This window comes from Antrostomus carolinensis, unplaced genomic scaffold (assembly GCF_000700745.2).
Source record: "Antrostomus carolinensis isolate BGI_N321 unplaced genomic scaffold, ASM70074v2 scaffold33647, whole genome shotgun sequence".
Classification (NCBI taxonomy): domain Eukaryota; kingdom Metazoa; phylum Chordata; class Aves; order Caprimulgiformes; family Caprimulgidae; genus Antrostomus; species Antrostomus carolinensis.
Genome location: NW_010328581.1, coordinates 1 through 54,226, shown reverse-complemented (window position 1 = coordinate 54,226; position 54,226 = coordinate 1). Strand labels below are relative to the sequence as shown.

General features: G+C 39.7%; 2 protein-coding genes across 3 annotated transcripts; one reads left to right on the top strand and one right to left on the bottom strand.

Annotated features, from left to right (window-relative positions):
• Positions 1–2,384: 2,384 nt before the first annotated feature.
• Positions 2,385–13,909, top strand: DNAL1 (dynein axonemal light chain 1). 2 transcript variants are annotated; one of them, XM_010172300.1, is made up of 7 exons: positions 2,385–2,417; positions 6,286–6,395; positions 7,063–7,118; positions 9,878–9,933; positions 11,164–11,290; positions 11,701–11,847; positions 13,581–13,909. In XM_010172300.1, exons 2-7 carry the CDS (start codon positions 6,361–6,363, stop codon positions 13,625–13,627), a joined length of 468 nt encoding a protein of 155 aa, XP_010170602.1. In that variant the 5' UTR covers positions 2,385–2,417; positions 6,286–6,360; the 3' UTR covers positions 13,628–13,909. The 2 variants fall into 2 exon arrangements, with proteins under 2 accessions (XP_010170602.1, XP_028941873.1); XM_029086040.1 differs by having other exon boundaries at positions 11,164–11,289; positions 11,691–11,847; positions 13,581–13,627.
• A 12,283-nt stretch (positions 13,910–26,192) lies between these two features.
• On the bottom strand, positions 26,193–45,646 carry MIDEAS (mitotic deacetylase associated SANT domain protein). The gene is made up of 12 exons (XM_010172299.1): positions 43,958–45,646; positions 38,076–38,396; positions 36,732–37,077; positions 36,213–36,279; positions 33,660–33,802; positions 32,696–32,799; positions 31,236–31,311; positions 29,988–30,076; positions 28,821–28,970; positions 28,440–28,616; positions 27,850–28,049; positions 26,193–26,412 (listed from the first exon to the last, which is right to left on the bottom strand). Exons 1-12 carry the CDS (start codon positions 45,413–45,415, stop codon positions 26,193–26,195), a joined length of 3,351 nt encoding a protein of 1,116 aa, XP_010170601.1. The 5' UTR covers positions 45,416–45,646.
• Positions 45,647–54,226: the final 8,580 nt, after the last annotated feature.

Sequence of the window (54,226 nt, the reverse complement as noted above, 5' to 3'; positions counted from 1 at the left end):
GGCGGGAGCGGGCCAGAGGGCAGCCTAGTGCCCGAAGCGTTGGCTAGCGCGGGAGAGTTGCGGCCTGTTAGTTAGTTCGGGGATAGATGAAAGCAGTGGGGAGCCCGGGGTGCCATCCTTTTAGTGCATGAGGTAGTACCGGGTTTGAAGGCAGCAGCATCTGCGATTGCCGCAGCAATTAGCCCGGTATCTGTTGCTGGGCAATTCTGATTTGCTCTATTTAACATATTAATAAATGTTTGCAAATGAAGGCAAAGTGTCACTGTTTTACTTTTTCTCGGGGTTCTGGATTTTGAAAATACTCTGTGCCCAACAGCTGTGGTTTTTTTTGGGAAAAAAATAGTTTATTTTGTTGCAACTTTTATATGTACAGGGATGGGGTTTTTTCCTCTTAAGGTGTAATGTTTTTTTTCCTGCCATGTTGATGGTGACTCTTCAGGATTATAATTTCAGCTGTTGATCATTTGGCATTTGGAGTATTTTTAAGTACTATAAACGCTGAAAATAGGGCTTCTCAGAGGGAGTTTTCCCTTAAGTAATCTCCCTTGGCAGAAGGTACTATGATTTATCTACAGAAGCTTCAAGTGCACTTCAAATTAACAAAATGAAATCCCTGATATCTGTTCTTTTGATAACTCACTATGCTTATTTTAATATTTCCACCAAATTAGATAGTACAACAGAAGAAACAAGTCAGCAGAGGTTAGGGAAGAAGCTGCTCCTTGTGCTCATGTGGATCACTAGCTTCAAAGTCCAATCCAGTTTGAGATGTGAGTTTGAAACAGAAGCAGGCACTGGTCACTGTTTCTGTATTCAACGTGAGTGACAGATCATGTACCTGAATGCTGCATTGATTGCTACCGTAATTATCAAAAATGCATTGAAGTTCCTGTCCAAAAAACCCAATTAACTGGAAGTCAGTTGCTTTTGCTGGAGTGCCGGTAGCTGTTAATCGGGTTTTGTGAAGCTGTTGAAATGGGAACAAGGGACACGACCTTCTGAAGAGGAGGAGGTCACGCAGGTGTTTATCTGCCGCAGACACTGGGGATACTGCCGTGGCACAAGTTTGACAGGTCATCTGCAATGGGACCTAGAGTAGCTGTCAGATGGTACAGACAGGATTTAGATGAATACCTATCAGTGGGCAGAAGCAGCTGGAACAACTGAGGATGCTCAGTGATATATGTCTAAAGGAAGGTATATATTTATATTTGAGGTGCATGCTCAGGCTCCGTGGTATTGCTGGGTCTTACACTGTTGCTTGGTGTTCAGTGACTGTAGCCATTTTTTCAAATGCCTCAACTGTTGTCTTTCACCGCTGAGTTCAGAGTTTCTAGGAGTCTAAAGCAATGTACCCAACACTAAAAGCTCTGTGCCTGTAAGATTTTGGGTGCAAGTTAGTTTGTTGGTTTTAACTTTTACAGTTGTTGGTTTTTTTCTTTTTATATCTGATGACCTGAAAGGCTGCTTCTATCCACATGTGGTATTGCTACACTGAAGAGCAATAGAGATACCAAAACTAGAGTCCTTCTGTTTTTGTAGAAAGAGGCTGTTGATCAGTTTTTGTGAAAGACTGGTCTCCAGAACCTTTTTAATCTGAAAGACATCTTGGAATGTGTTTAATGTTTAGGATATATTGGAGTTTCTCTATATACTACTGTTCGGATATCAGCCTGTGGTTTTGATAAGACTGTGATGTGAGGCAGAAGAGTTGCAGTTAGTGACAACAGAAGGTTGGTGAGTGGGTCAGTCCTTGAAAAGCCTTGTACAGTAGCTCTCAGATTTTTCCTAACTGAATAATACACGTTTTCACATTGCATGCTATAACTCAACCTACAATGATTGAAGAAAAACAAATACAAACAATCTAGATTGCTCTTGATTTTTGGCAAGAGGTACCTTATTTTCCTCAGTGAATCTTAAGAGGCTGTATCATTCTGTTACAGACTTGCTTTCAGACAGGAAGTTGCTAATGCACAATAGAAAGTGTGGGGTTTTGAGTGCATGAGACCACATTTTTCAGTGCAGTAACTTCTTAGGTCTTTGAATTGAACTGAATTCCACCATCAAAGCAAACAAGCAGTGTCCCAAAACTCTGCTCCACATGGGGCAGAGAGTGAGATCAAGAAGATAACGTCCTTGCATTAAGCCAATTGATTGCTTCTGAAAATGCTACCAAGTATCCCAGAAAATAAAGTTATAGGACACTGAGGGGTTCTAGCTTCTTAGACTCAGCTGGAGGAAGATAATACAGGAAAGTGGTAGAAAGGGGTAGACAAGCAGAATAGGAAGAGAGAAGGGAGAGGAGATAGGTTTGCAGTGAACAAGCCAACTAAAAATTTGCAATGAATATTCATTTAAATTTGTTTCATTTTTAGGCAAAAGCAACAACTATCAAAGAAGCTCTAGCCAAATGGGTGAGTACTAGAACAGTATCTAGCTGCTTTGCAGTACTCTGTGGCATGGGTTTTGGCTGTATTCAGCTAAATTTATTTTTCACACTTACTGTAAAAAATATTTGCTTGAAACGTCAGCTATAAGAAGTTTCACAAAGTAAAATTTTATTACTATTACTGAAGTATCATACATTCTAATAGACTTTCTGTGTGTTCTTGTTAAATGGATATGGCTGGTAAGGATGAGTCTGCTCTCTTGTTTTGCTCTCCTGCCTTGTTCTGCTGAATATGCATTGATAGAAGGCTTGAGGCTACAAAGAGATTTTAAAGTTGGGATGTCTTATGTTTTAATTATGCTCTGTTTGTTTTACCTGGGTGTAGTCTTTCCCAGAGAATAAACACGTATGAAATTCTCACTGTACTGAAGCCAGCAAAACTTCTGCCATCGTCTTTTAACATACGGTCCCTCATACCGTGCAAAGCTGAACTCTGAATGAGTTTCTGGGTTGTTTTTCTCCTTAAAGTACTGTGTTAATACAGATAATCATTGGGGGTGGTGCCTGACCTGGTCTTGGAGCCTTCTAGAAAGCTGTGTGTTGGCAAGGATGCGGATATAATTTCAAATGATGATATAGGATGCTCTGGCATCAGGCTCACAGTCCAGTAAAACCAGTGAGAATCTCTCCCCAGTCTCAGTGAATTTTAGATTAGGGCACAAATGAGCTGTTTGGTATACATGTACTCTCCTGCTGATTCTGGCCAGCTGCTAGAGCAGGAGTTTATAAATGTGTGGTCGCTAGTAGAAGATTTGGATGTGAGACAGTGTGGGCAGGTACAGTTGAAAGTCAGAAGATCTGTACCATCAGCTCAAGGTACTAGTCTGTAACTGAAGACTACTTCCTTTTTGAATTTTATCAGTGTTTAGTACCTACAGTATTTCAGGGGTTTTTCAGTTATGTTGGTATATCCCACAAATTTCACTCCTGCTCTCCTAATAAGAACTAGAATGCAACAACTGGCAGCCATTAGCATTACTAAAGGCGTGAACCGAGTATTAAAAAATTTTGCTTTTCTTCCCGCGCGCTTTCTGCCTTCCAAAACCTCAACTCCATGTTTCCTATTAAAGATTTATCTTCCATTTGCTCGTCTGTCACATGTCTCTCAGAGATAATACATCTGTGTTAGTGAGTCTCCATAAATGTTAGGCATGAAGTGCTGAATTTGCTTTTCCATTCATGATATCGGGGGTAGGTCTAAATCTTCCCTTTACTACTCCTAACCTGGGTCCATGTGGCTTGTAAAATTGGATCTGGTATTGTGTTGTGTTGCATTCCAGATGTTTTTCTTCCATTTGACATAAGGATTTACCTATGCACTAAAGTAAGGGTGATTTTAGTTAAATCAAAGCAACTTTAACTTAGCAAAGATGTAACCTGTTCTTTAAAAAGCGTCTGTTCTACCTTTGGTTTCTCTGTGGCTTGTTGTGGTTGTTCAGCTGACCTTCATTCCAGAAGTGCAGACGATCAGGATTAATTTTCTTCCCGCAAGTGCTCCCTGCTCGCCACAGTCTGTGTCGGAAGCTCTCTCCCTTTCATGTTTTTTTTAAAAAAGTATTTTTAATTGTTGGTATAAACGGATAGGTTATAAACTGAGTATAAATGCAAATAGAGACAGTGTTGTTCTTAGAAAATAAAATTGAAGTTTCAGATTTATATAGTGACTCAGTCTGAACACATTCACTATATTCTAGCAAAACATCTGACATGCTTATTTGCTAAATCACCGAGTAAAAATATTATCACACTGAATTTGGAAAGAAATTGCAATATAAGTAAATGCACAAGGCAACATGCTAATTTCCTATTAAATTAAGTTGCCTGAAGTATTTTGGGTACATAACAGAGAAAATTATGTTACCAAAACCTGATCTTGTGCTGTGGGATTCTTGAAGACTTCTGGAATGCAATTCATTTCATTACAAAGTAGCCATATAAACCAGGCCAGAACTTGGCTATCTCATTTTTCAGTAGCTGCATAAAAATGGGGGAGAAAACAAGAGTCCTTGTTTTGAAAGCACCAAGTAGATTTCTCCTTTGTTAATGGACCTCCAGTCCTCCCACTGAACACTGAGTGAATTCACAAAGTGCTCCCTTTGTGCTGTCAGGGAGGCAGACGTCAAAACTGCTGGTACTACCTAAATAGATACTTGTTTAGTCAATAACTGCTGTCACTTCAGAATTTTAAAAGATTTAATAGACTATATTTTTGAATAAACACAAATGCTGAAGTTATGACCATTTTTCTAAAACTCTGAACTTTATAAAGTATTTAATCTTGAAAATTATCAACCTAGATTGTAAATAGGAAATTTGTCTTATTCTCTAAAGTGTGAAATTTTCCCCCACTCTTTTTTAATGGCTAATTAAAAATTAAAAAAAAAAATTTTTTTAGATTCTTAACTCTGCGATTCTGTTGAGGTTCTCCCCCCAAATGCACTCTCCCACGTTCAGTTTGTGTTATGAGTTAGGTGAGAGTTCTGAGTTTTCTGGGTGAAGTGGAAAGGAGATTTTCTGTCAGAGCTTTTAAAAATTGGCTTCTGCTACAGACTGTCCCTAGCTGAGGCTCCTATATGTCAGTCTCTATTAAAGCACCTTCATTCTGAATTTTAAACCTCCATCTATTCTCAATTTCTTTATGGCAGTGGACCCCCTAATTAAATTGCGCAAGCATAACACAACTTTTTAAAAAAGTATATGTAATGTATAAGTTCTTTTAATAGCTTGAAAATAAGCTAGCCTTCCCCTCTTCATGCTACACCAACAGGAATCTTGATAAACAGTGTTCAGAATGCTTTCTCTTTTCAGTAATATAGAATCATAGAATGGTTTGGGTTGGAAGGAACCTTTAAAAGTCATCCAGTGCAACCCCCCTGCAATGAGCAGGGATACCTTTCACTGGATCAGGTTGCTCTGAGCCCCGTCCAGCCTGACCTTGAATGTTCCCAGGGATGGGGCATCTACCATCTCTCTGGGCAACCTGTGCCAGGGTTTCATCACCCTCAGTGTAAAAAATTTCCTCCGTATATCTAGTCTAAATCTCCCCTCTTTTAGTTTAAAGCTGTTACCCCTTGTCCTGTTGCTACAGACCCTGCTAAAAAGTTCGTCCCCATCCTTCTTATAGCCCCCCTTTAAGTATGGAAAGGCTGCAATAGGGTCTCCCCAGAACCTTCTCTTCTCCAGGCTGAACATCCCCAACTCTCTCAGGCTTTCCTCAGAGGAGAGCTGTTCCATCCCTCTGATCATTTTTGTGGCCTCCTCTGGACCTGCTCCAACAGGTCCATGTCTTTCCTGTGCTGAGCACCCCAGAGCCAGACGCAGCACTGCAGGGGGGTCTCACCAGAGCAGAGCAGAGGGGCAGAATCACCTCCCTCGACCTGCTGGCCATGCTTCTTTTGATGCAGCCCAGGATACAGTTGGCCTTCTGGGCTGTGAGTGTGCATTGCCAGTTCATGTCCAGCTTTTCAACCACCAGTACCCCCAAGTCCTTCTCCATAGGGCTGCTCTGTATCCCTTCATCCCCCAGCCTGTATTGATACTGGGGATTGCCCTGACCCAGGTGCAGGACCTTGCACTTGGCCTTGTTGAACCTGATGAGGTTCACACGAGCCTATTGAGTTTGTCCAGGTCCCTTTGGATGGCATCTCATCCCTCAGGTGTGTCAAATGCACCACAGAGCTTGGTGTTGTCAGCAAACTTGCCAAGAGTGTATCTTTTAGTAGTATATTGGAGTTACTTCTATAGTAATTACTTTAATAGTAATTTTTTAGAATAGTAATTTTCAGTAATTGCATGTAGCAGTGAGCATCTTCTTCACCTTCTCTTTTCTTTAGGAAGAAAAAAATGGCCAGAAAGCTTCAGAGGCAAAGGAGGTGAAACTGTATGGTCAGATTCCTCCTGTAGAGAGGATGGATGAATCTCTCTCCACGCTTGTTAACTGCGAGTAAGTTCAGTTAAAAACAAATTGGAAACCAAACATTCTCTTTGCTTTTTACTACTTTTCAGTTTTTCTGCTGTCCACTGTGCAAATATGTACTTACTATGTTTTAAGTGTGGCCTTCAAAGGAGCAACTTCCTCTTTTTCTCAGTTAAGCTTCTCTTTCCACACACAGTTCCACTTCTTAATTCTAAGACCCCAGTCACTGAAATGAGAAGATGTTAGGGTAGATTCTGTATTGATATTTGTCCCCAGAAAACTAGTATATTGTTTCTCGCTATATAATTACAGGTTCATGTTTGGAGTCTGTCAGCTAACTGGCACATTTATGAGCCATTCCAACATTTATGCAAAAAAGGAGACTTAACCAGGACTTTCAGAAATAAATTAGAGCCATTTCATAAATAAATGTCCATGAATTTAAGGTTAGGCATAAAAAAGATAATCCAATATGTCACATAAGTAAGTCATGGTACTTTCCCAGAAGCTAAATAAAGTTGCAGAAATCTTGATGGTTTGAGGATATTTTGAGTGTATTTACACATCCAGTTAGTTTACCACCTAGTGAGAGAAGAATGGACAATTATTTCTAATGCAGAGGTGTTTGGATATTGAACTCTTCTGATGTAGTGATCCCTTGTATACTGTGAATTGATTATTCTTGCTTTTAAAGGAAACTATCGCTGTCTACAAACTGCATTGAAAGAATCGCCAACTTGAACAGCCTAAGTAAGTGACAAGCCAGTGATCAATTATGTTTGTTTTCTACTTGCTTGTATTGGACATACACCATAATTTGTTTAATGTGTCCAGCTTTGTTTTCCTATTCTTATCCTTTGTAATTCATTCCTTCCTCTTAGAAAATTACAAGTGGCCTTTAAAATTACCAGTCTTACTGGAGAATGCATGTTTAGCAATAGAGATGTATTAAAGCACGTATCCCTGTGCACTAGCCTTGGCAGTTGTTTCACTGCGCAAGTTTAAAAAAAAAATTCAGAAAGCACCTTTATAACTTGCAGTGGGCCTGAGTTGTGATATTCAAAAGCTAATCAATTCTAGATTGTTTTCTTGACCAATTTCCGTGCTTATGATGGAGATAATCTGCAGTTCAGCAACTCTGTAATTGTGGCATTGGCTGGAGTGAGGTTAGAGTGTTGTAGATTTGGATAGAAAAATGCCATTCCACTTGGCAGAGCATTTGGATATATTTGGTTTGATTCTGTTCTTACTTGAAAGGAGTGTGCCATCTGTCTAGAAGTGGAACTGAACTGTTATTCTGTGGGCAGCTGTCAGTGACACCTTGAAACTCATTGGCTTATTGACTTTAGGTCAGAAATCTTAATGGTGTGTCCTCAAGACTTTTGACTCTGTGGCATGAGGCTGGCAAAGAGCTGCAAGTTTTGGGCTCGAGCGTCCAGGCTTTTCTGTCCCCATTGAATTGCCAGGCAGACAGACAAGGAATCCTATTCACTCCAACTACACACCAATGGGGCTGTCGAGGAGCTTGATGAACTTATTTATTTTCATAATATGCTCAGACTTCAACAAATTTGCAAATACTAATCAGGGAAAAAACATTCCAGTAGTCTTTCCAAATAACTGTACTGTAGTATTTCAATTTGAGTAACTCTTATGATGAGCAAAAAATAATTAGGCAGTTATATGAAAAGTTAAACCAATGAAAATTTTTAGTGGGATGAAACATTAAAAGCCTTTAAAGCATCTTAAATATTTATATTAATAAAATGTAGAATCAAAACATCTAGTCTGTACCAAATATTTGATCCTAAAGCCAGACAAACTAGAACAACATGGTCTGTTTCTTAAAGGTATAGAATATGAGGAACTCACCATCTCTATTGGCTTCAGTGAAGGAGAGAGAAAGCAGTGCTTATAGCTGTGAAAACCAAGCCAGTAGTTACTACATATTTGCTTTTGCTTATTGCAGAGAGGAAGCTGAGAAAGCTTTTTAAGCATCTATACTCTTTTCAGACTGAAAATATTAGTCTTAATGTATATACCCGATATTGTAGTTACATCAACTAGATAATTCTGTGTAAAGGATCACACCCCTGTATGTGAGGAAGATGTTTTAGATGGCAGCAACAAGTGTTAGTTTTGTGTTTTAGAGAGCATAAATGTTCCATGAAGGAGATCTTTCTTCCTTTAAAACACAGAATATCTCAGAACAAGAGTAATAAAAAACAGTAATAGCAGTTAGAAACAATTTTAAGGCATGGCTTTTTAAGCAATCTGTCATTTTTGTATTTGTAAGTATCCTTTCATTTCTTACAAAGTTCAAAAGCTAGTGCACTTATAAATGTGAGTTGCAGAGAGAATAGCTGGCTAGACCAAAAGGCCATCTTCCAGTGCTCTCTTCTATGGATGGGGACCCTTAGGGATATTCTGGAGAACGTTAACTATTAGGCTTTAGACTTACTGATTATGATTCTTCATTTTTTTAGCATGGTCATGCATTAAGCTGTTGTGTTTAAAAAGAAAAAGAATTCTCGTTGTACCTCAACTTTTTAATGAAAACTTGTCTTCCTCTTTTAGAACATTTGCCAAGTGTGCTTTTATCAGGTGTGGTTTCATCTCCGCATTTCTTGAGGCAGAACTTACAACTATCTATTCTAGATCATCCTTCAATCTTCATTTGTAGCAATCTCTAGCCACTGCATGTGCTGTCTGTGGAGTATCTGTTGCCACTTGCCTGGAACTTTCATTGGTCTTACCATCAATTATTGTACCAGCTATTTTCAGTCATTATGCACACAAGAGTAAAACAAGATCGTTAAGTATTTCATCCTTACTGCAGTTAAGAGGAAGTGTTAAAACATTGATGAAAGGTACAGATCCAAAGTTAACCCAGCTACATGCTGCAACTCAGTTTGCTTAATTTACACCTGCAAGAAAGCTTGTGTGAAAAATTAAAATAAATTATACAAAAAGATTGCTATGTTGTGATAGCTTTGAGTTACACCAGTATTGCATTAAACCCCAGCAGGAGAAGCTCACTTGGAAGGGCGTTTTGTATGGCTGCTAGACCAAGTTGAAATGTCTCTCATCATACTTCTGTAAGGCAGCTTTATATGCTGCCTCTAGTACAGAAATCAAATCTGCCTTAAAATAAGATTGGAACAACTTTTGCCTGGAGGAAGAAAGATTATGAACTATGTAAGATCAAAACTAGCAAGTTAACAGTTAGCGTTCAGGTACAAGGTGAAATAATAATTGTTATTCAGTATTTATCTGAATTTAATTTCAACTAGGTAACCTCCGCATGAGTAGCTTTTTATTCATGAGCGTGTTTCTGAGCAGTCCACTGTGTAGGTCAGGAGGTTTTGGTTCTGTTATGTATTCTTTCTTAAGACAGCCTGTTCAGAGTGCAGTTTGTTTGTAAGTAGAATATGGCATTTTACCTGACTTACAGCTTATTCTTATATATTTTAAAAAATATTAACAAGAAGCTATTTTATCTATTACAGAAAATTTGAGGATTCTGTCTTTGGGAAGAAATAACATAAAGAACTTGAATGGACTGGTATGTGCTGCTTAGTGTCAATTCTTTGCTAACAAAATGGAGTGCTGTCTAGAATGTGGGGTAATTCCCCTATGTTCATAACAGTCTTTGCTGCATTTACGTTATTGCCTAACTGTTTGCTTTCTTCTTTTGCTATGATCTGTTCATGTTGCTTCTGAATTTTAGATAGTCTTTCTTTCTTTCTTTCTTTTTTTGTTGTTTAAACACTCTTCATGTTTGGAGATTCTTCAGGGCTAATTTACTATATAAAAGAATTTTAGAAAGAGGGATTTTGTTGTCTTTGACAAAGATGAGCAGAACTTTTATTTGAAAACTGCTGTCTGTCTGTAAAGCCCTTTAAATTCCACTGGCTTTACATGAAAGTAATTCCTACAGACTTTTTGCATGAGGAATTTTCTGCCTGAATATACTTAGGCTATGCTTCTTTATTACAAAAATTGGCAGACCTATGAACACACACTTCATGAGTCTGTCCTTTTTATGTTAACTGGCACCCAGAGCAATATGACTTTAGGGGAGAAGATGGTGGCCAGACTAAGTCTACCATGTAGGGGAAAATTTGTTGAGGAAAAAATTGGATCAATTTTGTTACATTTGAATTAAGGGCAGAAGAACTTTTTTCCATCAACTTTTTAAAATGAATATATAAATTATTTTCTTCCTCAAGAGATACTGTATGTTTCTCCCACAGGATGTTTCTCTTGAAAGCTGCTCCCACCTTCAGGGATGCCATATCTCTTAAATGTGAAATGCAGAGTCAATGTGTAATGGCTGGTTTAAAAAACCTCTCTTTTGAGAGAATTATGAAAGCAACTTCTGTCTGACAGGTACAAACATACACGCAGCAGAAGTGAATAATTCCCTCCTCCTGTATAAAACCCCTGCTGAAGTAGTTGTTGAATTGCATTCACTTCATGTATACTTACAGTGCACAAGCAGCCAAATTTGTCTCCTCTGCCCCTATGCCTTAAGAACAACTACTCCAGCCAGCTATTCCTTGTCTTATTCTAATATTGTGATTTCTGTCCTACTAAATCTGTTTCAGATCCTTTGCTCTTAATTCCTATTTGTCGTATTTGTCGTGCATAATTAGGGGTCTGCTATAAGGAAATTAGGACAAATATAACTTAGTATTTCCTCATGTGAGGTGACCTGTGAGAGGTGAAGAGAGAATCTGAAGAATAAGGAAGATATACTTCTGCTTATCTGAGTAGTCCTGTCATTTTCCAGGAGGCAGTTGCAGATACTTTAGAGGAGCTGTGGATCTCGTACAACTTCATTGAGAAACTGAGGGGTATCCGTGTAATGAAGAAGCTGAAGGTTCTTTATATGTCAAATAATTTGGTGAAAGACTGGGGTAAGCCTGTCCTCTCTATTGTGTAACTTCTCTTGTAGTATGATGAATGCATGAGTTAAGTCACCAAGTAAAAAATAGTTCTGTATGTTACAGGGCTTTAAATCTCACTGATAAGCCTGCAGACGTGCACAGAATCTCTCAATGTCCACTCATGCAAGAGAGTAAAAATAGTTAGAATATTGAATTTAACTTCTAAACCCAATGGAATTTGTTCTTTGAGTCATCTTTTTTGGACTTCTTTTAAAGTGCTTACCTGTTCTTTAACCTGATACCAGTTCAAGCCCAAGCAATCCCTATCCTGTTGCATCCCATATTATTTATGTTTGTACTGAATTTGAAAGGAAGGTTTGGTACAGTTGTATTTTCCGTGTTCCACAATCTGGTTGGTGTTTTCACCTTTGTGGTTGCAGCGGAGTTTGTGAGACTGGCAGAGCTGCCATTACTAGAGGATCTGGTGTTTGTAGGCAATCCACTACAAGAGAAATACGCCTCTGATCAGAAGAACAATTGGATTGAAGAAGCAACCAAACGGGTACCCAAGCTGAAAAAGCTGGATGGTGAGTTTGGGGCATGAAGCAATTGGTGTGAGTTAACAGCTTGATATAAAGGCAACCACAGGGAAATGAATCATAACCTCAGAAATTAATCTGCGTGCCTATGCAGTATTTCTCCCTCCTCTCTTTGGAGTTATTCCCAAGAAGGCTAACTTCTGGCACTTGAATTTTGCAGCCCTGGCTGCAGGATCTTCTGAAAGTGTTTGATAGATTTTGGAGTATTAGGTCCAAAAGATCTTGCAGCCCACAGGTGGCCTTTACTCTTGAAGTTATCCAGTCAGCTATTTTTAGCACATAACTAATAGGGAACTGAAATTTACTGGTTTGAAGTTCTCTTGTGAAGTTCACATGTTGATTTGTGTAACTATATAGTTAAAGTGTTTAGCATTAAATGAGTTAACAAGGCTTTCATCTGCCACATTGAATCACAGTTTTCCTAGCAAATATGATTTACAGTTTTCCCCAACAAAAGAGGGCGACATTGAGGTATGGGGATAGACAGGGATATGTTCTGTTTCATTCTGCTGCAGGAGCAAGTTTTCAAAACTTCATGCAAGTTCCCTAAATACCTGAATATCCCCCTCTTGTCACTGCACTAAGCCTCAGTTTATAAGCTGTCCTCTCCTTTTGTCAGTGATATGAAAATACATTAAAGCATGTCCTCATGAGTGACTAAAAGTGAGATAATTTTAAAATCTATTTTTAAAGATGTTAATTTCTGTTAATGGAGGTGTTAGCTGTTCACTGTTATCTGCTGCCTACTGAAGCAAGGAAGAGGAGAACAGGACTGGTAATACTAATAGAGTCAGAGTAGCAGCAGGGAAGGTACGAGTGTAGGGATGGCAACAGGAGGACAGCATCAGTACAGGGAGCAATTGGTGGAAAATCAAAGCCAAATCGACTGAAGTGGTAAGAATTCTTGGGAAGTGGAAGTGTACTGCTCTGAAGGATGGCCTGCAGTTGTCCATGTGCTGTTGTAGTAGAAAGTGTTTTGAGAGTGAAACAAAAAATGGAATTGGGCAAATATCTGTACAGGCAAAGAGTACCCTTGTTAGTATAAGGTTAGACCCTTAGCTTCTTAAGCATTCCTGCAGCTGGGAGCAATGGACAGCTCTGAATTAGGCAGGTACATTTCCTATGCAATGTAGAAAGAGATGATATTTAAGAATGGAAACCAGAAAAGCTAGAATTTGGACCAAAAGAGAAGTCAGAAATGCTGTAACTGGCGGTAAGTTTCTTGCTGTTAAGCTGTCACAGGATCCTGTTATGCTAATATACTACATGTGAGCTGACTAATATAGGGACCTCAAAATTGTTGAAATGGTTTAAGATCTTCTGGACAAAAATAGGCACTGAAGGTCTCTTTCAACAGGTAGGTGTCTCCTAGTTGGTTGTTAGTTGAACTGACACGGTGCATCTCACAGCGACCAAGTTAGGCTGATCTTTGCAGGTCCTGCTTTAGTACCTTTTTATTGCCTTTAACCCAAGAAGTTGGAAAGACGTCCAACAGAAGATCTCATCAGTTGAAGGCTTTTCTAGTTAAGAGCAGTTCAGGTGTGTAGAAGTTCATGTCACTTAGAAGCAGTGGCAGGAAATACAACTCTTTCCTCTTTCTGTCAGTCTGACTTTCCGACAGTCCAGATGCACTTTCAGGTATATCAGCATTAAGTATATCTTTCTCTGCATAATCTATTCGTAAATCTTTGCAGATTTTTTTCTCTCTTTTTTTCTCTTAGGTATCCTAGTTATTAAACAAGAAGAAGATGAAGAAGGAGCAAACTGATGACACTTTCTTATTGGGTAGTCAATTATTTAAGTAACTCGGCACATCGAACTTTTATATAAATGTTGGTTTTGAAGAAATCTTTGGGCAGTTTTAAAAAGAACACCACAGTCTGCCACCCAAAGGGTTAGTTACCAAAATTGAGGCACACCAATTTTGTCAAGCTTATGACACCTTCTGTAGAGACCAGTGGAGCTAAGTTTATCTGCTCTTTGGCTAGCAAGAGATCTTTACCTAAACTAAGACATAGCTATTTTTAATCCCTGATGAGTGGTGCTTGTTTTTTCACTCTTGGGTTGCAATAGAATCATTTTATCTTGTTAGGTGCAGCTGGCCAACATTATGTTTGCAAACACTGTGGCCAAAATAACAATGTTGTGGTTTAGAGACATGTTACTGGTTTTATTGTGTTTAATTTTGTAATGGGAATCCTCAATATTTTAAGTATATGAGTTTGCCTTTTCATCCCCTTAACTGTTATGCCAAACAGGCCCAGTAGTTGTGGACCTACGCACAAAAAAGGTATGGGTCTGATGATGGCTTGTTACTGGCCTTAAGTTTTGAATTGGGCTTCTTGCATTGGAACTCAACTGCATTGCTGAGAAGGCCATTTATAATGTATATTTATTTATTTTAAAGAGGCAATGGGAATTCTTTGCATGGTTTCAGTGGGACTAAAATATCTGCTAGCTTTGTCTTTTGTCTCTTACTAAGAACTTATATTCGATTGGAATATGTAGCCTATTAGCAGAGTTTTGGTTTGGGTCGCTGGTGGACATAATCCTTCTCAGCTCTGGAATTTTCCTATAACTAAGTAGGCTGATACTAATACAGAAACAAACAGTGAACAAAAGACCTGGGTTTGAGAACGGAAAATTTTCGGTTTGGGGATACTGTTGTTTTTTCACGAAAGCACAGATGTAAGAGTGAGATGGAAGTGCATGTAGTTAGTGGGGAAGGTGAGATGAGCTGGAAAGCGAGCATTGCAAAAAAAAAGGTATTGAAGACATACTAAATGTGCTATATTGCAGGGTAACCAGCTTTAGTAAAGCCCTCATATGACAGGTAACTATTTTTAGTAAAAAGCATTAAACAATGATGAAGATATACCTGATTGCACTGTTGGATGCTAGTAGTGGTTTTTTTTTTTTATTTCTCTTGAGCAAATAGTCACCTGAGTAGATTTTTCTGCAGCTTGTTTTGTTTTTTTTTAAAAAAAGCTTTTCTTCTAATTCATTTGTTTAAATTAAAATGGCAACAAGTGTACCTGCTGGTTCCAGATCAGGCATAGAAAGGATGGAGGCAGACCACCACTCTTATTTTGTTTGTGAAGGTGTGGCTGGAGTTGAAAACTTGGAAGTCATGGTCAGAGATAAAAGGTAGAATTGGCCCAGACAACAGCGGTATTGATCTCAACTCCAGGTACAGTTGTAGTAGAAGATAATTCTTTCTCTAATAAATTTCTAGGTGAACAGTGTGAAGTAGAAGGTTACAAGACAATCATAGTTTAGTTTCAGTATATTGCTAGTTATTCTGTGATTGTTAGAGGAATTCTTAAACATTCCAACTTAAATTGGCAATTTCTGGTAAGACTTGAGTTTGATTTAGATTTATTACTTAAAATAAGGTGAAGAGAGCAATGGCAAAAACTGTGGACATTCTTCACCTAGCACAAAGCAATTTCCAGGCAGCTGTTCTCTTGACCAGAAAGCAGTTTCTTAACTAGCTCATTGGATTTATCGTACAGACACCTTTATATGTGTAGATAATTTCTTTTAGAATTACCCTCCTAGCTTTATCATTAGTAAAGGCACCACTGACCAAGAAGCATGATGGGAGAGAGTGGGTATGTAGTCAACAGCCAGTTCACATTAGCTACTTTTAAAACTAAGCCATTCAGTTCACGTGCAGTCAACCACTTTCAGCAAAGCAGCTGTGCTTTGGCAGGGCTCACCCCCTGCTGACCCCATCTGCTGTAATGAGGCAACAGGGGATTGGCTTCTGCCCTTGACAACTGTAATTAAAGTGTGTTTAACATAAGCCAGAGCTTCAGTGGGGCAAAACTTGACTTCTGAATACTAGCAAGAAATGGAAATGCCAAATTCATCTGTTTAGAGACATTTTCAGAATAGATCATGCAGTGCTCTCATCATAGTGCTTGGCTACACAGAAAAGTGCTTGAACCTCTGTAGCTGGTCTCTCCTAGCACAATGGCTACAAGTATGAGGTGTATGGCTGAACTAGTGCCTCAAATGAAATGCGACAGGAGAGCAAGTGAGTGATGAGCACACAGTCCAATACCAAGTAATCCTGCTGGTTGATTTTTTTTTTAAATATCTGAATATGGTCTAAGTCTGTACATTTCTGAAGGTCATATTAGATACAGCAACTAATCTGGCTATTTTGGGACATTCTGAGAGCAGAATGGAAACTTGAGTGTCCTGACTGGGTAGTGGTGATTAGAACAAAACACTCCACTGACAAGATGTGAGGGATAAGAGCAGTTCCTAGCACTTGTAAGTGACCAATACAGGCTATAGGTAAGGGAATCAGTCCAAGAACTGTGTGTATTGGCCCACTGTCATCAGCTCTTTTCACAGACAAACAGCACAAGTTCTCTCTCTCTTTTCTGGGGGCTGCATTATAAATACCACCAAAAAAGAAAAGGAAAAAAAAATGAAGGAATGGGGCATATAGTCTCAGCACAATTATAACAGCAGTAAGGGACTTTTTTGATTTCTCTTGCCTTTCACCCTTCATGTTGTGATAAATTAGCATATAATTTAAAACCCTTCTGATAAAAACTGTATGTCAATCTCAATGGAACAATACAGTAAGAAAAGAATAAACTGTGGCTCTAATTTGTCAGGAGATGCTTCAGCTCAAAGCTGGGCGGAAGGTTCATCTTGATGTTGCTTTGCTTGATCATCATGATTACTCTCAAGAACAAATCAACCCCCCTCCCCCAACTTTTTCTCCTCCAAAATAAGTAAAGTTTTCCTAAATTTTAAAATTTGCACTTTAAAATTATGCACTGGATGTGGTTGAAGATATACACAGGTGGTAGAATTAAAGCAGCTGATTTGCTTATTGATGGTGCTACACCATGTCATGTATAAGCTAACAGCAAGCTCAGCCTGCACAAACATAGGGAGCAGCTGAGTAAAATGTAGAAAAGGTCTTCTTTTTGTGTTACTTTTTGCTATTCCCTATCTCACCACATCCAATAAAGCAGTAAGCACATTGTTATTCATGGATGAAGACAGCACCCATGTAAAACTCACAAGCCATGTGGAATTCTGCTTTCCCCAGTGAAATTATGGAGGACGAGCAGCCACTTTATTCCTTAAAGAAATATCCTATACTTAAATTAGTGGTAGGAAATAGCTAGGTTTTTTACTTGCTTGATAGCACATTGTCCTCTCTTCAAAGAGCTGATGTATGCAGTGATTATATGGAGAACTGCTGGAAAAATGTGAGAAGAGATCAGATTACTCAGGTTACACTAGAAGTAGGCTCATCTAGAAAATTCTTCAAGCAAGAGAGCACTTTTAACATCCCTTCTGGCTATCTTTTGTATACAGTAATTTTGTAGCATGACCAAACTGTTAAATTTGCCGTATTTAAATTATTTAGGCCTATGTTTATAAATGTCCTTCTGTGAGACTTGTTTAAAAGTAATATAACGTTATTTTATACAAACATCTTTGGCTGTTGTGTAATGTTCAGTTGTGGAGAGCATTCAGAAATTAAATTTTGTTCTCATTAAACTTTCCTAGCTGCTCAGGGAGCTATGTATTCATAGTATGTAAATGCTGTTCCTTATTGCCTCCATATTTTAGAATAGAAAATAACTTAGACTTTAAAAATGCTGATATATTGTGATTTTTGTCATTTGATACATAAATATTTTTCAATCTTTTAAGACATGGGTTGTCAGACTTTGTTCTTAGGTCCTAAGAGAAAAGTCTTCTACTGCTATATGAGGAAAAAAAAATCCAAATAAGTTAAATAAATGGCTAGTCTTTCTTCAGTACAAAATTTCTAATTCACTTTGAATTAAAGTTATGTTAACAGCAATATACTATCAATTTCATTAAACCAGGACAAGAGAAGGTTAACTGATTAATAAACTTCTGTAATAGAAACTTTAGCCTTCAATAGATGGTGTCACTGAAATGTAATTTCAAAACTCCAATATAAAGAAAAAAGCTTTCTACCCCACAGTCCACAGCAGTCAATCTCAATAAAGACAAGAATAGCATCCTGCAGTGACAACTGTAATGCTATTTAAGGAAACATATAGGGAATTACTGCAGGATTGCTCACACTACCACTAACTCAAAGCTTACTCACCAGTAAAATACTTTATAAGGTCTATTTCAGTAGTTGAATTCAACTTCCAGAAGCATGGGCTTGGATTCACCACTTAAGAAAAGATTAAACCCAAAATGCGCAAACATGTGACTTTTTTGATCATCAAAAGTGCATTTGCATGGCTTCACAGTTTTAGTACAAAGTAGTCAACCTTTAGCACTTTTGCCAGCTGGCTTTGACAGGGAGGCAAATACATTATTTAAAGCCTCAAACAAACTCATGGTCTGCTATCTGAAGTGAAGGCTTAGGTGTTCCCTGTCTCTTTCACCCACCAAGCAAAACAGCACTTACTTCTCCAAACCCGATTGCTGATCAACAGCCACATCCACAGGAGTAAATTAAAGCAAGGACTTCTACACCAAGCTGAAAAAAGTGCTTTAATGTCTTGGGCTAAGGCTTTCTCCTGCCAGCTTTGCCAAAAATACTGCAAGGAAAATTTGTCAGCATGAATTAACTACTAAAAAGAAAACCAGCATGTTGCCTTAGATTCTAAGTGAAACCTAGCAGGAGGCCAGTCAGACACCAATACACATTTCTGCCATCTGCTTTACGTAGTGAAACATTTGCAGTTTTTAAAGACTTCACATCCATAGGTGTAAGAAACAGTAGCCTAATTAACTAAAAACAGTTAACTACCAAAACAGAAGGAACCTTTGTTTGATTCTGTAAGATGCATGGAAGCATATTCATATTTAAAATCCACAAGCAAGAGCTCCAGCTACTGCCAGAGGAAATGTGGTTAGTGCTGCATAACAAAATATGTTTTAAACTCCCCCCTTAGATTCAGGTAACAGACAAATGCCTTTACAACAGTATTTAATAAAACATTTTTTAAACTCTACCATTGAAAAATATGATGCAGTATCGTAGAATCACAGAATGGTTTGGGTTGGAAGGGACCTTAAAGATCATCCAGTTCCAACCCCCCTGCCATCAGCAGGGACACCTTCCACTAGACCAGGTTGCTCAAAGCCTCATCCAACCTGACCTTGGACACTTCCAGGGAGGAGCAGCCACAACTTTCCTGGGCAACCTGTGCCAGTGTCTCACTGAAGAACTTCTTCCTAATATCTAATCTAAACCTACCCTCTTCCAGTTTAAAGCCATTTCCCCTTGTTTTGTCATTAACTGCCCTTGTAAAAAGTCCCTCCCCAGCTTTCTTGTAGCCCCTTCAGGTACTGGAAGGCAGCTATAAGGTGTCCCCGGAGCCTTCACTTCTCCAGGCTGAACAGCCCCAACTCTTTCAGCCTGTCCTCACAGCAGAGGTGCCCCAGCCCTCAGATCATCCTCGTGGCCTCCTCTGGACTTGTTCTAACTGGTCCATGTCTCTCTTGTGTTGACGGCTCCAGAATGGACACAGTACTCCAGGTGGGACCTCACAAGAGCAGAACAGAGGGGCAGAATCACCTCCCTCGACCTGCTGGCCACACTCCTCTTGATGCAGCCCAGGATACGGTTATTGGCCTTCTGGGCTGCAAGCGCATGTTGCCGGCTCATGTTGAGCTTCTCACCCACCACCACTCCCGAGTCCTTGTCTTCAGAGCTGGTCTCAATCCACTCATCGTGCAATCTGTATGATTTACAACTGGAGTAACTGTTTCTACAACCAGCAGCTTCAACTACTAAACAGCAGGAAAATAGTAACTATTTTTCCAGCAGCTCTAGATTTACTTCAGTCTCTGCTTTCAGTCCCAGCCTCAGGCATTCAGGTATTCAGGTGTGATTCAGGCCCCTCAGGTACTCCATGCTGCCTCTGCTCTGCCCACTGTCTCTGTAGTTGTTTCGGGTAGTGTCAGAATCCAGCTGGCGTTACAGCACAGAAGCAGACCTAGAACGATTCCACATGAATTTCTAACACACTATCAAGGTTGTTACCAGCATTCTGGGAAGGTGCTTGGCTTGGAGTGGGACACACACACAGTCGTCACTTCTGTAAGGCAATTGGAGCTCCATCTGCAGTTATTTTCTTGGATATAAGACAAAAGGCTGGTGTCTTCGGCGGGAAGTTTATCTTGAGAAAAAGCCTCGAGAATTGCAATGGAAAGTACAGAGGTGGGTATGGTGAGAGCAGACTAGCTAAAAGAACTCATAACCACTTCCTTTGTATGAATGCACCACAGTCACTGTCACCCCGAAACCCCCAGCCACTCCCTCATACCATCAAAAAAGTCAGCTATGAAACTATTTTTTAAACCTCATTTAATAAAAGGTTTTTTTAGATATATAGAGGATATTAATAAGTTACATAGTACATTACAATCACATCAGCAAGATTTCCTTTAGTGTATTAATATTTTATAAAAAAAGCACACAAAAAATAAATTCAGTCCAGTCTATCACAACTGTACAGCAACAGGTAAATATATTTATATATGTACATTTTTAACATGTAACAGTCTTTTAAAAGGTGCCCGAGGCAGCAGACACACAAAGGAAGTGTCTGCTCACTTGTTAAAATAAAAGTAATACACTTTATTATAAAGCATTTATACAGTAATTACAAAGGCTGACTGCTCCTGTACAGTACACCAAAGCTTTGACTACAAATTTAAAAACGGAACATAAAAAGAATGAACACAAAAAAGTTTGTATCAAACCTGAACTACAAGGGGAAAAATACTTGTGGAGAAGCTGCAGGAAACTGTTTTTTAAAATATACAATTACATTTCTATAAAAATATATGTTGTCTTCTAATCTGGAGAAGTTAAGGGTTTTTCAGGCTCAGCTGTCAGCGGAATCCTAGTCTTGGTAAGAAAAGACCTTAGACAGCTCGGGATTCAGAGTTTGTGTCTTCCTAACATTTGACACAGGAGAGAACGAGGGCAAGTAAAGCAGCTGAACCCAAGAGACAAATTTACATAGAAACTCAGTCCCACAAGAATCAAACATGATTTGTAGACACTGCTTCTTTGTCTCTTTAAAGCTTTATGAACTTTTGGACATACACCAGAAGATAAAACAGGGAGAAAGTCTGTGTGGGAAAATGTGGTTTAAAATAAGGTTTCTGGCAGAGATACTCACTGGACTAACAGTGTTGTTGTAGGAAAGCAGACAAAACTTCTATGGCTACAGTCCTCCCTACTCCCATTTCTTTTAAAATCGGATTTGTATGTTCAGGGCCTTTCTAGTCTGCCACCTAAAAGAGAATTAAGAAGTGTGTAATTGCAGAGAGTGAGAAAGCTCACTCTGTGGTTTAGGAAACACTTTTTTTTTTTTTTAAATATTGATTTAAATCTGAGTTTGTTGCAATGATAAAAGTGACCGAAAGCCTCAGTTTGATAAGTCAGAGGGTATTTTTAGCTAATTTGGACTTCACGTTACATCTCTAATACGGGATTCATAGATGAGTTACCCTTAAGCTTTTCAATTTCTATCTTTGCCTTGCCTTTAACCAGCTACAGTCCTACCTAGTCCTAGCTAGCAAAATGCCAAGGTCCTTCACAGCCGATTGAAATTCTGCAGGCCTTCACCTTACAGAGCTGAGTTCTCTCAAGATACCATTACCTGTATCAGTAAATGGAAAAACATCAAATAAATGAAAATGCAGAGGAGTTGTTCTTGCAGCTAGACTGCAAAATACCTGTAGATGTATCAGATACGCATCATAGGTACATGCATATATCTAGTAATTACATACACACAGAGTCTTACAAAACCGAGATGCTATCCCATGCAGATCACAAACCTGAAAAGACCAAATCTACCTGTAAAGGTGAGGGCAGACAACACGGGCAGAAGTACGCAATCAGGGCAAAATGTGATCTATCGCTGCATCTCCGCAACGCCCAATGCTGGCATCGAGACTCCAACAGGTAATGCTTTTGAAATACCGCCACCTGACTACTGGATATATGACCGCCTGAAGCCTGATCTTGCACTATAAAAGGCAAACCTATTAGTACACATTTACAGACTTACAGTCCATAAATCTTGTATTTGTTCCCATAGAAAAGACAGCTAAAGCAAAGAGATGCCTTGTTCAAACTCAGCTTAATGCCTGAGCATATACTGCCTTTTTTCTAAATTAACAGCAAACTCATCTACTATGAGGATCAGTAAATAGGCCTTTAAAAAATGGAAAATAACAAGCATAGAGTTTTAAAATCGACAAATCAACAAAACAGAGAACATTTTTTTTTTTTCAGTTGTAATTGGAACAACACAGCTTTAAAATTAACACCATGCTGCAGTAAAGAACCATTCGAGTAATAACACCCACTAAAAAGGGTAACAGAATTGATTCCAGGTTAGAGAAATTAAGTTCAAATGCTTTGTCCACAGCAATTGGGGGTTGGTTGGTTTGGTTTGTTAAAACAGTTCTCTGCCAACTTTTGCTAGTAGGCAGGATCTAATTCAGATGTAGAATCAATTCCAAACTGCTGCTGTAAGCAAGTGGGCAGTAGGTTTGGGTTTTGCTCATTTTGTTTTTAAACAAGACACTCAGAGGAGCATTTTTACTTATTATCATGAAAGGAAAGAGGTCTTTTGGGGGCTACTAGCAATAAGTAAACATGCTCAGAAATACTTCTATTTGATGCCACTTAATTGGAACATTTACCTGATTTTGGTCAGCCATGCTAACCCACAGCTGTTGGAGGTTATCCTCAGAAAAAGCCCTTTTCTGGTTTTCTCCCAGTGACAGGCCTCACTGTATCAAGTCTTCCTGCTCTCTTTTACTTCTACTGCAGCAGGGTGTTGGAGAGAAACGAGTACTGGATTCAGTGTGTAATATGCACACCATTTTGTGCAATTAAAGAAAATCTCGGATTTGTTATCAGCACCTCAATGGCTTATCCTTGATAAGAGGAAAAATTACTCTTATATCAATTTTCTAAAATTAGGAGTATCAGTGAAAGACGTGGTCTTTGGAAGACTATAATAATGCTCCCATTCAAGCATCATCATATCTGAAAAAAAAAATAAAAAAATTAGTCTTAAAGCAACCCCATGATTTGCTCCCTAAATCTATGTACTTCATTTCACCTGATCAGTTGTTTGTCACCATAATTTGCTATGCCATATCTAAAACTACCTCAAGCTTGAAAACTCCTCAGGGCCATGCCTAAATGTTCGCTCTTTATCACCCAGGCATACTTTCAGACAGTAAAAATACTAGAGTAAATGCAGGTGATGGAGAAGAAGGGTAAAAAGAGAAATCTCCCAGTTTTCTGCCCATAAGGAGAACAGTACATTTCAGTACAAACCTCTCAGCAAGTTTGCCTTTCTGGAGCACACACCTAAGTTCTAGTTTAACATCCTGTTTTCTAGCTGGAACTATACCCGCTGGTCCATGCTATCCTTCGCTTTTTCCTAAACATCTGCTCCTGATCACTGTTAGAAACAGGACCTGGAGCTAGACAGAGCTTTGGTTCGTCCCAACATGAACAGCCTCTGTTTTTTCTTAAAGGATTACATACTGATTGATTTTGCACTGTTTTAGCAAGGACAGTGAAAGCATTTTCTGAAGACAGTTTGATTAACCTTATTTTAGTTCTCAAATTTAGTCAGATCTCCTCTCCAATCTAAAAAATTAAAAAAAAAAAATAAATCTTAATTTTTGCCATATTTCTGAATGCGTGCCAGTTCCAACTCTAAACTCCATTTCTTTGTTATGTGTTTCTAGGCCTTCCCAGTCTCTGTTAAGTAACTGTACACCATTCTGACACTGGCACTCCAGGCAAATGCATTCAGTACAACAGTATAACACTATCTACATGACTTTAAATCCTTTTTAGATATACTCACAAGCCCTGCTTATTTCTAAACTGTTGCCCTGCAGTTCTCAAGATCTGGAAACTATTGGCAAGTTCCCACAAACACACTCCAGAACTTTAGGTGTAATGGTATCACTGCTTTTACTGAAATTAATCCCAGTACTACAAGTGAAGTGTGAGGTCCAGCTGCTTCACCTACTGTCTGTCCTGGCACAGTGCACTAAAGCTTCTGTTCTCCCCAAGGGCACTAGGATAATGGTAGACAAGGATTTTCTGCAATTAACAAAAGGAAAATATAACAATCAACAATGAAACTCTTAGTAGGAAGACTGATTTGCTTAAGCTTCTTTTTAAAGAATAGTAGCTTTTAGTTCTTTCCAATTTTTGAATGATTTTAACAGTTCATGCCATGCCATCTGCTTCCACAGCCTAGTTAGTCAACAAGAACTGTGCATGTAGGGACATGGAACAGTCATACAAATGCTGAAAGGAAACCTAATTTTGTTGCCACCTTGGCAGAAAATTGAACACTTAAAGGCAAAAGTGTCAACCCTAAAAAAAGTGCAGTGCTTAACAATACTCCTACTTATTTTGTAAGAGCAGTAGCTGTTGCTGCTATTAAGATAAAAGATTCTATCCAAAGGCGTCAAAGCAAACATGGTACAACACACAGCCTCCTAGACTTAGAGGGTGAAGCAATCATGGTTGCTTGAAAGCACGGGGGGCAGGAAAACGCTGCCCGATGGCACACTGGAGTTAGAGACACTTTCCATAGTTAGCCTGGAATTTATCTAGTAGCTTGAAGGGTCAAGATGTAAACAAACAAACAGACAAACAAAAAACCCAAACAAAAAACCCCCAGCCAGTCAGGAACACTCTGTAGTTCAGATACAGCGACACCCCCTGGATCTCGGCTTGGGAATGCAGGAGCGATCGGCTCCTTCAGTATTGCACCAGCGGAGCAGCACACAGGCGATTTGCCACAGTGCCAGCACCCTGGGAGCCGGGGATCAGCGCTGCTTCAAAGCACTGGCTGGAGGGAGGGAGCTGGGCAGCGGGAGCACGGGGCTGGGACTGACCGGCCATGAAGCACAAGCAAGTGATCCAACTCTTTACATCTTTATGAAATAATGATAAATGTGGGCTATACAGATGTACAGAACAATCCTGTGCAAATCTAACATCTATGTCACCTGGATCACTTAACTCTCTTTCACCAGCAGGGTTTTGGTGACTAGTTTTTGGCTATTAGCATGTGTCAGTTCTGAAGGAAGAGTCAGCCTTTCAGCAAAGAGCAAAGCTCACAGCAGGACAACCCAGCAGGCAGGGCCATCCAGCCACCAGTGTGGAAATAAGTGACAAGCTCCTTCTGCATGTACATACTGTCTGATAGGAAGTGTTTGAGAAACTAGGGCTCTACCATACAAGCTCTCGATGATGGCAATTTCAAGGTATAAATGAGGGCTGCCACAAGAAAGAAGTGGATGTGTTGAGAGGTAAAAGCCATTCACAGAGGAGTTTAAGGACACTGCTAGAGATGAGTCCCTTCCTCCCAATCTCTGAGGTGCACACAGTCCAGTGCACAAGAAGGTCTTGGTTCACTTTCACTAAACAAACTTGCACCCATTTACGCAAAGTCAAAACCAACAGTTTTCAATTCAAATTGCACTCGTGAAGCCCAGACTACTTTCCATTAAGTTAATCAAAGGCAAACTATTTTATTTTCCAAGATGAGACAACCTGCAAGGCCTGGGGCTACACTAATCCCAGAGGATATTTTTATATCCACTGCTGCATTCTTAATGGCATAAAAGAAACCACCTCAGGCTTCCTTCTGAAAGATAAAACTTCTTCTCAAAAGGAAGAAGAATGTCTTGCTCATCCCACTTTTCATTTTTGTGAAGCAGAGGCCAAAAGCGCACACCATCTTTCCACAAAACTGGTTGGCTGCCTGAATAAATGCTCAGAAAGAAAGGCAGGAAAGTGTAACAGGAAGGAGAACTTGCTGAGAAAGGAAACATCTAGAAATCACCACTGTCACAGTAACTGGATACAGTTAGCTCAAAGGAAAGCATCATTTTCTTGCTCCGGTCTGGAAAGTCTATATCCAAGAGTCCTGTTACTATGAATCCTGATAAGCACAAAAATAAAGGTCTGACTGACCCAAGAGAGAACTTACTTCCACTGCAGGTGAGATTGTTCTATTATGTACCTCAGGTATAATTATAAATAGAATAGAAATCTTATTTGTTTAAAAAAAAAAAAAAAAAATCCAAGTTGAAACAAATCTTTTCATCCATCACTCTGGCTTGGTCAGTACTGGCAAGGTGAAGTGGAACACGTGGCATGAGGAAACGGCAGCACTGAAACCGAGACCTGATGGTTCAGGTAAGAAAAGTGCAAGCTAAAAAGCGAGACCACCAAGAGGGAGGTTGGGTCCAGCCTTGCTACTCCCTCCACTTCTGGTCTGCTGCTATATTTCTCCATCTTCATCTGAGCTTGCACTGCTGCTTCCACTGCTGCTGCTCCCACTCTCACTGCTCTCTTCCTGCCGGGCCTGGCTGTGGGCTGCCGCTGCTGCTGCCACTGCTGCCGCCGCCTCTCTCTCTCTCTGCTTCAGTGCAGCTGCCTTCTTCTCTTGCTCTGCGTGGCTTTTCATGTGAGCACTGCGGCTCTTCACCTTGTAGAACACCCTGAGGAAGCACACATGTATGTTAGCATCGGTCTCTCCTACAGCCTCTGTCATTAATTTCCCAAAAGAGCTTCTGCTGCTCCAGCCTCAAGTTTGTGAGCTTTGGCACAGGAACTTGGGTTGGCACTGCAAGAGAACACCTACAGCAAACATCACTTCTGACTCAGCGTGTGCCAGCACTAGGCAGAGTGCTAGCAGGAGATCCTGAGCATCCTCAAACCACTTGCTTCGTTTTTTAATACAGCCATTTCCTCTTACCTGTCTCTCATTAAGCTTTTAAATTTTCTAAATTCAGAGGGGCAGCATATCTAAAATATGCACATGCTGCTTAACACAACAAGGCCCCGGTTTTTAGGCATTTCCCCTATGCTGCAACAATACAATGAACATAGAGGTGAAAAATGGCCAGATGGCACTCCCCGACCCTTGTCCACACAGCACTTGAGCTGCTTCCTCCTAACTTTGCACTTCTACGGTCTATCCCTCCATCTTTCACTATTAACTGTTTGGATTTGACATCAAATGTCACAAGACAAGCTTGACACCATTAAAAATCCTCGCCTACTTCTCTTTTGTCAGTGGCCAGGACCAAATCCTAACTGCCTGACTTCTCACAGCACTGCCCCTTCCAATGCCACATGCTCCTTGAGGGCACAGGAACAGGGCACCTTGGCAGGACCAGCCAAGTCCCAGCCACAGCAAGAATCTGTCAACATCCCTGGTGATATAACTAGATGGAGACTGCATTTTCTTGCTGTCCCCTGGCTTGGTGCCTTTTTTCAGTAAAGGGATAACCACTGGTATTGCAAAACTCTATTGTTTTAAGATTAAGCAATTTATGTAGGGAACTTAATTTTCTTGACATTTATGAATCTTTTTGCAACAAACCTAAAAAAAATTACTAAAACCGTGTGAGGAAAGACAAATATATTTTACAGGCACAAAAGGTGGGTGCATGTTTAACGAGATGAACTGTGTGCCCACTGGCCTAATATCTGCTGCTATAATAATGGTCGTGTCTTGTATTTCTATGCCACTGTTCATAAGTAGATCTATACCATGTTCTTAATATGCGATCTACCCAATATACAGAAATTACTCATAAAGATGTAGGCATTACAGAGGGGCAATACAGCAGCTGTTTGAAAGTGCAGCTTAACACCAAATACCACACACAGTTGAAATGCAGGTGGTGTCTCATTCCATTTGAGGAAAAGCAGTCAGCAGCAGGTGATTATCCAAGTAGTAGTAGTATCTTAATATCAATATATGTAAAACTTGCTAATCTGCTAGTATTAGTGGGGTAATAAGTCTCTAAAATTATTGCCAGTGACTATGGCCTAAATAGATAGAAGAAAAGCTCATTTGAGAAGAAGCTTCCACAGTAGATGCCCTACTGCGATTCTGTGACTACTGCTGGAAGCTGAGTTGCTCTTACCTGCCACATTTTTTACATGGAAATGTGTTTTCTGTGTTCTGAGTTTTACTTGTAGCATCTGATTTTATCTTCTGTTTCCGTCTCCTCCTCTGCACTGGAGCAGTAATAGGCTTTCGAGGCTTCACTGTTGTCTCCCTTGGTTTCCTTCCAATTCTGCCTGTAACAGTTGACTCTTGACTCCTGGTATCAGCATCATTGGCCTTTGGAGAGAGGGGAACAGTTAAAGCAAACTGAAACTTAAACCCACCATCAGAAGGAAAACAATAACTGAGCTTCTGTGCTTCATTTATTCCAGACCAAGGTTTTATTTAGTGAGAAAGTCTTTAGGATATTTTCAGGACATTTCTCATCATGGTCCTATGTGTGCACCAACCACAAATAATTGTATTGGGTTTTTTCCCCCTTATTCATCCCAGTTCTCCCACAGTCTGGTTGCTAGTAATACTCTAGGCTACCTCAGCCCAGTCTCTTGCTCTGGGAGAAGTCAGAGGTGGAAACTTTTTACATCTAGACTGTCCACCTGGTATTTTCTAAACTATTTGCAGAGTGAAGGTGTCATAGAAAGCACAACATCCACATTGCACACTCACTATTACACCATCTTGTAGTGTCTGTTCATCTCTGAGAGGAACTGTGTTCTTCTTTCTGTTATCCAACTCTTCCTCTGCCTCCTCTTCTTCCTCCTCTTCCTCCTCCTCCACATGCCCTTCTTCTTCACTGTAAATATCCCTTCTGGGAGGAAGAACACGTGCAAACCTATGGGAACTCTTCACCAGAAGATAAAGGAACTGTTAATTTTGGTGTCTGTAAGTAAATATCATTACGTGACAGAGGACACAAGTTTTTGAGTCTGGACTCCTCCACACTGGCTAGATCATTTCTGCTTTTGATCTTACCAGTAAATGAGACAACACACAAAATCAGACTTCACACCACAGCACAAAAGAGGTGAGAAAAAGTTAGGAAATTACCTTGATGTCAACTTCAGCTTCATCTTTCACAGATTTCTCATTAGCAGCATCAATGTCCCCAAAGATTAAGGTCCCATTCCGACCAATTTTAACTTGTTTCTTATATGTGTAGTAGAATTCCACACACTGAGCCACTGTTTTGGTTTTTATCTGGTGTTTAAAGAGCATAAAAAGTCCAATGGATTACATGATTTTAAGAAGCCTTATAAATAATTATTAAAGGTGCAATAAATAAACTTTCTATTTTTCTTTCCTCAGTAGTGTCCATTCCACCACAACTGCTGTTAAAGCCTTCTTTTCTGTGTTATATTCTTCAATATGGCCCATCCCACAATTCATCCCCTATTGCCACTGTTCACCGAGAACTACAGGACTAACTTTCCAAAGAAAAGCTGGTCAATGTAAAGGTGACAGAATCTGGCACTTTGTAAACTTAATACAGCTCTTAGCCTCCAAAATGTTCCAATTGAGCTGTCTGCCTTGAGAGCAGCCTTTCAGTTTTATGGGGGAGCTTTATTTTCCAGCAGCACTTCAGAGAAGACCAGACCAGAATACCAATCCAAAAATGGAAAGGAAGGTTTGCAGCCCTTTCCCATTTTGGCCACATGCATTTCATACACATATGGTGGTAGACAATTATCAGTACAGACCTGAGACTGTCTACACATTCTCTATCAGTGATTTTTATGGAAGTTTTGGAATATATTCTTAGCTTCTGGGATTTCACAACTTATTATCACAGAAAACTGGAGAGATCCTAAAGGGTGCATCATTCACATGTCCTTCTTTGGTCCTTTTTATCAGTAGCAAGGATGTGTTTCTATTTAGTTTTATAAGCAAGTCATTTAAACCGTAGTGAAACATTACCAGCACTCTATAAATATGCCTTGTAGAAGTGATATCTTCAGCATGGAAAAAATGGACGTTAATGCAGTAAGTACAAGGCTTAAGTAAACAACAACAGCAAAACAAACACTATTGTTCTAGCTATCTAGTGAGATTTTATGCCATGCTGGATGATAAAATTTCCCTGAAATCTTTTGAGTGCAGGACTTAATGCTTAATACTGAGGTTTCAGAAAAATCAAGATTGAACTCCCTGTATTAAATGCTCAACAAACATGTAAAAATGTATCATTGTTTTCATTTAAAAGAAAAAGTAACTTACAAGCTTTTGGACCAAGAAAAAGTCTTTCTTGTAGATTGCAATGCCTTTGTTGAAAAGTTTTTTTTCAGCAACTTTCCACTTGTCTGATCCTGTAGAAAAAAAAAAAAGTTGTAACTGAAGCCTTTGCAATTTCAAATGTTTATCCTTCTACGCACTTTTTCTTCACCTTCATCTTAAATAAGACCAATATACACATGGTCTCTCACCACACCTAATCCAGCATAACTGCAGCCTGCTGTTAACCCCTCCCCTACCGCTCCACTTCGGCCCTCCTCTCATCACTGTGTGTTACATCTAGTACTCATCACCACAGGTTAACTCAGTTCAGCTTGCAAAAACCAGTCAATTGGATGAATTAAGATGTTTTCCAACAAAACAGCAAGGTGAATAAACACAATTTGTAGTGGCCCAGTCACTAGATTTTATACAGGGAAATGGTGTGGCAGGAGAACAGGATTGCTCTTTCACCAGCAATCCACTGTACTTGACAATTTATTACATCTCAAATATTCCTACTATCCTAGCACCCTTGCCTCTAATAACAAACACATTTTGGAATCTCCTCCTGCCTCACAGATATTACTCAAGTCCTATTTCCCAATCATTATAGTAGGAGCGTGTAATAATGAAGAAATATAATTTCTATGCTTTGTGGTGACAGCTATTAGATGTATCTCTACCAGCTTACATCAGGTCTTTCAGGTGGGTACAGTCTCTCTAGATCACTGAAGTCAATGTCATACAGCTGACTATTTTCTAATTAGGTACAAGACTACAAAGGCAGCTCACGGCATTTAAATTTTGCAGAAACATTGACTGGCATCAATAGTTGGCTGAGCTTTCTTCAGCAAGCTTGAAAATTCTTCCCATAAAACCTCCTCTTAACTTCGTCCTGGAAATTCATGCCAAAGGGGCTGTGGTTCTGAGGTTACCACAGCTTTTCTTGTATGCACTAGCTGTCTTTCTGCATTCTCTGTGGATTAGTGTAAGGGATCACATTCCCTTTTCCCCTTAAAGGAAATAAGAACACACACACATGCACACATTCTGAGGGATGCAGTCTTTCTTACGTTCTAAGTGTCATAATTTGCACAGGAAAAACTCCTGGCAAGCCATCCTTTGATTTACCAGAGAGAAAAGCAGTCTTTTAATCTTATTGCAACATTACAGAGTTCCCCAAAAGAGCGGAAAAGGATAGAAAAATTCCTTTATTATAGACAGGCACTACAGTTATTCTGGTTAACAAACCTGTGTAGTGATAATCTGCCAAAGGGTGGGTAGGCGATCGTACTGGCCTCTTCAATAGCAGTTTGGTCAAAGCTCCCTAAGATAAACACAAATAAAATAGCTAATTTAATGTTTGGGATACTTAAAACAAAATTCAGGCAATTGTTAATCCTCTCCTTTCTGGTAAGCTAACTGAAAAGAATCATAGTACAGTTTAACATTTGGGACAACTTTAAAATTACATTCTTGACCACCTGCTGAGTCTTGGGTACCACAGGCAAGTGGTAAGCTCTCGGCCCCTCTCCACATCTCTGCAAACTGACACTTTCCAACACAACCATCACAGTACTGGGAGAGAGTCAATTCCACAGACAGAGACCATGAAGCAGTTTCCTCTCATTTACTGAAGGCCTAAGTTATATACCCACATCCAAAAACACTGCCCTAAATGAGATCTGTCTTAAACATCCAAGTCATTGTCATCTTATCTCACTTAAATAAGCAATATTTCAAAATAAAACACAGCAGTCATGTGACTGAGAGATTACACACACACAAAAAAAAACCCTCTCAGGCTGCTTTTTACTTTGCATTTAAACTGGAAGTGCTTTCAAAGTTAGCAGGAAGGAGAGAATGGAGTCATGCTTCCATTAGCAATTTAAACCACCTTAACAGTGAGCTCTTGCTGCCAGGGGCAGCCCTGCTCCTCCATAATACCACCAACAGCATTCACAATGGTGGGCTGGTTCTGGGAACTTACCTAGCAGAAACCTAACACATAACATAAAAATTAATTTTTATTTGTTCTCTTCTTTAACGCAGGTCAATACCTTCTCACAAGTCTCAGTGCTGGTGCACTACAGAGGACAGGAAACAAGCGGCCAGGCAAAAGCTTGGGATAGTCCTGACCACAGGGCTGATTCATGCCAGGTTAAATCAATCAGAGAACTATAAAAGGATGAGAACCCTGTGCCATATGCTCTGCTCTTTGATATTACCTACCGGGGTGTCAAAGGGCATTTATGAAAGTGTAGCACGTCTTACAATACTGATACAAAATTAGCAGCACAGCCATTCTATAGACATGCACAGAGAATTTAAACGGATCTGCCAAAAGTAAGAGGAACAAGACACTGCACTTTGTCTCAGCTTCAGTCCCAGCCTCTTATTTTTCCTTCCAACATGGTCATCTTCCCTGGAAGACATTTAAGATTAATTTAGCAGTCTCAGCTCACTTGCTCTGGCAGACTGTCAGTCTGTTACAAAGCCAAACATGTCAAAGTTGGAAATATGCAAGATAGTGAGTGAACATGGTGCTGTACATCAGGCATAACCCACTTCAGGGACATCCAAGGGACACTAAACAGTGGGAGCCAGATGCATAGGAAAGAATTTGCAAGGCTCTCCTCTCCAAGTGACAGGTTATCTGGCCTTCATTAACATCTTTGACCATATCAAGGTGGAAAGCTGGGAAGACTCACCAGAATGCTTCCCTTTGCTTCATGTAAGAAATGTAGTGCCAGCTCCTGGTTGGTTCCAGCCCCAGGAAAAATGCTTGAACAGGCAGCAGCTAGCAGGTTTTCCACTGTTTCCAGAGAGGTACCAAAAAAATTTCAGATAAGAAGATTAAAATGGAGTTTCCTACAGGATTGATATAATTCATTAGCTCTTTTGAAGCAGGGGTTGACATAACAGAAAGTAAAACTCTCAGAGAAGTTGAATGTCCTTGCAAATTTAACTGTGTCAAATTTGGCCACAAGAACTCATTAGACCGCAAGGTCGCACATTCCTCTGCATACAGCACTATTTACGCATGGAGTTTCTTGCAAACCTCCTCCTTCTTATAATGTCTTCTTGTCTCCTTTCACCTCAGAGGTTTCCTGAATCCCCCCTTACATTGTGATTTCCATTTCACAATACCCTTTTTTCTCTCTCATCAGAAAGATTTCTTCCAAGCCTGCCCACTTCCTCTTCACTTCAGCATTTATACATGCCACAACCCACGTGCACCAAGAGCAGACAGCTCCCCAAATCTGCTACTAGCTGCCACAACTCCTGCTTCCTCATCCTGACTTCCGTCTACAATTTGATTTTTTCAAAATACTATTATGTCTAGAACATTTGTTGAAAATACAGAAGTTAAGTGCATGTGGTGTTCAAACATTAACAAAGATGAGGAAGCTTCACTGAGCAAAAGGCTGCTCTTTGCCTGACCAGTTACAAATGGTCCCAGTTTATCTCAATTAAAAAAACCAATCTTATCAACCTCCCACCCACCACACACAACCTGATAAACAAGTTTTTACTCCTAAAACTGTTTTCAAGACCACTCAGACACGTCACTCAACTGGCAGCTTTGAGAGATTTAAAGTTATGCCTACAGCAAATATGTGGTTACCCCTACAAGTGTGACAATTCAGTCCTATTTATCAGCCATGTTCTTACCATTCTCTTGGGTGACTTTGTTGGTTTCCAGGTCACCCCACGGCTGCCACACCAGCTCTGCTTTATGTTCATCTACTGCTGCCAGAGATCTGTCTTGGAGTGATGGGATTTCTGCTTGAAAGCGAGTTCCTACATTTATTCGCCTGCAGAAAAGGTAACATGTAATCATCAGGCCCCCTTTACAATATCCAGAAAGTCTCCACCTCTGCTAAAAGCACTAATTACTAAGAAACTGAAAGGCAGCAGGCTCTTGCTTATAACACGAACAGCTTTCAGGTGTTGTAAGTTACATTAATAAGCATGACTCAAAAGGTGAGAGGTTTTACATCCATTACCAGTTTCCATTATCTTATCAACAATGGTTGAAATGTATTTAAATTACAATCCCCTAATAACTGCTCAAAGAACAGTTATTACCTTTCAATAATCATCACTTTTTGAGAGGCTGTCACATGGACTTCTCTTATGGCAAGCCTCCTCCTCACGCATAAGATGGGTAAAGACTGTTTTAGTATTAATGTTTTGCCAGCCATAACTACAGAATCATAGCATTAGGTTGAAAAAGACTTTTGGAGACTATTTGGTCCAACTCCTCATTCAAAGCAGGATCAATCTCAAAGTTTGTACTACTTCACAAATAGAAGAATTAAGCTTCATTATCACATTTCCTATTCCAAATCTTTACAATGAAATGATCTTTTGAGGAGCATTAGGAGAAGGTCTGGCAAAGCACATGCAGTTAAGAACACAATATCGGGTAATCACAACTTATAGTGAACTTCTGACAAGAGTCAAATTAAAGTCAAAATAAACTTTTTTTTTTTTCCTTAAAAAAGCAGCTTCCTGCCATAATTCATTTATAGAAGATATGTCTGCATAACTGACCACAACAGTGCTGCACAAACTAGCTTCACAGCAGCAAACTGATTAATTTGACAACACAGAAGGACACCAGTTTGTTAATTTATCTTGGTTAAAAGTTAAATCTATCTACTTGCCTAAGCACCTGTTCAGTTAGACTTAAGATGATAGCAAGACAACTCTTTGCATATAATTCCCTTTTGGCAACAGGAAATGAACTTGCATTACTAAGTTACTATGGTTTGAAATTTCCAGCAACAAATTTGAAGATTTTCACAAATGACTAAAATGGCAGCTAACTTTATGTCATGAAGTTTGTCAATTTAAACCACTTGACACAACAGCCAAAGACAATTGCAGGATAAAGATGTCAAAGATCAAGACCTGAGGGGAAACAAGCAAACAAACAAATCTGTTCAAGAATAAATTCCCCTGGACTGGTATGAAATTAACCAACAACAAAAAGACTAATTAAGCCATTTCAAAACAGATTTTTAAAACACCAAATGTCCTTATTTCTACGAATGGGCTCAGCCTGGAAGGGCTTTGCAAAGGCGACAAGAATAATCTGGGTTCGTTCACATTTGCAACATTTGCTCAGGACAACGTGCTGCCAAAAGTGCAGAAAACAGCTTCAAACAGGAAGGCGGAATGGAAAAGGGGCAAGGGGGGGGAAAAAAAAAAAGTGGCAGCAAATGCACCAGTTAATTTTTAAAATACAAACGATTTTAGAAGTAGTAAAAGAAGCCTGGTATTTATTTGGACAGAGTTTGAGTTAAATATCTCAAATATTAGGGGTCACACTGCAGAGATTCCCAATTGCAGAGAGTCAGCAATGCAGAGCCATGTGGGTGTTTCCATGCCATGCATCTCCATGTTTAGATTTCGCAGGAGCTCATTAGCCTAGGTTTAATAATGAATTGGAACTACCTTGCTGTAGTTCAACAGCACTGAACTTGAGCTGATAACACTCCCAGAGGGTTTGCAATGGCTATGAAGAGATATTTGCTACTCTGCTCAGGTTTAGCAGGACTGGCACCAAGCCTAAGCTTCCTATTTCTAAACTTTGTTCCTTAGCGCTGCTGGGTCCACATTTCTCTGAGCTTTCCCAGCACACAGCTAGCTAAAAAGACTAATGAGGCTTGTTAGCTCAAGCCACACAAGCTGTATGCAACTGGATGTAGTGCTTTAAGACTGAGCTAGCCCAGGAGGGAGCAAAGGTGTGTTCACAGTGGTGCTGCAGCTAATACACACCACATAAATAACTTGCAATCTGACCAGTCCATGTGAAAGCTAACTCTGTTTTTCCATACTATGTTCTGGCCTTCCTTTAAAGGAGCATTATTTCCCCAATCTAAACCAAACATACAGCATATAAAGAAGTGTCTGTATACCACAAAACAGGAAAGATTCACCTTTAGCTAACCAATAGTATTTCAGCCAAGAGACAGATGAGCAGTAATAGAAAGCCATTAACATTACCAGAATTACAAGGTACATTTTCCCAAACAAGGATTATTTATCATATGGAGTAATTTTTAATAAAGACAATTTATACTTTGAGTCACTAATAGGAACACCATTAATGTTTCCAAGAAATACATCAACTGTACATGGAGCAGCACCTTGAAGGTTTAGGAAGAAGAAAAGCAGCACATTTACTACCAGGCTAAGAATCTACTGGGTACTTACGGTTCAATGCTGACTGGGGTGGCTTCCCCCACTACCATAAGAACAGGAGGAGTAACTTCTGAACTATCTGCAAGGAAAAGAAAGAACTGCTTAGAGAGCTCATTTTTGCATTTGAGATACATTCTTCACACAGCTTGTAAATCTACCACAGCTATCCATCTCTCAAAAAAGGTACCCATACGCTAAAGGAGTTTAAGATGACCAATGACCTTCCAATCACCATCTACATCTTTAATAATTATTTACTTTTCCCTCAGTTGAAGATAATGACAATCTATTATAGAGGAGGAACTGACTTTTCCATTCCCAAGAACGTCAGTAGGGGGTGTTGCAGATTACTTGTGAATGCATCTTAACATGCACGCCCAGATGGAAACAACACTGCATTTCCTACCCAGATCATCATGAAGAAGCCCCAGTTCCACATAAACACACTCCTAAAGTAATGATCTTCCTTCTATTACTCCACAGTTCCTAATCCTAAATTAGGCAAGAAAGGAAGGAAAAAGTGGAACTTACTTGATCTAAGCAGAGTTCTATGAGCACTCTTAGGAGTCATTGGAGGTGGAACCGAATGACCACTTGAAGAGAGGATAGCATTAAAATATAGCCCAGATCCTTCTCTCACTGGACTAAGAATTGGTGGAGGAGTGTAAGGAGGTAGCTCAAAGTTCCTATCTGAAGGATGATCTGCCAGACGGACAGGTGACCGTAAATGGCTCTGATATGGAGTAATGTTAGAATAAACAGGTGGTGCAATAAAGGTGCCAGCTTTTGGTGGTATGAAGAGTGGCTCGGGTCTTGGCCGCTGCTTTGGTTTCCGGGCAAAGCCCTCTGCTTCATCCTTTGGAACAGTATCTTCGTGCTATTAGAAAAAAAATACATACTTAATTTCATTTTAAAACCTCAGGTCATTTCAAAAACTTCAGTGAGATGGCAGCTCAAAATCTGGTTAGGGCAGTTGGAGGGTGTCTCAACGATTAACACAAAGGGTTTTTAAAGAGGAAGGAAGAAGATGGGGAATGCAATGGACACAGGAACTAGTAACGCTAGCTCTGAGTGCTTATGATGTCATATTTTACAAGAACTACACATATGTCTGGTCCAACCTTTGGTTAGAAATGTACCTCATGGTAGCTTTAAAAGAGGACATAAAAGTATAACAGAACCCTAGTACAGATACAGGGTAACACCAAATAACATTAACAGAAGACAGTATAGCTATATTGTCTTAGATGATCAAGCATTTAAATGCAGAGAAACCTCCTTAGATGCCTGCCATTTCTCTGGTATCTGATTGTACTTCTGAACAAAAGAGACAAAAAAACCCAAAATAAAAACAAAAACAACAAAACCCCCCACAAAAACATCACAACACAACAAAAACAAAGAACCCACTCAACAGCACCACACTGAGGTGGAACACTCAAATACTGACCTTCAGAATCTCAGTAAGAGATTTCAATGCCATAGGAATAAATCTTCACTTTGGATTTTATTCATATACATTTGTGCACTATTCACAGTTTATTATTATCTATCTATCTATCTATATATATATATGGAGAAAACACTCTTTACTCAGACAATTTATTCTAGTGTTACTGACCATCCGGCTTTATTCACTGTTTATTAGTGGGACATTGCTTAGCTGCACTAGCATTAGCTGTAGGTGATGAAAAGCCTGTGATGTCCAAACATATGGCAATATTATGATGAAAAAACCCCACAGTCCCCAGACTACATCCATTCAAAGTTCAAGCCTTGAGATCAAACTACTTTAAAATAAAAGCTTATGGATAAAAACTATGTAATTCAATCTAACAGATTTGGCTCATCTTTGGTTTCTTCGTCTATCCATACCTGATTTGAGGTTTCCATGTTAGTATTACGATTAGATCGCCTCCGAGTGACTATCACTGAAGGCTTGCGTTCACAAGGAGCTCGATCATTTGTTTGGCCTCTCTGAGGCTTTCCATCCTCAGACTTTTCCTTTCCAAGGCTCTGCAAGTCAATTTTTCTCACTGGCACAGACACAGGAATGATAAGTGGCACAAGGCTGTTATCCTCCCGGGGTCTTTTGGGAGTTGTTGAAGAACCGGCAAATTCCACAACACTTTTTGCAGCTGTAGGTTCTGGAGCTGCTATCAGCACACTCTTCTTCTCTTCTGAAGTATCCAGTTCCTGAAAAGAAAAATAGATTCCTTAAAAGTTCTGTAGTACTTACAAAATAAATCAGATGGTATCTCACTTTCAGTATATATCAAGTTTCTCAATGCAATTTGCAAGTTGAAATGGATTAGAAAAGTGGTATTGGAGGAAAAAGAATAGTTCACAAAAGTGTTACCAAAATTTCTTAGAATGACTTGAGGATTGCCTGAAGTCTCAAATGCTAGGATATTTGTATACATCATTCTTAACTATCATTTCACTACCTATGGTTAGACATTTTATTTTCCAGGTGAATTTGTGCTCTACCATATAACTTCCAACAAAGGTTCTTCAGTTTTAATAATGATTATAAGCTGCAGGTTATTAATTTCAAATATTGGACTTGAGTTCCAGGGAGGACTGAACCATGATAATCTTAATTAAATCTCTCATACAAAAAACAGAGCTAGCTTTTTGCTGCATATTTTCTGATTTACATGACAAAAGCAACTTTCCTTATAACTAGAGCCTTTGAGGTTTGCTGTCTAACCAGTCTTGAGCCTGAAGGACTTCTGCTCAGCAGAATCAACAAGGCATAACTGCAAGTTGGCACTTTTTGCATTGGTATTACTTACAGCTTCCACGTCTCTGCTTTCTTTTCTTCATGAAAACCCTAGAAAATTGAGCTCCAAGATGGGAATGGAAGATGAGTTACTGAATAAACACATGGATACTGTAACACCAAATGGCTTCAGGTACTGTTAGATCATTGATTTCTAGTCCTGCAAATCCACACGTTCATGCGACTCTCAATTCAAAAGCAGCTGCCAGCTCATTTAGAAGCCAGACGTTAAAAGTACAACTTTCAAAACCACCTCTCCTCAGGGATGTAAAAGGTCATATTAAGCTCTGATGAAGTGCAATCTAGAAGCGGTACAAGATGCTCCTTTTGGTGTTTCAGAACTTCTCTCTGACTTACAGCTCTGTTTGGAAAGCTTTTAGATAGGATTAGGTATGCAGACTCATCCTCCACCAGAGCCACCATCTACTGAGGAATCTACCTGAACAATTGTGTTTTATAGGTGGAAACTAACACATATTATCTCTCACGTATGATACGAGGCCTCCAACCTGGACTTCTAAAATTTTGCAGAGGTTTACCGAAGTCCTCAAAAAGAATCTATTGTGTGCCATTAAGAATACCCATTGCTGATTAAAAAGTCAGCATAAGCAGGTTCTGTCATAAGAACTCTGACATCCCCCAGTCGTTCCACTGTGGTCATAGATTAAGAAAGCCAGCTTCACTGATGAGCAAGAGAACATGCTCCAGCTGGCCATGAAGAATCAACCCATGATAGCTAAAAGGGCACTAGACTGAAGTCCCACTTTGATATTGTATTTATATTGAAGGAAGCTCTATTGTCACAAGATGCATTAGTCAAGACCCCAGAGTCAGTGCTCTGGTCTCTCTGCCAATTACAATCCTGGTAATTTTTGTTGCTTTCAAGAGCAAACAGGTCCACTCTGATACACCAAACCTTCAAAAAAAGTGCCAAGCTTAAGCAAATAAAATAATTTCAAGAAGATTTAATACTGCCTCTTTCCAAGACCTTTTATTAGAGTAAGGCTAAATGTCCACAGAAAGGTTTATCTCATAAGTGACACTGCAGTTCAGAAGTCTGACTGCTTCTTCAGAGAGAAAGGAGATATCTGCCCCCACCACACAATGATGAAAAACACAATTGAAAAGTCAAAATTGGCATCAGCTGCCCCAAATTGCATTGTAGGGGGAACTAACGAGCTCTAAGGATGTTCCTTTACTACAGGCTGGTGATATGGACTTGTACTTTCCCATGAGACTACTAATTTTGGATTTAGAGGGCTTCCATCATGCTGACAGATATGTCACTAGGAACCACTACCTCTAGCTAGTAAGAGGTTCTTGTAATTTTTTGCAGCCTCCCTCCACTGCTTCAGGAAAGAGAGACTAACAAGGATGCCTTTTGAAACATGAACAGGTCATCTGGAAACAGATACCTACTTCCACTAGTCCTGCCCATACCTGAAGAAGCAGCTCATATATGGCTTCATGCTGCTATAAATGGGCCTCCACTCATCAGGGCAATTTATGCTGTTATCACTGTATTACTGAAGCCTACCTAAACATCTGGGATAGCTCTGGGGTCTTCTTTCGGCAATGAGATCCACCATAGTTTTGCACCACTGTTCAGAGCAGTGCATTCATATGACATGATTTAGACCACTGCCAGTAAGAGTCTTGGTTTTAATCAGATTACTTTTTTTCCTCCTGATGTATGTGTTACTACTGTAGCACATTTTCTGGGTACCTGGGAGAATAATGGCAATCAAACAAGTAACGTCAATAAGAATATGTGAACAAGCACCAATTCTGACCAATCTACAAACCTCAGATACTTCCTGTGTGCTATACAGATCTCTGTAGGTCAAGAGACATGAACTAGTTTCCTGACTACAAGGAGGAAATTATGGCAGATAGTCATACAAAAGATGTCACATTTCTTTGGCTGTATGATTGGTTAACCACGGTCCTTTTATTTTCAAGATTGGGAGGTAATCAGCAAAGGGCTCTCTTCCTTGATGATGGGAGAGATGACCCCTTTGAGAGAAAAGAGGAAGGAGGAGACCTGAACAGTAGTAGAGATAGAGAGAAGGCACCACTGGGAACTTAACATAAATAGTTGAGACATCCTTAAAGATATTCTGGTCCACACCGAACTTTTCTGGTCATGACAGATCACAAATACCTACGGTTTACTAAGAAGGGACATGACTGATTTTGAAATTAAGCTATTTGTTTCAGATCTCTAAGTAGTTTCTCAACTGTTTGATTATGTTCAGAGGTAAGCAGAAAGGAGCCACTGAACAAGGGACAGGACCTTCATTTGTAGAAGTGCTCTACAGATTTTCAGCTAGCTCAGTATCTCTATTGCAGAACTTGGGGCAGGAGGGCTGCTGGATAACTCCAGCAAGCACAACTTGTTGCACTTCCATTTAGACCCTTGCATAAATATTGAGGGATGAACTAGTGATCTAGAGTCCACCAGGACACCCACAGAAACCCGTCAGTCATTTTGGCATTGATCCTGTCTATCCCTCAAGTGGTTTCTAAAAAATTTAGAATTCACAGACAAAACCCAATTGCAATAACTGCAAGAACTGTTCTGAGGCCACTGCTATGATCACACCAGAAACCACGCCAGCCTTTTAAAACACCTGCCCCTACAGCGTTTTCTGCCATCATTCTGCATCATCTTGCTAACAGCAAATGCAGCTTCTCTCTGCAGTCAAACTGAAGCTTAACCATCAAGGAGGCAAGTCCACAACTGTAATTCCACAAATAAAACTTTTTTTTTTTTTTTTTTTTTCAAATGTGGCAGCTGGTGCTCTGCCCAGTGCCAGGGGAAAGAGGCCAAGTAACTAAAATCTCTTTCTCCTATAAAGGAATATTTAAATCCACACACCCTTAAGATGACCGTTTCAGATCCAAGAAAAGTTTTCTGCACTATCAAAGAAAACCAATTACACCACATTTTTGCATATGAGTTATGTGTGAAATGAAACCATAAAACTAAGAGTTGAGAATTTTCTGCAGCCTGTAAACAGCAATAAGCTTGCACCACCTGAAAAAGGCAGGCACAGCTTGATGAGCAGCTCTGGTGCAAAGCATCAGTTGTGACACTACATGTGGATAGATACTGCTGCTCAAAATACTGTTTTTACATAAGGTACACACACCTAGGTTGAAATGTTCAAACAACTGGTTCAAATTATGAATATATCTTCTTTCATCAATAATTTAACCCTATTGCCACCTTACATGCTCTTCACATAACCTATGCTAGAGAAGGCTTCTAGGCTGTTTGTAACAGAAAGACATGGGTAAGAGAAGCAGACCGTTCTCCTCCAGTAAACATGTTCTCTTTTTCTCCCTCACATGATATCCAACTGCCTTAAAGATGTAAAATCCACCGGACCTCGGGTAAGAATTTTAACATCTTTCAAAACCTCACCCTGAAAGCTTGAAGTGATCTACACATAAAGAGTTCTGCTAGTGCCATAATGGAAGCAAAGAAGCTTCTAAGCTTGTATAACTGCAAAGAACAAAAAAGCATCTGTCAAAAAAACATTTCTCTCTGCCTCTCAGGGCCTTTTCCTAGATGCTCTATTAGCTTTTTCTTGCTAGTGTTGGTGATCAGACCGCAACCTGAATTGTAGGCTGTCCTGCAGTATAACCATACAATGGCTGGGAGAGTATGAGCAAATAGCTCACTCTGCTAACTACTACTAGTTTTCTATCAAATCTGCTTGCTCAACTGGTGTTAGAACAAAAAGGACTGAAGACAGGACCAACAGCCACTGGTTGTTGTCTGCTGTGCAAGAGATGGAGTAGGCTATGGATATTTGCCTCACTGTTTATTCATTCAGTTCTTTCACTCAAACAGCACATCCCTCTAAGGAAAGGACTGGAAAAAAGTGGCCACAGACAGACTAAAAAAAAAAAAAAAAGATGATGATGAGAACAAGAATAAGATTCCTTTCTCTTTGTTGTCTGACTAGGCAGCAACTCAAGAGGCAAAACTGTAGGTAAAAGTAGCTCATGTTCTAACACCCATATATCATCAGCCTCTGGCAACAAAGCCTTCAAAGAAAACTGCATCTTTACTTCTCATGAGAGGTACTCAATGAAAGATTAGTCAAATCACAACTGAAAGAAAATTTCCAAAAAACCCCCTCAAAAAATCCCCACCAAACTCCAAAAATCCCACTACTTGCCCCCCTAGGCTAGTTAATTTTGAACCCTGTCATCTTGGCATATGGAATACATACTGTACAGTTTAGACTGATGGGATACCAAAAGGATAAGAGTAGTGAACCACCTAATCAGCCCACACTAAATTTCTTCCCCATCAAGCCCTACAGAAGGTCTACAGGCAGACTTTGTCCTCAGGTTACCAATCTCTAAACATTCGCTGCAGGTCATTCTCAGAAACAGGATACCACATCAGACAGACCTTTGTTATGCCTAGTATAAGTTCTTCATGTAAGTGAGGCTTCCTCAGGCTTTTAATATTTGGGAAATACTGAACATATAAATTGCATTATGTAATTTTTAGATACCAAAATTCAGATACTTCAACTGCTAAAACTGAAAAAAGTGGCAGGTAAGCAGCAATCTTAACATAAAAGGAAGAGAATGTTAAATTGGTAAAAAGACACCAAGTGAACTGCTTATACTTGTCTCTAAATTCCTGATGAGCTTGAGGCCTAAGCTGAAAACATCCTTATTTTGAAGCCCTGGCTAAAACCACATTCAGTATTAATGAAATAAAACTGCCCCTCAGTGGCTTCACTGCACTAGATCTCTACTCTTCCACATCTATGAATTACAGTAGCTGAACTTACATGCTACCACTCCAGAGCTGCCTTTGCTGTACTACAACACTCCTTGCATCAAGATACCATCCTATCCTGCATATGTACATAAATTCCTTTCATTTCAGCCCTATTTTGTAGTCTAAAACGTGCTATATTGGTTAACATGTATACCTTACCTTTACATTCTGAAGAGAAGCCAGCTCAACAGCTTTTTGGGCCAAAGTTAACAAATTGGCTTCTTGAGAAACACGCCGTCTCCGTCGTGTACTCTGGATTACACCACCTCTGACACCCTGAAAATCATTAGTTCTCTGAGCGTTTTCTTCAGCTGCTGCTGCCTGTTTTTCCCCATCTCTACCATTCTGGGCTGTAGCTTGCCCGTCTGTTTCCATCTGGCACAGCTCGTTATTGACCAGGACATCCTTCTGCCCCAGATCTATTCTCTTGGGGTGTGAATAGCTACCTTTGTTGTGGGCTAGTGATTCAGGCGGCTGCTGTAATGGGACCTCTTGCTGATGCGTTTGCCAGTGATGCAGAAATAAATTGCTAGGTTGTTCTTCTGTCTGCTTGGAAGCCAACGCTTCTCCTGCAGATGTCAGCAGGACACCTTCTTTGGAGAGTCTCCGTGACCTTCTTGGAAAGGGAATCTGGGTCTGAGGTAGCACAGTCTGTTGGTTCTGCTCTGTTAGAGCCTTGAATAGTTCCTGGTTCCTCTCTGTTTGCTGAAACTGGTGTGCCATCATGTGATGCTGAGGTGCTGCAGCTGCCACATGAGGCTGTGTTATGGAAGTAGTTTGCTGCAGACTGAAGGCTTGTGTGGCAGCCTGTTGCTGCTGCTGCTGTTGAGGATAGAAATTTTCAAAAAGTTGTAGCTGGGGAAGAGCTTGCTGTTTTTGTTGAGCAGTAAATGCTGGACTGGAAGAAGCTGGGGCTTCTTGAAAGACATGTAACAATTCAGGAAGACCCTGCTTTTGGCCTTGGTGACCAAATGCAAGTTGGAAAGGCTGTAATGGCAGACTTTGACTCTGCTGCTGCTGTTTCTGCATCTGATGAAAAGAATTCATTTGAGCTTGCTGTCTAACCAGGGCTTGCTGTTCCAGCTGAGCCTTCTGGGACATCATCTGCTGGACAGCATCTCCATACAAGTCCAACTGTGACACAAACACTCCTTTCTCTTGATTTCTTTTAAGGGCTTCTGGGTGGCTAAAGAAGCCCGGGGCACCAGCATTGGAGTGAGGTCCTTTTGGGTTACCCCCAAAAACCATACTGTGGTTCCACATTGAAGGTGGAGACTGCCAGTGGCTGTCACCCCTCTCTGGCAATCGGTTTCCCATTAGTGAATTCTGCCATTTGACACTTGTTACTGCCTGGGACATCATCATTGATTCTCCCCTATCTTGATTGTAAACAGAGTTCATCAAAGCAACATTGTTGGGGGCACTTGTTAATCCTCCTGCGTGAGAAATCTCCATAGTTTGGGAGACTGGTATATTCCCTCCATGACCATAGTACTGTCCTTCCTTAAGTTGCTGCTGTGGTTCTTTTGATGACACAGCTATTTCCTGCTCATTAAAATAAGCAATTCGCTTCCCAGTCCTTTTGCTTGAAGACTTTTGCTGAGCTTGAAGATTCATGGTTCAGTCTATTCTCCTAGCTGCACACGCCGTATTTACAATCCACCCATCCCTGAGGTTCGGGGAGGAAAGGCACAGAAGACTCTCTTTTCCATTCAGTTTTAGTAATAAAGGGCAGGAAAGAAGTCCAGATGAAAGTGCATCCACTTCCTTTTTCTCCGTGTGCTTCTCCCACTTCTTTTCACTCTTATCCTTTGTGGTTCAGAGGTCAGTAGGGTCCACTTAGTTACAGTTCCTGAAACAGAGAAGCCATTGTAATGAATCATCAACAGATAACTGGAATATAAACCCTCACGCGATAAGCCACTATGTGTGTGTCTGTCCCATTTCCCACAGAAATGAAGATCAGGATAATAAGTGTATGAAACAATAGATCTAACCTGCTAGAAGAATGTAAAACAAAACAACTTGGTTTCACAAAACAGATATCACACTGTGTTTGCATGATGCAACTGCCAGTTGCACAGACTTCTGACTAATCACTCAAGCTCATCCTGAAGGTTTTTCTCTTAAATTCCCTCTCATCTGGCCAATTACTTTGTGTCTTCCTGTAGCCAGAATAATCTGTTTTTAATCTCAACTCAAAAAACATAAAACAAACAAACAAAAAAACCTCTCATGACTCTCCAAAAGAAAAATAACTTGTCAGGCCACATTTCCCAAAGACTTTTAAAACACACACATGTACGCAAAGGCTGCGGCCAAACACGCAGCAAGATGCTCAATTCAGTGTTTTGAAGGAAAGGATCGGGAGGCAGCCAATTATTCACGCCCCTCCCCCAATCATTACAGTTGCCTTCCAATTAAGAACTGCCCACCAAACATCCAAGTGCTGAAGATAGGGCCTGCTCAACCTGTTGCCCTCTCAGATGCTTTCTTCAACAGCTGAAAGCAACTGCTCATGCTCAGGTCACACTCATGGAAGCAGTTCAGGCAGATTGTTACAGCTGCTCCTGGACATCAGCAAATATGTTTGTAGCTTTACACTAACAGATAATAGGATAAAGCCCTTCCAAAACACAGTCTAGGACAATTCTATCCTTCTTTTCTACAGAAAAAAGCTGTCCACAAACTTGGGCTTTAAAAACCTAGTTTTTAGGGTTAAGGTCTAATGTGTTAACATATACACTAGTATTTCCATTAGGACACCTAAAACCTTTCAAGAAATTTAGTTTTAAATTTAATTAAATTCTTGAACTACTACTAACACTCAAGTTATTAAGTGTTAGTCTCCATTACTATCTCAATATGCACTCTGTTCCACTTCAAATCACACTGCCAATATATTTCAGAAAGGTTTTAATAGGTTAAAAACATATTCTTATTGCATCCTGCTATAAAACCAAATTTCTCTTGAGTGGAGCAGGTAAGACTAACACACACATCCCCTCCAATGAAAACTGCAATCCATTTATCTCTCTCTATAAAATGAAAAATAATAAAACAAAAGTATACAGCACACTGAAGTCCTGTAACCTAAGCTTTCTCTAAACAGATATGCCAAAGTGCAGATTTTAATACTGGGGTGGAGCTGGGAGCATAATGAGGAGAAAAAGACAAAGAGTTTAAATTAACTTAGGCAATTTCTACCTCAGAGGCCAAGCCTGGCTTCAGTGCTACTGGAACCATGGGCCTGTGTTTCAGAGGGAAGTGACTCACTTCCTCAGGCTGTTACATAGCTGTTCCCCCCACGCTCCCTCTCCCTTCGCCCTGGCTACAAACCATGGACCTCTGCCACCTGGTATCGCTGAGCCAGGGCGTTCCTACCTCCTCTAAGCACAAGTCTCAGCTCATTTTCCAGTCCTCTCTCAACAGGACGAAAATAACTCTGGGAGAAATTATGGACACGTGAGATGGAAAATTCTCTCTAAACTGCAACTAGTACACAAACAAGGATTTCATTAAGTAAGTTTTTCCTACTTCAAAACTTCATTAGGAGAGGAAAAAACATCCTACAGCAGGAAACTGGACCCCTGGTAGCAAAAATGTGGAGGTGGAAAGGTTGCTATATGCCTCTGAGCAGCATCAGCGTTATTCTGCTTGCTTTTTGCAGCACTGCTACAAATCTAACAGCTAAACCACAATACCTGAGGTAATACTACTAACAGAGGTTTCTGACGCTATCTAGCTTTCTGAAATCATCACAAGCTATTTTTCTCTCCAAACTAGACAACCTTGTAACATTTTTCCTTCCACTGATGCTTCTGTGTGCTTTTGTATCCATCAGTCACATAATTCTGATAAAAAGAATGCAAGTTTATCAGAAGACATTACCACTAGATTAAATTTAAACCTGCAACTACTACATGCACAAGTATCCAGAAGACCTTTAGAAAGAGGGTTCTCATGTTAGTGAGAAAGTGTTGCATTAGCACAGCTCTCCAAACCTCCACTGGTCTGGACTTTGGCTCTATTTTTTCCATTACCAGATAAGAAGTCACCAGCATTGCAAAGCCTAACTCAGACCAGTTTGGAACTGCACTTATCTAGAAAAGAGATGCAACAAGAGTATTAAGATGCAAAGTTTACAAAAAAACCTAAGTTCAGAGATGACCTAAGGGAGGAACAGGAATATGTACTGCATGTTCCATAAAGGAAGTCCTAAAAAATACTATATGCCCCTTTGGTAAGTTATCTTTTCACTTGAGAAGACTGTAGTGGCTGAAGAACAACTGAAGTTACAACAGCACAAAAACTAGGACTGTAAAAACAACACTACTGGGAAGGAAAGAGATTTAAAGTACTTAGAACAAAACACACCTATTGAACATCCCAGCCCTCCCAATTGCATGCAAAAATAAATAAATCCTAACTAAGATATTACCAAGAAAAAAAGATAATTTGGTGCATCGAGTATTAGATGGTAAAATAAAATATCACAAAATTATCTTTTAAGAATTTCTTTCTATACAGAAAAACTGCAGAAAAATATCTTGTAGGTCATCCTAATAATAATAGTCCATAGTTTAAGCTGAAGCGAAGATGTTCAAGCTGCAGCATGACTATGCTCCAGGAAAGCTCACACTTGGCAGCTTCATTGGCTGAGCACTGCTGGCTCTATGACTAAGCAGGCTTCCCTCCCTAAGGTTGAGGGATGAGCTCACATTATCATCATCCTAGCCAGTTACCAGGTTTAGTTTGGGGGTTTTTTTGTTGGGGTTTTGTTTGTTTGTTTTTGGTTTTTGTTTTACTTTAATTTCAGCACAAGAGTCAGCCTGCAGTAGTGCAATAAAACAGCAACGCACTTCCAGGCTTAAGTGTGCTTTGCAGCAGTATGCTCCTGAACGTTTCTTACCTTTGAATAAAGCACAGAGCCAGTTCTGGTACTGTAATTCCCAGAAGATTCTGTGCCTTGCCTCCAAATATACTGAAGTGTTATGATACCTCGCATTGCTTTTACACTGCACAGAGAAAAAGCAGAACCTAGCATCAGTATGTTTTGCTTTAATAACTCTTAAGATTTGGCGTACAACATCATCAGTTATTTTCACTTCCAGGAACTTATGGCATGCAAGAACATCTCTCAACCTTTCTTCAGATGAATATGAATTGCATGTAATCTCCTTTAAAACTGTAAGTATTTTCAGATTTCTAAGGAATTTTTCACGTTGCAAGGCTTTCTCTTCTAGACCTGAAAAGAATGTCAAATTAGATACACATAGACCCAATGGGCACTTAGGCAGTATTTTCTGGAATTAAAAAAAACCATAAGCAAAGTAACACTTTATTGAGCAAAGTTAGGGTCAGCATTTTTAGCTAAAACTTCTCCAGCATATCTGCACTAGACCATTAAAGAAAAATCATAAACACATATAAAACACCACATGGGCTAGATTTAGGCAAAATCTCCTGAAGGACTTAAGTATACAACAGGACTAAGGAGGAGTCTCTATCTGCATCTAGAACACTGTTCTCAAATGAATAAAGTCTTTCAAAACAGATATCCGAGGAGTGCAGAGCCCAGGCACTCAGAGCCACTCCACTAGGCTGCTACCACTCCTGGGCACCCATTAGCAGATTTTACTCAAGCAAAAGTAATAGGTTCTGCACAATCATTTAGACATCCCCATCTGTTACAACCATCTTGTCCTAGTTTATCATTAGCCTGGAGAGTTGGCTATAAAACATTTTTAAATGTATTTTTTAAAGTTAAAGTGTTATTTGATTTAGAGGATAAATTAAAAATACTCCATTTCAACCATTTATTATAAAATATCTCTACCTCCCTTTAAAACTTTTTGCCTTTGTATTTAATAACCACCCTCCATTATTCCATTTCTTTAAATACTCTCTTCACTAAGTATGTGCATATTTGTACAACTTCACGTATCCAGTTCATGACCTCACACACTGTGGTAACCTTAAACTCTACTCTAGCCCACCTGTTGAGGGCTGTGCTGTCCTGTGGTTTGCTTAGTCCATTTCCTACACCATCTATTTTTGGCATGATAAGCAAGTTTAAATTTTGCACATTCCTGATCTCCTTCAACATCATTTGCACACAATTCTCTGATAGACTGCTGAAGAAATTACTTGGGAAAGGCTCTGACTTCTCCTCAAACCTTGGCAAAGTTAAGGAGGCAGAAAATAATAAATGGTTGCAGACCATCTTCTATTTCACCACTTTAATCTTAGCTTTTAGATACTTCTATTTTAGTTTTTTTAATGTGAAAAAATAAAAAGTGTCCCTGGGTTCTAGCTAATGCACACTGTCAGCCTTAACTGCAACAATGCTGTCACAATTCCTTACAGGAAATCTGTCAAATTAGAGTGATGAGAATCCTTTCTCACTAAATCCTCCTGCTGCCAGCAACTCAAATTACTGATCTCCCCTGTGAGTAGCTCAGTCACTTTTAATGATGATGAGCAGATTCCAAGAACAATTTTTACATTTAAGTCAAACACAGCAAGCTATTCAGTGTCCTTCTGACACGGAGCAATCGAGAACTTCCTTCTCTCATTTGTTTATTATCCCACATTTATGAAACAGGTAAAGAATCATGACACACATTTTACAAATGAGGAACAAAACCAGAGGAACTAACTCACTTCTAAGATCAGACAACAAACCAGGTCAAAAATCAAGAACATAATATAAATATAGGGTACTAGCTACCAGTTCCCCTCCAATCCTGCAAGAAAACATGGGTTTAAGTTTACATGCAAAAGATAAAAATTGGGTGTGCTATTTACATATGTGCAGAAAGGGCAAAGACAATTTAATTCCTGCAGTGCAACAGTGGGACAGAGGCACTTCAATAGGGTAGGTTTTGTTTCTGGTTTTGGTGGTTTGTTTTTTAGGGTTTTTTTAATGACTGGAGACTTACAGGGCATCACAAACAAGAAACTTGTTCCAGATAACAAAAATTTGCCCCTATGAAACCACCACCACAAAAGTCTTGAGTAAGAAGTAAGAAAGCAATAAAAACATTGGACAGTTTTTATGTTTGGCAGAAGATTTTTAAAGCTTATTGCACAGCTTATCTATATCCTATGCTTACTCTGCTGCATATGAAACTAGCTTCAACTTCTCACTCAAAAGCCTCTCCCACACACTCACTTTGTCACATTTTCTTCGAGACAGTTAGCTACATCAAAATTCCTGCAGATTGTTTGCAACCTCCCACTCAGCACCTTCAGATACCTTGAACAGGAAGGATAACAGCACAGCTTTCCTACACATCTCCCCAGCATGGAGCAAGAAAGAAACAGAAACTAGACCATGTTTGTAAATTCCATACAGCAAAGCACAGCAACTGATTTTCTGAAGGCAGGGGAAAGCTCAAAGCAACTGAGAAACACAACTTTGTGCAGGAAAGCCAAAAACGTAAACGGAGGATGATGGTTTTATGTCCCTATCACCTTATCTCAAATGGTACGGCATTTTCTGCAGATACCTAGAAAGCCTGTCTCTAGAACAAAAGTCCTCTTTTCCAGGAGTTTAGCACCACAGAAGAGCAGCAGTTGAAGCACAAAGTAAACAAGCAAAACCAACCAATGGACCAGTAGACTCCAGTTTAAAAGAAACCCACTACAAAAGAATAGAAGTAGATAACAAACAAACACCTCCAAGTAAGAAACTAATTTAGGGAACTCTATCAGACGAAAATCCTGAAATCAATAAAGCCCATGAAATGGGGAAGGCTTACTTGTTTGCGTAACATTGCATAGCAAAAAAGGAACTCTGTACAGCGTGCCCATAATAGGGGCAAAGAGATCAAAGCAAAGCTGCTTCACAGACAGACAACAACAAAAGGGAAAACAGAGCATCCTGAAAGGCTGGCAACTTCCACTGTTGCCTGAAGGTGCCTGCCTGGGGCTAGAAAATGCATACCTGAATAAGTAGCATGCAGCAAAGACCTTTATGGCCCAGCCAAATTCTCACATTTATGGCCCACCCAAATTCTCACGTTTATGGCCCATTTCTATTGCAGAGAAAGACTGAAGCTATGACTGACTTCAAGGGCACCTCTGCCCCGAGGGCAGCATGGTTAAAATTACTTTGCTACCACTTTCACATTTTCAGAGGCTAGGAATTGATTAAAGCTGTTTAAACCACTGTACTAAACAGAGACTCAAAAGTGAAATCTATTATCTCTGTGAGGTGAAGCAGGGGAGACAATGGTCATACTGTAGGACTATGTGCCAGCAAAATCAGGTAGCTTGTATCGCACCACCAGACTGACAAACTACTGCTCCAATCAAGACCATTCCTGACACTCAGCATCACAGGTTAATTACCTACAGTAAGCAAAAGAACACAAAATGCAGAATTATCATATTGTTTGGGAAAATATACATACTTAATAAGAAAATATTAACTACATCTCATCAACTAATCAAACTAAGGAGAAATACAAATCCTACTTAAGTAAAATATTTTGGTCTATTACAGTAAAGAATGGAATAAAGGAGAGGCAGTGAAAATGTGTTCTCATAGATGTTTATCTATAACAAGCCTGGTATTTAACTGGGTAGTTTTCTTTTCTGTTTGAATGGTCTTAAATTTCACCTAAGCATGCATTCTGATTATATTTTTGACCCACTATCTACATCTGTGAACATGGTTTTATTTATCTTCTATCATTACAATTTTCCACATTCCATCTAAACACACAGATGCAGTGTTATATGCAGGATGTTATAGAGAAGGATTTTTGTTTTTTGAATTATGGGGTCTGAAGCACCACAGATGTGCCTCAAAAGGAATTTTTCAGATAACAGTCCTATGAGAAGGCAGTTGTGGACTTTCAAGGAACACTCAAAAAATAACCTATATTTTGGGTTGTCTTCCCCAATTCAAGCTGTAAACTCAGTATTAGAGGTTCACTTTTCAAAATGCAGGTGGTATTTTCCACATAATTTTGTTTTAAAGAGATGAGAAAGACACAAAAAGTTGTTGTAAATACCCATTAAGTGCTGATTAGTCTTGCCCTTGCAACAAAGGAACCAGGCAAAACCTGGTTTACACAAACAGCTCCACCAGAACAAAATCAGCATGGATGAGGAAAGAACACCATTAAAAAGATAGATTAGAATTTTAGAACTTAGTAGATTATTAAACAAACAACAAAGGGGGGGGGGGGAAACCCCACACTGACTTATTTTTAAAGGAACTGACAATGTTGTTTCTACCAGCTATTGAAAAGGTACTACAGCAAATACAAGTTAGATCCTCAATTCAATTTATCCTCTAGCAAAACTTCAAGTGGTATTTCCAAAATGAAATTTTGCCCAAACCTCATCTCATGAAAACAAAAGATTCATGATTCACACCAGACTAATCTTTCCTCTTGCACAGCAGCAACATGAAGTTCTTAGAACTATGAGAAAGAGACAGCGAGATAAACTGGACTTATGTAAACAAATATGCAGGAAAGCCCATCTTTACAAATGGCTTTGCATTACAGTGCAGGCTTACCCTTTAACAAGGGTATATTGTACATTTCTTAAACTAGTTAATGTTTATAAACTGTACTGAAGTTAGGAATATTAGTTATTACAATCTGTCATCATGATAAATACCATGATCTGAAGAGGCTTGGGCAGCCTTAGAGCACAGAAAGAGCACAGCAAGCAATTAAGGAGTATGAAGTGCTGCTTTCAGGCTTCATAAAGTTAAACGACCACACTATTCTTTTCCACTGGAAATGGGTTAACAGTTCTTCTAATTGTAAGCGCTTAGTTATTTTAAGCTTTTTTGTTTGGAGCTGTCAGGGAAGGCAGTTGCTAGCAACAGAGAGACCAATACTCCAACATGCAGGAATCGCAGCAGGCTCTAAAGTCAGAATGGCAAAGAGCAAGCCGACAGCTTCTCCCTGCCCTCGCATTCACATAGTTGACATAACCACAACATGTCCCTCACTCCGAATGCCTCTCCCACCACAAACACTCCAGCTGCAGAATGGCATGGATACACCCCAGCAACAGACCAAATCCATCTGCACTTTAGCCCTGAGAAGAAAAAACATCTGAATGCACTAAGCTCTACAGTAAAGATTGCTACGGGTTTAGTTGTTTCCATCTTGACCTCACCAGCACTCCATCACAAAACCAGACACGTGTACGTGTCCGTTACGTGGAATACCACAGTCTGAGCACTTCACAGATTCCTTCAAGGCTTTTCAAGAAGTGACAGCCTACAAATAATGGAAGAGAAAGGGGAAAGTTCATAGAGATGATGATACTTCCCATTCCCAGAGGTTTCTTCATGAGAGATATAAATGCACTCAATACCTCGACCATAGCTGTTGACAGAGACACTCCTGACACCATCAAGAAAGTATCATCACTCACCCAAGCCTGGCTGGA

Excerpts from the sequence above, each read along its gene's own strand:
- MIDEAS (XM_010172299.1), bottom strand. The coding sequence starts at position 45,415 with ATGAATCTTCAAGCTCAGCAAAAGTCTTCAAGCAAAAGGACTGGGAAG. Across the intron at positions 38,397-43,957 it reads CTTCTCTTCAGAATGTAAAG|GAACTGGATACTTCAGAAGA; the intron begins GTAAGGTATACA and ends TTTTCTTTTCAG. Across the intron at positions 26,413-27,849 it reads CCATGTAAAAAATGTGGCAG|GGTGTTCTACAAGGTGAAGA; the intron begins GTAAGAGCAACT and ends GTGCTTCCTCAG.
- DNAL1 (XM_029086040.1), top strand. The coding sequence starts at position 6,361 with ATGGATGAATCTCTCTCCACGCTTGTTAACTGCGA. Across the intron at positions 6,396-7,062 it reads TCCACGCTTGTTAACTGCGA|GAAACTATCGCTGTCTACAA; the intron begins GTAAGTTCAGTT and ends TTGCTTTTAAAG. Across the intron at positions 9,934-11,163 it reads TAAAGAACTTGAATGGACTG|GAGGCAGTTGCAGATACTTT; the intron begins GTATGTGCTGCT and ends GTCATTTTCCAG.